Source organism: Microtus pennsylvanicus, chromosome 20 (assembly GCF_037038515.1).
Source record: "Microtus pennsylvanicus isolate mMicPen1 chromosome 20, mMicPen1.hap1, whole genome shotgun sequence".
In the NCBI taxonomy this organism is placed as follows: Eukaryota; Metazoa; Chordata; class Mammalia; order Rodentia; family Cricetidae; genus Microtus; species Microtus pennsylvanicus.
Genome location: NC_134598.1, coordinates 18,705,112 through 18,777,200, shown reverse-complemented (window position 1 = coordinate 18,777,200; position 72,089 = coordinate 18,705,112).

Genomic DNA, 72,089 nt, shown 5'->3' with positions numbered 1-72,089 from the left:
GGATTCACAGCATAGCTCACAAGAAAGAAAACCATATTCCAAAAATAACCCTCTCACCCTAAATTATTTTATATCCTTGCAGTTTGTGAGGAGTTTATGCATACCTAACTGGTTCTCAGGAAAGAGCTGAAATACGTGCATAGTAATCTTTCTCTGAATAAATCTGGTATCTCATATGTAACTGTGGGGGCTCACCACAAAACCCTGTGAGTTCCTTTTAAACATACCATTTTGTTGAGTTACCTATGTGGCAAAGCATGGGTCAATAAGCATTCTAAGTCACTGTGGTGAATGCTACTGAATTCTTATCATAAGAACCACATTTTGACCTGCCCATGTTTCTTTTTCAGAATATCCATATTATAACTTCATGGTTAGAATTTAATAGAGATAACATATGTGAAAGGTTCTTTTTATAAGGTGCCAGACAATTTTTATTGCATATTTCCTCCCATATGCATATTATAATACACACATAAAGTCATTCTATCAGAAGTCTCAAATTTTTAACTTGCAGACTGAACTCAGTGTGCAGTGTAAGTCGTTGCACATTCTTGCACTGGATATCTTATTTTGACAAGATTTAAATATCCTGGTCACAGATTTCCTCCTACGTGTTTCACATGTGTCCTGATCTGACTAGCCAGCATAGATACTTACACATGGAAAATTCGCCCCCAAAACGGCGTGCAAAGTTCCCGTTCTCTCTCTTCAGTAAGGAAATCATCACAGCACTATCATTGAATAGAAAATTTACAGTCCTTAAATTCTCTAATTGCAATCTGTTCCAGGCTACTGCTGTTCTCAACCCTAACTCCCTTCTCTCTGTCATTTACCTGAAGTCAGAGTTGCTTTGACAACTCCTTCAAGAAGAAGGCAGCAACACATCCAGACTTCTCAAGTGCTAGTCCCCTTGTACTGAACAAATGTTCCCCAGCCATCTCCCCAGTTTAGTTTTGTGCTGGATTAGAATCTTGCTCAAACTGAAGCATAGCTACCATAGGAAGCCTTGCTTGACTGTGCTACCTATCAGTTCTCTCCCCCACCTTGTATTAGCTGGGTTTTCTGTTGTGAAGACATTTGTGAAGGTATCTGTGAAGAGACATCATGACCATAGCAACATCTACAAAGGAAAACATTTAACTGAGGCGATGGCATACATTTTCAGAGATTTAATCATCATGGTGCCCCATGGTGGCATGAGGCAGACATGGTGCTGGAGAAGTAGCTGATTGTCTTACATCTTGACTTGCATTCAACAGGAAGTGGTCTGTCTCACTGGGTGTGGCTTGAGCATATATGAAAATTTGAAGCCCACTTCCACAGTGACATACTTTCTCCAACAAGACCACTCTTACTTCAACAAGGTTGTACCTCCCAATAGTGCCATTCCCTATGGGAGTCACTTTCTTTCAAACCACCATACAACTCTATCTCTAAAATTTAGCTTTTATTTATGATAGCTAAATCTTGGCTATCTATCTGCATATTCTGGTCTGTATCTCCAAACTATATTCTTTTAATGTAAACTTTGATTTTTGTCCTGAATAATTTATCTCATAGTAATAGTAACAGTTCTACTAGAACATTATAAATTACCAGGTCCGGGTTTCTGGTACTACTAGCCCAGACAGTTTGATATGCAGAACAACAGAAATAGATATTAGGACTACTTCTCATTAGAGATAGATTAGTGGTGGTTTTCTAGTTAGCATCATCCTGGATCCAGGTAATAAATAACCTACGAGGGTTACAAGAGGCGTAAGAAACAAGATGACTAGATCCACATCCGAGAGGCTGAGAAGAAACAGGAAGTTAGACAGACTCCTGCCCAGAAGGTTTAGAACCAGAATCTAGGCTTGCTAACTCTATGCAGCTTACAACTGCGGGAGGAAAAGTTGGTTATGAGATGACTTTTCTTTGTTTAAGTTAACGTGGTTCAATCAATACTGTATCCTTGTGATAGCTAAACAGTTTCTCCTTTTATTGAGGATAGCCTATAGTAAAAAACACTATCTTCTTGACAAACTTTAAATGTGTCAGAACACGTGCAAAGAAAAACAAGGATAAAACATTAAAAACATTAATGTATTTAATATAAAGCACGAAATTCTATTAATAAGTGGTCAGTCTATTAATAAAGCTGGTCAGTCTATTGAGGGGACTGAACAGGGCACATTTGCTGGTACAACAGAGGCAAAGATCAGTTCGAGGAGGACCACTGGGGATGCCAGGCTGAAGGGTTTGGAATTAATATGGCAGCCATCAGGGCACTCGTCCCTAAGGGTCCTTGAATAGAAACGACATGATGAAATGGTGCTTGAGAAGGATTATTCAAGCAGCAGGGGGTCGATGGCCTGATGCAATGAGCGAGCATTTACACCTAACTGTGTCCCTGACACAGGGCACTCTGCCACCCTCAAAGACCACAGTGATTACCAAGAACTCTTTTTCAAAGGCCCTGAATTCTAGGTGCTATATTTCATTCAAGCTCTGTGCCAAGGGATTTCTTTTCCCCTTCTTTTTCTCTTATCTTCATGTTTTAACAAATGCCCTGCCACAGTCAGGGACGAGGAGCACACCCATTTGTTTTCCGCTGCCTGTGGCAGGGTGATGGAAATTGGCACATTTGAAGTGTCTCCTCTGTGTTTACCTGGCAGGGCCTTAAAGCTGTAGCACGGGCATTAACCTTAGGCATGAGGAAGCGATTCTCGCTTCACGCTCTCTGTGCAGAGCTTCTCCTCAGCAGGGAAAGATCAAGCCATGCACATTACTTGAAGCAATTTTGTGATTTTTCTGCCGGGTACTGACCTATAATCAGGTGAACTTTACTTAAAACCTCGGAATAGATTTTAACTGCTGCTGGGGGGCAAGGAGAGGGATGTTCAAGGAGCTTCCTTCTCAGAAGCAAACATCTAAAAAAAAATTCCCCAAATACATAGGAAAATTACAGAAACTTTAACCTCAAATTGACTTGTTCCTCTCTTCAAAACTGTAGACAAATCTTAACTTCTTTCTTAACAAAACATAACCTACTGTCTCTAGAAATTCACTGAAATAAAGCAAAGAGTCCTTGGATTCATCTTTCTTTACATTTATTATTAGGGGCCTTGAGTATCAGGCTCAGTACTCCCCCAGGGCTCAGATTAGGATGTCGATGGAAAGCGAGGATCTGAGAGTAAAAAGATTAACTCAAGTACATTACCTCTGCATATTCTTTATTTTTCATGCAAGGGGGAAAAGTGAAGTGAAGAGAAACAGAGAAGAAGAATAAGGGGAAGAAGGAGAATAAGGGGTGATCTCCACGAGGTTCCTAGTTTTTACAGACATAGTTGGAAAATTCCATAGACAAGGACAAAGATAATATGCATATCAAAATCACAGAAAGGGCAGGTAGAACCTGACAAAAGAATATTCCAGAACAGGTGATCCAACCCAGGAAAGAGCCAGCATTTACCAGGAAATATCTGACATTCCAAACCATTCGATAAACTTGCTAAACATCCCTGAATCCTGGATTCACCCATTCTCCTCATCCAATCTCTTTGGTGATAACCTGCTTTGGAGATACCCAGATTGGTTTGTTAGATGGGTCATGGTACCATCCTACTCTGGGCCTGTCTTCTATAGACATTTCTATGTTTCTGTTAGCAGGTAATTTTGTGGAATTGATGCTAGGTAAATTTGATGGTTAGAACAAAGAGTGAATGTTTTCCCCCTAAGGCCTCGTGGTATGGGGGAATGGAGCAGGGTCATTCCTTTGCCACGCAAGAGAAGTTACACTGCTGAGGTGTTTTGGGAATGAATCCCATTTTGAAGGGAAGAACCATGACTTCACAAGGTTTTTACAGATATGATAGTGACTTTTCCAAAAGACAAGTTTTCCCGCAGCTCTGCAAAACAGGTGCCCCGTAAATTGTACACTTGTGATCTGCCTTTATGAATCTTTCAGCTATACATTTTGCTGTATAGTCTTGTGGGCTCCAATAACTTATGTCACAGAATTGTAGGCTATTACAATATTATAAATAGAGATGAGTTCACCTTGAAGTTATACTCAAAACTTGCTCAAATAAATATTTGCAGACAATTTGGGCAAGAGATCCTTTAAGAAATTTATATATTACATGGAGTTTGCTTCTCAAATTATATCATTCTGCTAATAAAAACCCATGAACTAATATATTGTGATAAATGAACTTTCTTTAAATAAATTTGTTATTGACAAATTAATTTTTTTAAAATCTCATTTTGGTTTCCAAAGCAATGTTTTAACTTGGCAGGGGGCAGCCATGATAAGCTAAGTATGGGCAGGTCACCCAAAGGAAGTTCTTTACTTCCAATCATTATCACCTGCCAGAGTAGAACTCAGCCATCAATAAATTTAATAAGAGGCCTGAGTCTCAGTAGTTTACCCTGAGACAATACCTGGTTGCTGTAAGAAACCATACTGAGAACATGGGGATGTTCTATTGGGAACTCACCAAGGCCAGCTGGCCTGGGTCTGAAAAAGCCTGGGTTAAACGGGACTCGCTGAACATAGTGGACAACGAGGACTACTGAGAACTCAAGATCAATGGCAATGGGATTTTGATCCTACTGCACGTACTGGCTTTGGGGAAGCCTAGGCAGTTTGGATGCTCACCTTACTAGACCTGGATGGAGATGGGTGGTCCTTGGACTTCCCACAGGGCAGGGAACCCTGACTGCTCTTTGGGCTGAAGAGGAAGGAGGAATTGATTGGGGGAGGGGGAGGGAAATGGGAAGCGGTGGTGGGGAAGAGACAGAAATCTTTAATAAATAAATAAATAAATAAATAAATAAATAAATAAATAAATAAAAGAAACACAAGCTGAGATTACCTGACCACCACCCAAAAACAGACCATTAAAAGGAAATGTCTAACATGCCAACTGCTGTAGATAGGACCACCTGCCACCACACACTTACCAGGACACCCCTAGACAAATGTCAGCCAATTGGGGGTTCTGAATCTCAGAGACCCCTTACCCCCACCTTTACTACTATAAAAAACCAATTCTAACTGAGTTTGGGGATCTCTGGTTATTCTACTACTTTGGACATGTGGAGAGACCGAGTTTGCAAACTTGATTAAAATAAAGGCTCTTTGCTTTTTACATACGGGACTTGGTCTCCTTGTTGGCTTTTGTGGGGACTTCACAGATTTGGGCATAACATTAACATCCTGGGTCATCTTCTTCATCTCTATCATAAAGAAGTGAATAAAAAAAATTCTATTTTGAACTTGAAAAGAAATGGTTGCAGCTTGAGAATGGAGACATCTTCAGATGTCATATTACAGGACTGAATATCAGGGACGCTGGAAGTGGCAGAGCTACTTCACAGCAGGACATTTCTGGGCACCGTGTCAGGGGCTGTCATTCCGGAGAATGCCATGTAGAGTGGAGCCTGGCAGACCGAGGCTGGAAGAGGAAATATGTAGTACGATGGAAATCGACAAGCGTGTAATCCAGAATATGATTGCTCTCCTACATTGCCACAGGTAAATGTTATGCCCACCAGAGTGACTGGATAATTGAGATCTTAACGAAGGTACAGCAGAGTGACTTTGCAGAGAATGGATGCTTCATTTCTAACAAGATCAGAAGGAACTGTTCATGTCTAGGCTCTGGCCATAACTATAGAAACTGGAACGAGTTGGAAAAAAGAGTAGTAGCTAGCAATTATTTCCTGTTTTTCTTCTATCAACTGTTAGTCTAATTGCTTTACGGGGGATAAGATTCAAATTCCACAGGGAACTCATGGGATGGTTTATTAACATTTTTGTTCATATGGTATAACTGGAGTGCAGAGAAATGAAGTAATATGTTCTAAGATCACAGAGTTATTACAGGATATAGGTAGACTCTCAAATGAGATGATTAACATGCAAACAATAAAAATAGTTACATATTAGTGTGATGTATTTTTATTTACAAGAGAAAATGAGAAAATATGTGAGTACATGATCCACATATTTTCATATATATATATTTTTTGTTATAATTGTAAACATCTTACTTGAATTATATTTTTGCTTTAAGTAGAGAGAGAGACTTGTAAGTAATAAACTCGGTTATTTAGTGGAGGCTTTTCTTAGCAAAGCCTTAAAGACATGGTTTGGCTTCTTTTAGTAAAAGGAAACAAATACAATAAGAGAAAAAGAATGATTGTACATTACGAATCAGGACTTGATTTAAAAACTTCTCCATCTATATAATTTACTCTGGGTTTTGGAACAAGGTGTGAAGGGATAAACCTTCCAGAGAGATTAGATGTGTGATTTCCTAATCCAGCCAAACTTGTAGCAAGAGATATTCCAACTTAGATTTGGAGGAATAGAAATGGGATAAAATGCAAGAATCCTGGAATGTTGGATGCATGATGTGGCCTAGATCTCTTTTGCTGACAACAGGTACTGCTGTTGAAGTAAAAGAGTGAATGACGCACGAGCTGACTCAGAGAAGGAGAAGACTACCACAGGACCAGAGGACACAGGTCCAATGTCGTGGGAAATTTCACCCACCAGGCAGGACAGAGCCACTACCAAAAAATAAAATAATGGGCACCTCATAAAACACAACTGAGAAAATTAGCCTAGAGTATGGGTAGAGTTGTCCCTCAAGGACACAGTCGGATGTAAACACAGATAAGAACAGATGATCAAGATCATTAGTCATTAAGAAATTGCACATCAAAACCACAATAAGATAGAGCTGAAAACATCTGAGGATGATAAGTTACAAGCCCTGATCACAAAAGGATGCTGAAACACAGATTATCACTGACGTATTATTTGTAACCAGGATCCCGTATCTGTATGCTGAAACGTAATCCCTAAAGTTCTCATATTTCCACTGGAAGGGTCTTTGAGAAGCAATCATTTCATGAAGATGGCATTCTCATACAGATTTAGTTCTTAATAAAAATGACTTCAGAACGGTGTCTCCCTGACTCCGCTATGTGAGGACATACTGAAAACTGTATACATCTGGACCAAGAACTCAGTTCACTTATGGAATCTGTCCATGGTTTGATCTTGAAACTCCCAGACTATAAAACTGTGAACAATAAAATTTCGTTGTTCATAGAACGCCCTCACTGTTTTGTAAAGAAGCCCAAATGGACATTGATAATGACTAACTAGGAATTCTTCCATCGCTGATGGAAACACAGAATATTATAACTACAGTGAATGCAATTCCTGTTCAAGTTACTGATGGTCTTTACCTTAGATCCAGCCCTTTCACTTCATGGTGCCCAGGAGGAAAAGGGTAAGTCGATACATACACCGCTACTTTATACATAAATGTCCATGTTAGCTTTACGTAGAACAGTACAAAACTGAAAATGAGCCAGAGAACCATCAAAGATGAATATTGTGAACATAACATTATCTGTTAAAAATTGGTCCATGTTTTAAAGATACACAATGGCATGTAAGAATCTCAGAATAATTATATTGAGTCAAACACAAATATATATATATATATTTATCTAATTCTACTTAATTATATAAAAATAAAATGTTAGCTATAGTGACAGAAGCAAGTAAGTTTCCACCAACAAGTGAGTAGGGTAAGCAAAAAGATTATAAATGCATACGAATATGGTTTTGAGAGTGATTAATTTGTTGCCTTGGTGGTGGTAATGGTTGCTGGACATAAACATATATCAAAATGTCATGTCTATCATTAAATATGTGTGAAATTTTCTGTACCAAGTGTGCTTCAATAAAGAGATTTTAGTAAGTCTAAGTACGTAAGAGTCATGTTTAACATCTCACTAAATACTTTTTCAAATAATATCTTAATAGCATTATATATAGTAAAATTGCTGTAAATATATATTGATGTATGCAATCCTTCTAACTATATTTTGTCTCACCTAATATGTTTTACTATGTTATAAAAAACAAAATTAATAAGGCAAACGGTTTAGGTGTTCATAGAATTTATCGCTTATTTTATAATTAAGAAAAAAGTGGTGTATTTGTATTTAGTATAACTCAATGTATTCTAATTTATTTTTATCTTTGTTAACACTGATTAAAACTTGAAACGTTCATCATGGTGGACTAGAGAAGCTGATCATTCAATAGAGTGTTTGCCTTGTAAGAGTGTGGATATGAAATTGATCCTCATTCTCCACATAAAAAGCCAGACATAGTGGTTTTTGTTTGTCATCCTGGTGCTAAGGAGACAGAGATCGAAAGATCCCTTCGCCTATTTTATTAGCCAGTCTAAACTATTTAATGAGCTTTAGCCTAATCAGAGACCTTGTCTCAAAGGAGATGGATACAGTCCTAATGATGACACCTGAGGCTTTCCTCTGGCCTTCACATAGTTGAACACATATGAGTAGGGGCACAGCACAAACATACTCAAAGATAAAATGTAAAAGTGTACACAATGAGACAGATATTGGAGAAATATCTATTACTAGCAATTATTTGCAGTGGAGACTGCTAATAAGCTGACGTTTGTTTCATATTATCTTTCTTTATATATTTTGGATTGTATCTCTCAATGTTCGTGATGCTCGGTGTGAAGCTACAAGATTAGATTTTGTGATAAATGAATTATAGGTGAAAATGATGTATCCCCATTCCAGGAGATGTTCACAAACATATCTCAGTATGATTTTCCCCCAAGTTTTGTTTCCTTCCTGGTCTAAGTTTGGGTTAAAAGTGCCTTTAACAGGTTCCAAGGCCTTACAAGATCATATAGATCACATAGCTAAGGATTAAGTCTGTCTCCTTAAACATTGCTATGTAGTGTCAGTTTGCAGGAGGAAGTACATCATTAGAATTGGATTTGAATGAGAAAGAAAACAGGGTACTTCCTGGTTTTCTTACACCCTATATATGAATAAAATATTCCCCTTGTCCCCTGCTCCTGCCACCATGCCATGCTTTGCCTGACATTATGAGCTTCATCCCTCTGGAATTATATGCTAACATCTGTCCTTTCTCCCCTGTGTTGCTTTTGGTTATGTTATGACAGCAACAGAAAAGTAACTAATATAAGTATGATGCCGTTACGTGTATTAAATGTTAAATATTGTCTTTCAAAATAAATGTGGGTGGGCTTACTTAAAGGAAAGTATAAAGCAAGTCTAAAAGAAGTGGAATTTATTTGGGCTTTATTTTTCAAATTCATTTCTGCTATAATCTGCCTCCTTTCATTTCCATAATGTTGGAACCTAGGAAGGAGACATGGGTATTAGAAAAGATGATAAGAATGTTCTGAGAATATTCAATTGGAAACCAGACTGACTTCAGAGATGATAGATATCAACGGTCTTAAAATTGCTTACAACGCTTCAATAAACAATATGTCACACTTGTTGATATTATATTCATAAGCTGCTAGACATACATTCAGAGATATTTAAATACTGGTTTTCTACAGTGTAATTTAAAAGGACTTTTTGTTTGTATTGAGAAGACTAAAATTTATCTGATTTCTAATTGCCAATGAAAATACTAATTTAATGTAACTTCTGCAAGGCCCCATAATTGTTTTGTCAAAGGACTGGATGGCATTTTCCTGGGTGTACATATTCCTCTTCTGTGGTCCTAGTCACTTGCCTATTTCTCATATTCCACAGGGATGCACAGTTTTGAATCTTTAGTCCTTAGCATGTGTAGCCTATGTCTCCTATCTGATACATTGTACAATACCACAGTCTGCTTTCCCAGGCAATGAATCACCCTGAAAGGTTATCTGTCAGTCATACATGCCCCATGGTGACAGGGTCTGAACCACTTAGGCCTTTTAATTTCCTGATGACCAGACATGCAACACAGACAAGCTGAGATACACTCTGGGATTTCTGCAGAGAATTTCACTGTAGAAATCAATCTCGGCAATCAGAGTAGTAACCAGTGTGTCAGAGAGAGCTCAAGTTCCACAGTTAGACGCAAGCTTACTGCCATTTCCTTGAGTGTAAATTGAAGACAATTACTTTCTACATGTCTTCAATCTCTTACCTATGAAATTGTGACAACTTACAGGGAGATTATTAAACTCATTCAGAGTAACAGGTTTATATTTTTTTTAAATAGAAGCTGTTTTTTTTTGTCAGCAGGTGGTCAATTTTTATTGTGTATTTTTATTTTATTTTTGAGATTATGATTTAATGACATCTCTTCCCCTCCCTTCCTACAAACATATTTTGTTCTTCTTCAAACGAATGCTTCCTTTATTATCACAGGTTGTTATTACATGCATACATGTAAATTAAATTCTGCAGGTGACTTGAGTTCTCACCAGGGACTTCGTTTTGGTCTTTCGCATACCTAGGATTTCTCTAGAATATCCGTGGCCAAGGGGCTTGTTCTTGGGCAAGCTATATCATCCAGGGATTCCAAGCTGGGCCTGAAAGCTCATGATGGGAACTGAGTCAAAATTACCACAGTGTTGGGAGAACCTAGCTTAAGGATGTCTTTTGTCCGATATGCATAATTTAACAACATGGACTAGTGAGGTGATACAGCAGATAAAGACACTTGCCTTTGAACCTGATAACCATAGTTTAATCCCTGGGATAATCATGATTAAGTTATAATCAACTTCCCCCACATTATCATCTGACCTACACATGTGAGATATAGAATACGCATAACCTCCTACACACACAATAATTGTTAAACACTATATATAGTAAAAAGATTACTATGCTAAAATTAGATTACATTTGAATATTTTGTTATACCAGAGCAAGCAAACTCTAGCCCAGAATCCCAATTTCTAAAGGAAAGGTTTAAATATTCTTATTGTCTGCTTGTCCCTTGGACAGGGACGTGTTATTCCCATAGGTGTGACTGCTCTACTCTTTAATTGGGCCAATGTGAACTTTGGAGGGGGTCAGATAAACTGGAGGAGGAAGTACGTTGGTACAGTTTTAGTGCATCAAATGCTTGTTAATTGCTTTCAATTTAACTTCCATATTTTTGTTACTTAAAAACTGTACTTATCTGCTCAAAGAAATTGTGGTAACGTCACTTCACTTATGTGCATATGTTTTTGTAACAACTATGTATGAATACAACCTGTTTGAAAGACAATTCAACAATAATCATTAAAAATTTGAAACTGATTCTTTTGGATAAAGGGAACATATAAAGTTGTCAACACCTATTCATAAAATACGTATACAAGAATATGCAATGTGTAATCATCAACAAATAAAGGAACAGTTGTAAACTTGTTATGTATATTGCAGATGAATCGATGATCATCAGAACTAGCAAAAATCTTCATTGTACATCCACATTATAGGATGCGATAGGCAGTTACTAAGATTAATTAGGCACACACACATGCCAATATGACCATTTTGTATGATATATATGGGAAATATATATGAATATACGTTTTTCAGGACTTTTAAAATTTATTTGTGTCTATATGAATTTGTCTGTGTGTGTGCACATAGACAGAGTGTATGTGGAAGCGACAAAAAGAGCGCATCAAATCTTTAGGGGCTGAGATTACATCCAGGTAGTACTTAGACAGATGGTATGAGTGTTAGGATATGAAATCAGATCTTCACAACTGAGCAACAAGTGCTCTTAATCACATAGTTCTCTCTCCAGCATATTTTATACTGACTTGACACTATCTAAAAATGTACAGATTGGAAAAACTATAATAACTGTATTTTTTTTTACTTTTTACTGCATTTATTCTTGGTTGAAAGTTTTAGAATAAGCATTATATATATATATATATGTATGTCTCTAAAGTTTTATATATTTATATATACATGTTAATATTTTAAATAATCAAAAATAAAAAAGCAAAACGAGTAGCTATTTCACTGTAAATTATTAACTTTTCATCTATTGAATTACATATGTATCTATAGATACATATACACACACATACATATATAACACATAAGCACTAAGTCATAGAAACTGCCTGGGAATGTCAACACGGCTCTGAATGCTTTGTTTCTATGAACTTCTATCTGCTATTTTGCTATTTTATCTTGAATCTGGGTTTTCCATTCCTTTACCCAGATGGAGTCCTTGTATTATCAACTTAGACTTGTACTTAGTGTATTCTCATTTTTAAAACTGCACAACCAAGGCATGATATAAACTCAATGGCAGGCAAAGGTGGAGGGTTGCAAGTAGGGTTCAGTCTGGTCTACTTAGAGAGCTCTGAGACAGCCTGGGTTATAGGTGGAGACCCTCCAAAGAATAAAAATAAAAACAACAAAATAAAGACGCAAAATGGGAGAAAAGGCCATTAAATGAAATCACTCAACAAAATTCTGTCTATTAGACCTTCCTCTACAAGTTTCTATATTTCTTCACAACCCTTTAAATGATTTTTGCAAAGTATTCTATCTTCTTTTCAATTTCTTCATTTTCAATCGCCATGACTTAAATTCCTCCAAAATATTTCTCTCTAGCCCTTGATTTGTGCAAAGACTGGCAGGTCAAATCCATTAATAGTAAACTCCAAAATAAAATAAACATATTTCTAGGATCTCAAACTTATGTTTGGAACTTTGAAATGGAAACTTTGATATGTGTTGGAAACAGTCCTTAAGCTTTCTTCTGTTTATACCCATTACACATTGATCCACAACACCCAGAATCCAAACCAACCAGCATCAGGAGGTTCATTGTTTCTAGGATGCAGCCACTTTTCAAGTCCTTTTTTGCTCACCAGTATTTCCTCACTCACATAGTGTGGTCTAATCTGAAGCATCACAATTACAAAGAAACTTTTAAGTATAAGCCTAGGCTTACTGAAAGAGGCTACCGAGGTCAATGAACCAAAAACTGTCTTTCCAGAAATCAGATTGCGGTGTGCATTTCCCTTTATCAAAGCTTTGATAGTTTACTGATTTTATCCTTAACTGGTCTCAAACTTATCTCGTGGCATAAATGTAGCCCTTTTCCTATTTACCTATAATACAATCCAGTATTTTAAACAAAATATTAGTTAAGGTAGCTTTTAAAAAATACATCACAAAAGAGACTGTGGCTTGATCTCCTCTAGCTATTGTCTCTAAGCCCATAACTTCATTACCATTCATAAAATTATCGCTGGAGCCAGGAGGTGGTGGCACACGCCTTTAATCCCAGCACTCTGGAGGCAGAGGCAGGCAGATCTTTGTGAGTTCGAGGCCAGCCTGGTCTACAAGAGCTAGTTCCAGGATTGGTTCCAAAGCTACAGAGAAACCCTGTCTTGAGAAATAAAAATAAAAACAAAGTATCACTGGGACCAGCTTTATCAGCAGTTGGCTTCAACTCAGCTTCACAGAGACTCTGGTCATCCCTATCCATACTTCATGCTTCAAATGAAATCTAGGAATCCTAAACGGGTTTAAAGCATGTGTCTGAAGGATCAGAACATTTGCAATTGCCCATTTCAGCCACAAGGGAGGGAAAATTGTTGATTTTTGATGAAGTCAATGTCTTTTCTTAAGAAGGAGCAAGAACAGCCAAATGCAGAACTTCTTTCCTAGCCAAATGCATGTCCATAATTCTGCTATGGGCTTTCCTTTGGTGATCAATGTCTCATTTTGACCTCTGCAAAGACCCTCATCTTCTCATCTTCTTGGCCAAGACCTAGATCAACTTAAATTGCACTTACAATTTACCTTTCCAACATTATCCAGTTGTTTCCTATTTTTACTTTCACAACATCACTGATTTTGATGGCACATTGTATATGATCATTATGACTCTTCTGATTTATTTTAGTGATTAGAATACAAGTATAATTTTTATAATTTAATATGTCCACATTCTTCCTAAGGATAACCTGTTAAATACTATATATTATAAAGTAAATTAAGAAAAACAGCTTTCATTAGCATATAAGCTATATTTAAATGAATACCATTCAATCAGACATTTTCTTCTTTAGTGGTATATCTTGTGAGTTCCTTCCTTTCTAATTAAGAATTGTATATATGCTTAGTGATTTACATTTTATCTGGTAACCCCAATTAAAATTATAATAAAAACCAAGAGTTTTTGAATCTGAAGTTTTGTTACACAGGCTTTTCTTTTGCAAATCCTATAAAGAAAGACACCAACCTTTATTAAATTAGAATATAACAAAAATTTTTAATGAAGGCTTTGATAGAATCTTCTGTTACTTCTTTCCTAAATCCCTTTCATCATGAGAAACTGTTTTAGTGAAGAAATAAATTTTACAAAAGAAACTCTACCCACATTTTCCAGGTCACTTTTTAAAAAAATAATTTCCACATTTGCTAATATATGTGTGCGTATGTGTGTGTGTGTGCCTGTGTGTGTGTGTGTGTGTGTGTGTGAATGAAGAGGGGTACCCAAAATATTTGCTGTAATCTAATGACCTTTAAAGGATAGAACTCTGCAAGCTTTGCTAAATTAAGAAAGATGCTTTCATAAAACCATCTAGTTTTAAATTCTATTGTACCTCTGCTGATTGAATAGACAACATAAAGGAATGACATAAAGGAATGCCCAGCAGAAACGTCAGTCCATGTCTCTGCCTAAGCACGTCTATGAAGCAGAAACTGTGAGGGAATTATATTTGTTTGCCTCTCATTGTAACAGCTTCCTATGCCCTGCTTCTGTGCCGTTTAGTCAGGAGCCCACATTGCTCTCTTGGATAAGATGACATTGTTATCCTGTTCTTAATATTTATGATGGAAGATGGTCAAAATGAGAAAGAGAAGATATTCCAGACAACTGAAGATGTGATGTCACAAACAAGCCCTGGTCAATTGTTTGGAAAGAAACAGTATTGATTATTATTATTACCAAAACAGAAATGAGGCAGAAAATTAAAGAATTTTCCTTGAGATTGAAAGAAATGTCATGGTAAATATTTCAAGGCAGACAAAGATGGAATGAAGGTCTACATTTTTTTGCAATACAAATAAATCACATAATCTCTAGAAAATTCATCAGATGAATAATGTGTAAAACCGAGGCATCTAAGCAAAGGTAGTTATGATTGACCACTAGGGTGGGAACTCATATAAATCATATTTTATGACAAACCACTCAAAAACTGTTGGTGCTAAGATGTTTTAGAACTGAGAACTCAAGTATCGTGCAGTTGCAAATGTCTAAAGGAAATCGACTTACTCCGCTTGGCTTCTTATAAGAGAGGTTTATCAAAGAGTAGGCGCCATTGAGAAATCCAGAGCTGGCCACCAAAACATGCAAGAAGGTAGACAGACACTTCTGATTCCTGGAAACTAACTCTTCACTTGGAATGTGAGCAAAGAAACATATGACTGTGGTCACATCTTCTTGACCACAAAACATCACTTGGGAAAGCAGCCTTGGGAAGGAGCCAAGGTTGACCTGGAAGTGAATGTCCTTGGGCTCTCATTAGGCCACCAGAAAGCTTTCTTACATCACAGGCTTTGGCAATGAGGGTCAATATGTTTCTTCCTTTCTTAAAGCTACTATGAGCTTTGTTTTTGATTTGTTTCAGTTAGATAAATTGGATGCTGCTTTGTGAGCTGATCTCCCCAATGATTTCTCTGTTTGCTAACCATTTACTAGAGCTACCGATTACTGAGTGGCATGTCTTTGAGAAGTCCTGATATTCTTGTCACCTAACTTTCTTAAAACCTCATTTCGAAGTAATACTTCCTGACGGTGTCTGCAAAAACAAAGAACAAGATGACATTTCATCACATTTCCAATATAGCCTTGTCCCTCCACAGCTCAGTTATCATTTATGCTGACAGTTCCTAAATCCTCTCTAGACAAGAATATATTTTGAATTCCAAAGTTATACATTTGGCTGTCTCCTAAAAGATCTTTACCTGTGATTTCACAGCTTAAGTCTAGGGTACAAGATCGCTATTATTTTTTTTTTTGCCCACAAAGCCTAATTTCTCTTCCCTTATCGCCTTAGACAGTCATACTGTTACTCAATCCACATTACTCTCTAATCTTCCAGACACCTTCTTGTCACCAGTCCTTAATAATGGCCGAGTGTTGTTGATTATATTAGCATATGCATCGTTTACCATAGTAATCTTTCCTGTATTTTCAGGCTTCTATTGAAGGCAAACTTTCATCATTTTTGAGCTAGCTATCAAAATACGCTTCTAATTTATCAGAATTTCCAGGTTCTTTCATTTAAACCTTTCATATGCACGGTTGCTAGAGTGTATACTTTTGATTCCTCAAATTACTTGTCATGGCATTTGCTGTAGAATGTTTCTTGGTGAAAATTACCTAAATGACTACAGGCTTTTAAACTTCCTCTCCTCACTGATTGGCTTTTACATTCACCCTGGCTTTTCCCATTCAGGTTTCTAAACTATGTTTCTTGGTTAATAACTTTTTCTAGCCATCATTCTATCAGGTTACCCATACCATTTAATTGCATCCCTTCTCTTACTAGACATCAAGGTGTTATTTATATTGAACATGCAGCATCTAGCTATGCGGACACTATAGTTTAAGCTTATATTTAATGCTGTTGAATAGATGAATGGACAATTTCAAAACTTGTTAGAAATGATAGCAAAGCAGACATTAAACTACAAAGAAAGAACAACCAGAGTAGTGATCATCTACTGAACAAATTAAGAAAGTAACCCTAAAATTTGACCTTCTAAATAACAATAAACCAAATAATCCAATCGTTAAATGGGCAAATGAACACACAGCTCTCTAAGGAGGAAGTACACATAACTAGTAAACTTACAAAAGACATTTAATAACCTTAGCCATCAGGGAAATGCAAATTAAAATTTTATTTGAAATTTCAACTCATTTTCCCACAAATAATTGTTGTTAAGAAAACAATTCATAACAAACATTGATAAAATTGAACCAAAAACAAAACTGCCAGGGCTAGTTTACCCTAAGCATCAAAGAGCGAGGGGACAGCTGCTCTTACTTTCACATCTTCAGGGTCTGCTCACCAATACCCACACCACCAGGGCCAGCTCTACCGTTTTGCCCAGGGGAGGTCCAGGGACCACTCTACTGAGTGCTGCTGTTGGTGAGGGACTAGGCAGGCCAGCTCTCCTGCTCTCGTTGCTCCTCCACTTCTAAGAGGCAGCCAGGGGGATAAGCACCTCTCCTCTCTCTCTCGCTCGCTCTCTCTCTCTCTCTCTCTCTCTCTCTCTCTCTCTCTCTCTCTTTCCCATGCCATAATATGGCAGATGAAAATCTGGGTCAGATCTCCCATGCTGAGCTGACATATGGCCCAGCTACACAGTTACATACTCAAGGACACTAAGTAAATGCCTCCGAGATACTTGCCCATTTATGTTTATCACAGCACTACTGATAGCCAAGTTCTGTAATTAACCTAGGAGTCCACTATCAGGGCAATGAGTAAAGAAAAGGTGGTATGTTTGCACAAGGGCTCCTTTTTCAGTGATTTATAAAAATAGAATTATGTCATTTATAAAAAATATGGATGCAACTGGAAAACAATCTATTAAGTAAATAAATCTGACTCAGAAATTTAATATCAAGGCTGGAGAAATGTCTATAACTTTAAGAGCATTTTGGTGCGTTTCCAAAAGACCTGAGCTTGGTTTCTAGCACCCACGCTGGACAACCCACAACTGCCTGTAATTCCCATTCCAGGGTATTCAACATTTTCTTATCTCCACGATGGCACAACACATGTGGTATACATATACCCCAGCACATAAAGCAGAATCAATATAAAAAAATAGAACAAAAATATCAAATGCTGCGTGGTTCCTACTACTTGTAGACAGTAACAAAAGCAGAACTATCTAGAATGAAAGAGCCTCGCAGGAGAGGAAACGGGGAAGGAAGGAGCAGAAGGGTAGGAGACTCCAAGGATATCACATGCTTGCCTAAAGACATCTGTACAAAACCAAGTACCACGTAAAATAATGATACGACAAAGTAAAAATGAAAATAGTAATTTTTGTCTTTCTAAGACATTCTGAAGGCAGGGTTTGTTTTCTATAAGTACTAAAATCTTGACTACAATTTATACATCCTTCTTAATGAATATGTAGACTCTTATTATTAATAAATACTATATTATGGAAAAAACTTCTAAGAAGAACAAGTTGTAAATGTCTGGACCAAGAAGTAGGTAAATTATTTATTCTTATTCTTTTATTTTTTTAAAAGAACTATTTTGCATGTGTGTGTCTGTCTGTGGGGATGCCAGTGTGAGTATGAGCACCAGCTGAGCTCAGGTAGGGTGTTAGATTCCCCGAGGCTGGAGGTGCAGACAGTTGTGAGCTTTTCACGGTGAGTGCTGAGACTGCAACTCAGGTCGTTTGCAAAACCAGGACATACTCATAACCACTGAGCATCTCAAGCATAGAAACTACGGATTTTAATGACTAATGAAATGTGGGAATATAAATACCACTTGATAATTTCTGCAAATTATACTAATGACAGCATACCTAATCAAGTGATATTTATCTGTCAAATTAAGCAGCTAGGCTATTTTCTGGAAAATATCAGCAGAAGGCATCAACAGCTCACATTTGAGGAATGGCAGCATTTTTAATAAATGGTGCTAGGAAATAAAATATGTATAAATAGAAGAATTAAACACTATACTGTCTTTCACTGTATAAAACCCACTAAAAACGTGTTAGAGATCCATGTATAACATTCGGATACACGGAAACACAAGCAAACAGAGGGGAAACAATGAAAGATACATTGAAATCAGAGCAATGAGCTTTTGATTGTCTGTGAAATCATAAGCAATTATCGCAAAATAGACAAGTGGGATTTTATCAAACTAAGACGACCGCCTGCAATGGAAAATCATACTGAAGAGATGACCCAGCAAACCATTGAATGTAATGCCTCTTTGCAATCAATGTGTTGGAAAAGAATTTCCATCTATCAAGAGCACTTAAAAACTCATCAGTATAAAACAAATACTTAAAATACATAATTTCTATGAATAGACATTGCTTGAGAGAAGCGCTATAGCCAATAAGTTTATGAAAATTGCTCAAAAATCACTCATGGTCAAGACAATACAAGTACAACCATGTGGTTTTATCTTCTCAGTTAGAATGTCTGTTATTAAAAAAGAAAAAATAAAATCATTCAGCTGATCAAGCAACATAACACAAAAACTGATATCAAAAATGTGCAGAAAATGGAACATTTATCACTGTTTGTGGGATGTAAATTAGTAAAGTCAGTCTATAAAAAATGTATTATCAAAGGAAATAAAATACAAGAAGTTCTACAATATGATTCAACTTTTCCACTGCCAGATATATATCCAAAGAAAAGGCTATTAGCTTATCAGAAAGAGGCCATAACTTGAATCACCTGAAGTATCTCAGTATGGATGTTTAGAGAAAAGCAGATATACATACAAAAGTATCTTTCAGCCATTAAGCCTATTTTTATTCATATATGTAGAAATTAAAACAAGAGATGTCAAAGAAGATGCTAGTAGTGATTTCTAGAGGTAGAGAAGGTAGTGAGGAAAGAAGGTACAGAGGTTTGAAAAATAAGTACTAAAATATAGTTAAGGGTAAAGGTAAACTCTAGTGTTCACAGCACAGTAGGATAACCAAAATTGATAGCACACCATTCACATATTGATGTCATACTAATCTATAATCACAGTATTTATTATCTATAATTGTAATATACTATCTATGTAATATATTATGACAAATTAAGTGACAGGATTTGAAGACTCCAAATGAAGAGAGAGAAATGACAATTACCTTAATTTGGACGTTATACATTGCACACATATATTATCACACATTGCGCCATAATATACACAATTTCTTTGACAAATAAGCAAAATAAATGGGATTCTCATTTTCAAAGCATATTTACACTTTAAATTCAAATTCACAAAGGAAAATGCCATTGTTTATTCCAAATACATATTCTTTGATAAGATGTCAATAAATAATTTCTATCAATCTACCTACACAAATGTAATTAATCAGTCTCATTGTTAATATTTGGTGATCAACATAAAGAAAGCAGCCTGAATTTAAAGTGTTTCTATGCTGATGTTAGACAACACCATGCAAAGCTACATTTTAAAATACCATTAAAAGAAGTCAGCTAATTCTTTATGACTTGCACTTTTATTTACATTATCAAACCTCATGATTAGTGATGGAATATGAATGATGGCATCAGAACATTTGCTGTCACTAACAATGGGAGTGTTCAAAACACTTGGCTGCTTTGTGATAGCTGTCAATTGTCTGTGTAATACAGAAGTTGGTCCTTTACCCAGGCTAATAGAGTTAAGAACTGAATGTTTGGAACTGTGATTCATAGACAGCTTTCTCCATGTGTTTGAATTTACCATGGTAACCAGCCATTGCTTATGTAACTGTGTGCTGCCCTACTTTAAATTTCACTGATGAAATTAATGATGAAATAACAATTATGAAAGTTGTAGCGCTAACATTTAATTATCTTGATTATTTTTATTATGTTTTAATTCATACTCTGTAACTTCCTTCTTGCCCATCACTATCAGCAAAAACAGAGATTATGCCTACTTAAATTCACATAGCTTAAAGTAGTAACATAGACGTAATTTTATGTCATTATTTTAGCTCTAAAATTCTTTGAGAGACTACAGTATTGAAACTGATTGTTTATTTTTCCATGATGATGATAATAATAGTAATTTTATTTAACTTTATTTTCACTGTAATTTGTTGTTACTTTGGTGGTATTAAATGTGCATTTAAAATCCCTCTTTCTTATACACACATATTTGATTTTGTTAAACAGTAGAAAAGTACTTATACTACAAGAAGGAAATAAATGTATATTTTGCTTGCCCCAACCTGTCAACAATAGAAAAAAGAGCAGAGATATATATTCTATTGATTTCCTCCTAGCTCATATTTTCAGATTTCTTTTTCTCCCAGGCATTCTTAAAATGATCTCCCTATTTCAAATTTTTATTTTTTTGTGTGTGTATTCCAAAATGTAATGGCTCCCCATTATCTACATCATGGGTCTCAAGTTTTGACCTGATATACAATACCTTACTTAACATGGTCATTTTTTCTGCATTCTATTTTTCAACCTTAAAGCTTTACCTAGGACAACTTCCTTTTCATTTTAAAAATAAATAAGCTGTAAACGTAGAGAACTTACTGGAAAAAAAAACATGAACCAAACAAACTATCTTTGTTCTATCATCTGGCTGACATGAGACATAAAAACCAGGTTTAGAAAAGCAAACTGGGACTTGCAGACCATGTATAGTGGTTTTTAACCTTCCTAATGCTGCAGCCCTAAAATACCTTCATGTTGTAGTGACCCTGGTCATAAAATCATTTTCATTGCTACTTCATAATGGTAAATATGCTATTGTCAAGAATTAGAAATTAAATACCTGATATTTACTTAATCCCCCATCAAGGGTTGTAACCCACAGATTGAGAGCCACTCTTATAAAAAATAGTCTCTTGTAATTGGTTTTCAGCAGTAAGCATAAAAATGCACTGTATATAATACAGCCTCAAATTTAACAAAGAACTATTATCTGTCCATTTTATAGCTTTAGAGTTGAATCTTCATTAGGCCAAAAAAAAAAAACACTCAATAAAAAGCAAAGAAACCCAACCCTCTTTAAATATATAAAGCCAACATCTGACAGTTGTGTAATAATAAGAAAGAAACCAGGCAAAAACACTTTCAATGAGAAATTTCAAACTAACTTACTGTGAAACAGGTTAGGCTAGATGACTACGAAGTGAGATCCTCTGGTGATTCTTCTCCACATGTTGAAGACCAGTTACTTTCCTAGGAATCAAGGAAACCAAGTGAGGGATCTCTCCATTCTGCCTGCCTTCAGTGGTAAAGAGTTCCCCTTGTCACGACTCCTCCAAATTCAACCATGGGAGCACAAACAGAAATGCCTCCTGCATCGGCGGAGACAAAGCTCAGGACTTAAATCCTGTGATTTGTTTATACTGAATGTAAACTTGACAGGTACTAGAGTCTCATTGGGGAATGCTCTCTCGTTGGATTTGTGATGGATTTTTTTAGGTTGCATGAGGAAAGAAGGCCCACTGTGAGGGAGAGAGGAACCATTTCATCAAATAGGGATCTAGGCTGCAGGAAAAAGGAAGCTAGCTGAGTATCTTCACTCACTTTTCTCTGCTTCTCCATCACGGATACAGTGTGACTAGCTGCCTTTTATGATTGCTGCATGACCTCCTCACAGTGATGGACTTTGTCCTTTCAAGTGGCTCCTTGTCAGGTATTTGGGCACAGTAACAAGAAAAGTAACTACTCATGGTATGAAACTAACTCACTACCTGCCCTGCGCAGGATAAACCCAATGCTGGGAAACCTATTGGAACACTTGTCTGTAGTAATGTTTTATGGGCAAGACAGTAAATGGTTTAGATTACATTTTCCTTAAGCTCAGGATTTAGAGCTAAGGGTAAGGTTGCCCTAAGTGTGGAGCAGGTCATGATGGTCATCAAAGAAACCTGTGTCACAGAGCTCAGGGTCAGCCCTACAATAATGAGAACTCCTGATACAAACCAAAAGACCCTTACTGGAAGCCAGAGCTTACAAATGTAGCTCTCAAGTGGATATGTGTGATAATGGGAAAGGCTTGAGTTTCCCTTACAGTATTTCTAACCTAGAACACACATACCTTCATCTTGAAATGGTGCATACATCTGTGGCGGTGAGACTTGGATGACTCAGCCCCAGTTTTAGGGCAAAAGTCTGTCCCTGGCATATACCTCCCAGAAAGCTGCTTAGAGCCCTTCTGGATGGCACTTGTGAGCACTCTAAGTTAAGCATAGACCCACGCTCCATGGAAGGACGTGTGTTTTGGCCTGAATCAAATCTGGTTTCTACTCAGGAAAACGGCAAGAATTTGAATTATTTCTTTACTCTTGAAGACTCGAGTATCTAGGCTCTGAAAGCCTCAGTGCTTCCATGATACTGTATAGTCACTGCAACGGTGAGACTCAGGTGAGGCCCATATTTGTGTCAGATTAGGAGGCCCCAGATGCGTTTCACCAAGACTGCCTCTCAGTTCTACTTGTTGGAACAAGGCAGTGAACTTTCCGGGAACTGAAGAGTTGAGCTATTAAAACCTAAATTAGACAGGTCTTAATGATCCCTATTCTCATGTCTGAATATGGATACAGACAAAGGAACAATCTTTGCGCTCAGGGAATATATACAGTCCCACTATTGAACGTCTACATCAGCTGCAATCGCCTGTGATTGGTACAACAGTTTGGGAGAAAGATCCTGCTTCAGGGCTCTACTTTCTTGGGGCTACTCCAGAGCTGTGTTGGTCTTAGTGGACTGTGGGATCAGATGATCACAGCCAATCACAAGCAGGGACATCTGATTCTGGGACTGATTCTTCTAATTTGATTCTTCGTACACACAGGAAGATTCCTAACACATGCTACCACAGGCCAGTCAGTAGTTGTGGATAAGGCATTTGGGAAAAGCTCTGGTCAAAAGGAAAAGCATGTGGAGTAGTCAACTCTATTAGAGCAAGACACTGATAATATGTTTGCGGCAAACCTTGTCTTAAAATTCTCTCTAGCATTCAAACAGTGAAAACATACCAAGAGTAGACTCCTAAAAATTTGAATCTGGGTTACCATCCAAATTTGAAGTAATGGATATAAACTTGTCAGGAAGCAAAAGCTTTAAAGAAGCCCTTACCTCACGTAATACACTAAATAAGGAGTCAGAAGCTGACCAGTAAGTCATCAGCGTAGGAGAATTCTCAGAAAACAGAAAACAGTTATTTTGGTAGCTTGATGAGCTAATAGAAAACAGGCATTTCACCATCAGAGAGAAATTTTAGCGAAAGGATTAAAAAGCTTTTTAAAAGTTTCATAAAAATTCTAAAGCTGAAATTTTTACTGGGCAAATTGAGAATGCATGACAGCATCAACATCAGTCCAACAAATGAAATAGTGAGATCCAAAGCAGCCTGCTTGATTTACACACAGAAAAAAAGTAAAAATAATAAAGAGAAATAAAGACTACTTGTAGTAAATCTGGGATATTATTAAAAGTGCAAATGTTTTGACTAGTGGGGAGCAGGAAGGACTTGAACAATGCTGAAGGGGTGAAAGGTAAATTAATGAGAAAAGCTCCCAAGCCTGGAAAGGGTGTTAATATCAAGATCAGCAAGGGTCAGAGTACTCAAAGTTAACACTCCTAAGTCTACATCTCTTCATAATTAAGCTCAAAACTATAAAATAAAGGCTCAAGAGACTACAAGAAAAGAAAACGCAATGCTTCCCTTTAACCTGATAGCAGGATTTTCAGAAATAATTTTACAAGCTGGGACTTTTCACACAACTGAAGGAAAAGAGCTAATCAATGAGAATATTGTACCCAACTAATCTGTCCTTTGGAAATGAAGGAAATATAATAAATTTCTATACAGATAAAAAGCTAAGGGACTCTATGCCTATCAGACATGTTCTACAAGAAAGGTTAAAGAGAGTGCTTCTAACAGAAAGTAAGAAATATTAATGGGTAAGCAGAACACATAAAACTTGTTTTCAAGATTATATAAACATTTCAGAATATTCTAATATTGTAAATGTAATGTATCAACCATTTATGTGAAGGAAAATACAAGCCAATTAAAATAATAATAATAACAAAAAGCTGTGTGACGGGAAGAATGAAAGGAGAGTGTTTTCCTGCCGGTATGTGTACGAGGCGTTTTCTTTTGGGCCACCAACCAGCTCTCAAATCATGACACAGAGACTCACTAGTTTTGAATGCTTGGCCTAACACATTGCTGACTGACTCTTTTAAGTTAAATTTAAGTCCTTCTCTTTACTTACCTTTTGCCTCGGGGCTTATTACCTTTCTTACTTCTATATCTCGTACTTTCACTGGCTCGCAGCTGCCTGACTTCCAGCCTCAGGCATCTCTCTTGTTCTCTCCTCCTCCTTCTCTCGTTTTTTTTTCTTCTTGAGCCTAGATTTCTCCTCCCATTTATTTTTTCTGCCTCCTAGTCCTGCCTATCCTTTTTCCTGTCTCACTATTGGCCCTTCAGCTCATTATTAGACCAGTGACCTTAGGGGGAGAAAGTGGAAGAGATACAACACATCTTTACATAATTAAAGACACATGCCTACATCATTAACAAATGCAGCATAAGCAAAAGTAACACATCTTTACATAGTTAAAGTAATACTCTGCATCGTAAACAAGTCTAACACATCTTTCCCTTGTTAAAATAATTTCTAACGCATCTATGTTTCTTTTGTGTCCTTTCTTCTCTTGTTTTATGTTGCTATAATTTCAATGGCACTTATTAAAATCAAAAGACATTTTGGTCAGCTTCGCCTTGACCTCAAAGCAAAACGTAGAATTGACAAACTAAACACAATGAGCAAGTCATGAAACAAACATACTAAAATAAGTCATTTAATCACATAGAAGGAAGGTAATATATGGAAAGAAAGGCCCTAAAATAAATATTAAAGAGGCTATAGAATATCAATAGTAAGATGCAGGTTTGTTAATTACCTTTAGTATAAAGTAATTCTTCACTTAAAAGATATAGAGTGACTGAATGGATTGCAAGGTGGACAGAGATTTCATTGTGATAGAAACTAAGATTAGAATAAGATTTTTTCCTATAAATGGCAATTATAAAATATAAGCATAAGTGTCACACATACCATATAAAATGGCCTTTAAACAATAGTGGGTAAAAGATATGAGGAATATCATTACAAAATAATAATGTGATCAGTCTTCAGGAGAAATACCTGTAATTAAATAAGCACCAGATATCACAACAAACAAACACGTAAATATTAACAGAGTTAAAGAACTAGATTATGATGCAATAATAGTTGTAAACTTTATTTACATTTTCAGCAATGAGACATCAACAAGAAAAAAAAAAAACAAGGCAACAACAGAGTTAAATTTCGCCCTAGACCAAGTGTACCTAAGACATCTGCAGAGCACCCCATCTAAAGGTGTCAATTTTTGTTTCATTTGCTGCAGTAAAATAGTCTTACCCTGCTTTGGATTCTTTTTAGTTTAACAAACAAAAGCAAAAGTAGAGTCTGGAGAGAAGGCTGAGCAGTTAAGAGTGTCATATCTGTTGTTCTTCCAGAAGACCTGAGTTTGTTTCCCAGCAACCACTTGTATCTGCAGCTCCAGGGGATCAGACGCCCTCTTCTGGTCCCCACAGGCAAGCACACACACACAAATAAAAAAATAGTAAAAAAAATTCTTTTTTTCTTTTTTTTAAATTTTTCCATTCAAAAATGTAAACTTCCTCCCCTCTTCCCATTCCCCTCCCGCTCTCCCACTCCTCCCTGCCCTCTCCCCCTCCCTCCTTAAGAGAGGGCAGGGTACCCTGCCCTGTAGGGAATCCATGGCCTTCCCACCTCCATCCAGGCCTAGGAAGGTGTGCATACAAATATACTAGGGTCCCAGAAAGCCAGCACATGCAGTGGAAACAGGTTCCAGTGCCATTATCAATGACTTCTCAGTCACCCTCCATCGTCAGCCATATGCAGAGAGTCCTGTTTGATCTCATGCTCCTTCAGTCCCAGTCCAGCTGGATTTGGTGAGCTCCCATAAGATCAGGCACACTGTCTCAGTGAGTGGACGCACCCCTCGCGGTCCTGACTTCCTTGCTCATCTTCTCCCTCCTTTTGCTCTTCACCTGGACCTTGGGGGCTCAGTCCATTGCTCTGATGAGGGTCTCTGTCTCTATCTCCCTCTGTCTCCAGACAAAGATTCTACGGTGATATTCGAGATAATCATCAGTGCGATAGTGGGGCAAGGCCAGGCACCCTCTCCTCTGCTGCCCAAGGACCTAGCTGGAGATATCACCATGTACAACTGGAATCCCCTCTAGAGCCAAGTCTCTTGCCAACCCTAAAATGGCTCCCTTAATGTAGATCTCTTCTTCCGTGTTCCTATATCCTCCCTTCCTCCATCTCCACCCTCCCACTCCCCCAAGCTCTCCCAAGTCTTTCCTATCTCCCTTCTCTCTCCCCATCTCCCTTTCCCCCACCCACCCCACCTATAACCCCACCCCCATGCTCCCAACTTTTGCCTGGCGATCTTGTTTGCTTCCAATTTCCAGGAAGATCTATATATGTGTTTCTTTGGGTTCTAATAGCCAGAACCTGGAAAAAACCTAGATGCCCCCCAATGGAAGGATGGATAAAGAAAGTACGGAATATGTACACATTAGAGTACTACTCAGAAGTAAAAAACAATGACATCTTGAATTTTGATGCAAATGGCTGGAAATAGAAAACACTATCCTGAGTGAGATAACCCAGACCCAAAACGATGAATATGGTATGTACTCACTCATTGGGGACTCTAGCCATTAACAAAGATATTGAGCCTATAGTTTACAAGACTAGAAAATAAATCTTTAAAAGAAATAAAATGAAAGATGTGTATTTCAGCTTGCAGTTCCTTGTTATAATCCAGCATAGCAGAGAGGTTACATCGTTGCCTGTTTGTGCTCAGTTCAATTAACTTATTAAGACTTTCCTGTAAAGTTAGTCTAGGCAGTGTTAAGTTGACACAGCTAATTATAATAGCTTCAGTAGGTATTTTTTCTCTTCAGTGCATGCAACATTCTCCATGGAAGTGCACATTCTAAGTCACAGACAAGCATTAAGACTATTAAGAATTAAAATCATTTCACATATACTTTATAAAAACAATGCAATGAAAACCAGAAAGCAATACCTAGATGTCCTAATAGGCGTTTTGTGGCTAAGACAAAACACTGACCAAAACCAATTAACAGGTTTATTTGGGTTATAGGTTACAGTTCGTCATTCACAGAGGCCAAGGCAGGAACTTGAGGAAGAAACTGAAGCAGAGACCATGGAGAAACACTGCTTACTGACTTTCCTTCAGAATCAGAGTTACCTAAGTTTCTTATACAGCTCAGACCTAATTGGCAATAAGAAAACAACCCACAAAAATGTGTAATTATGTTATAATCTTAAATAACAAAAAGTAACTGTCCCGCAGACACACTGAGTGGCCAGTCTGATTGAGGAAGGGCCAAAAAATGAGAATCCTTTTTCCACAGTGTGTCAAGTTCAACCAGAGAACTTAGATAGCCATAGTTGGGGTGTGTGTGTGAGTGTGAATGTGTGTGTGTGTGTGTGTGTGTATTGATCACCAGATCAAGAAAGATCTCAAAGAAGAGATGAAAGAAAACAAGCCTAAAAACAAGGGAAAATAAAGACAAAACATTTCAAAATATATGAGGTACAGCAAAAAAAAAAAAAAAAAAAAAACTGAAAGAAAAGTTTCTATCCATCAATTCCCTCATCAAAAAGAAAAATTTCCGACTTGCTGAACATAGCGGACAATGAGGATTACTGAGAACTCAAGAACAGTGGCGTGGGTTTTGATCCTACTGCACGTACTGGCTTTGTGGGAGCCTAGGCAGTTTGGATGCTCACCTTACTAGACCTGGATGGAGGTGGGTGCTCCTTGGACTTCCCACAGGTCAGGGAACCCTGATTGCTGTTCGGGCTGATGAGGGAGGGAGACTTGATTGGGGGAGGGGGAGGAAAATGAAAGGCGGTGGCGGGGAGGAGGCAGAAATCTTTAATAAATAAATTAATTAATTAAAAAAAAAGAAAAATTTCAAACCACTTATCATTACCTCTCAATGAGCCAGAAAAACAAGGGCAACCAAAACAATACTAATGGAAGAACAGAAACAAGACCTGGAGTACAAATGTGTGAAAACAACATAAAAGGTCAACAAAAGTAAGAACTGGGTCTTTAAATAGGTAAATATTACACATAAACACTTAATAAAACTAAGAAATCCATGTAGAGAAGACTGAAACTCACAAATGAAAGGAAAACAATTTTAATGGATAACAGAGAAATAGAAAACCTTTAAAATCTGTATGAACAACTGCACATCAATAAATCTTATAACCTACAAGAAATACATTTCTAGACACATACACCTTAAGTCATGAAATAAACTACTTGAACAGACCAGTAACAAGCAATAAAATTGAATCAGTAAGAAAAATTTCCCATTAAATGCCAGGGCCAGATGGCTTCATTGCTCAATTCCATCAAGCATAGAAAAATAATAATGTCAACTTTAAGGATTATTTTTTTAAAAAAATATGAACACTTCTTCAAAATAGGCTAAGGCCAACATTATTACATCAAAGATGAAGTTTTATAACCTTGAAAAACACAGGTAAAGAATCTATAAGAAAATACTAGCAATTCCAAATTTACATTAAAAATGACTGCTCATTATAGTCCAATTGGATTCATCGCAAGTCTGCAAAGATATTCCATATGCAAAAATCAATAACCACAGTGCTCAACGTTAGAGGAATGATGTAAACAGCCATATGACTATAATAACAGATGCCAGAGGAGCATTTGATAATACGGAACATTCTTCATCATAAAAAATAAAGCTGAAAGACTAGGTGAGGTAGAAATGTACATCTATATATTAAAGGGTACCAAAGGCTAACTTCATGCTGGGAGAAGAAAAACTGAAAACTTCTACCAAAATCTATGCCAGAAAATGATTAGAATGAAAGAACACAGTTCAGTTTCAGGATATAAAACAATACAAATCAAGGCCGGTCAAAGAATGACACACACTGTCCAATCTTATTTCTACATAAACTTTTTTATTTTTGGTTTTTCGAGACAGGGTTTCTCTGTAGCTTTGGAGCCTGTCCTGGAACTAGCTCTTGTAGACCAGGCTGGCCTCGAACTCACAGAGATCCACCTGCCTCTGCCTCCCGAGTGCTGGGATTAAAGGCGTGCGCCACCACCACCTGGCGACACATAGACTTTTGATTAGAGACTTACATAGACTTACAGAGTCTATTATAGGTAGGGAAAGAAGGAAGGTGAGGTTGATCAATGGTTAGGTACTATAAACAAGATTAGGTATGCTGTTACAAAACAGTGGTGTGATAAGAACAATATAATGCGCATTTTAAAAAGACAGAGTTAAAATATATTTGGCAAAGATGTGAGAAAATAAACATTAAACCTGATATAAAAAATGTGAGTTATATACATAATTGAAACATGGTCCCTTATTAATATGTTCACTTTTATGTTCTTTGTCTGAGCTGCAGATGAATTCAGAAAACTTGAGGAAAAAATAATTACAGGTTTTTTAAGACGACACACAACATAAGCAAAATGGACAAAACTCTAATGAAATTTTACTCTTATGAGCCAAAGTGATTTAGAATCACGCTCATGCTTTTTGTTCTTGATGCACAAAATCCAGCAGGCAAGTGAAGAATAATGTTTAAAAAATCATGGAGGAACTCAGGGAACACTCAAATCATTTCAATTCATTTCAACGGATTTGCCCTGAGGTCTACTGGAAATATTGACTACTCTGTTTCTGCTTGACTTCGGACCTCTCAGGAGTGTCTCATAAAGCCAGTTGATTGCTTCTACTTCTGGAAATTCTACTTCTGGGGAAAAAAAGTGTTTGTTTTAGTACCAAATTATACATATGTAAAAATGAGTTAAAGTTGCCCATTGATAACTGTCTGCTTAATGTAATAATGAACCTACCAATCTAGAACCATTTGAAAGGAGAAAGATTGCCAACAGTGTCCCAGATTCCTTTAGTCTCAGGAGTGGTGTGTCTATTTTTTTGAGTTGCTACAATCTAGCTCCTATACTGAGTGAAGGATGATCTAAATTTCTTCTATATGCATGATAAGATCTGGTAAAGAAGAGATCAGAAAATGGAGTTGATACCTGTTCCATCTTACAGTATTTTCTAACCAGCTGGATCAGAGAAGGTATTGGATGTTTAAGCTACAAATTCCTTCAAGTCTATCTGCTGAAGGGATTATTTCCTGAAGGAGGAACTTATGGTGGTAAATCGGTTCACACGAGTAAAGAAGAAAAAAGAAAAGGAAGAAGAAATACATTTATTTAATTAACCAAAAAAAGTAAAAGTAATTTAAAAGCAGAGTCTTTGAACATATTTTTATAGTCTCTTAAAATGCTTAGAATAGTTTTAATGATAACTGAATTATTTACAAGCTAATGTATCAGCTTTCTGCCTACGTAAAAATGTTATAAGGCTCTTGTCATAAAATGCTTTTGAGCATCCCAGAACTGCTAAATCTAAAAATATTTATTTCAGCATATTAAACTTTATAATTCCAGAAGGGTTTCTGAGTTTGATAAAACATAAAGTAGGTCTATTTTATTTTTATGCATACATTCTTGTAAGACTTAGCTGTATTTATGCCTCAGGGTGCTAGTCAAAGATCAATTAAAATCACAAACCATCTGATCTAAGGATGCCATCTGAGACATAGTCCATTTTCAGATCCTGCATTCATATTTTTGGAACCATGCTTACCACTTTGGATTTTTTTAGCCAAAATTTGTATTATCTCTGTAAAGAATTCAAACCACCTCGGTATGAAATTTTCACATTAAAATGGAAACTGTTTACAACAGCTGTAGTGCTTCTTGGTACTTTATTCAGTAGAGAGTCTGGCGACATTAAGAACAGGAGTAACTGTTTAATCCCAGGGCATTCTCTAGGACTTGAGGAGGTTCACTCCAGAAATAAAGAGTATTTGTCACAGCCCATTTCCCTGTTGCTTCTTTAGGGAAATAGTCGTGACACTTCAGGGCCAACGCAGGGGGGAAGCCATGTGAATAAAAAGAAATTACTATTCTTTCAGATGCATGGTGGACCCAGATGCCATATGCCCTAGAGAGAGTGTCAGCTGGAGCCCCCTTCCCTGCCCCTACCTCTTCCCTGAGTACTGACCGTGTTCCTGCTGATGTCTGAAAGAGAAGAACTTGTGTGTGCCTTCAGGAGAATACTTTGAACTTAAATCTCAGTAGATTCAAGTCCAGCTTGCTCACACCTAGTTGCAGCATAGATATATTTCCAGAATTAGATTGAGGGCAATGGAGAAGAGAAAGTGAAAGTGGTTTTCAAGGCAATTAGTTCCTGCCTGCTTGCATCTTTTGATCTTAACATAAGCATTTTATATTTACTAGAATTATTTTTCCAATATTAGAAAACATAACTTTATTATTTTGTGTGCATAAGTGCTTTGTGCATGTTTGTTTGTCCACCACATGAATTCTAGGTGCCCATGGAAGCATGTTGGTTTACCCTGGGACTAGAGTTACAGATGGCCTGGGAATCGAACTCCAGTCCTCTAGAAGAGCAGTAAGTGATCTTAACCATTTGAGCCATCTCTCCACCTCCTCTTAACATTTGCTAACCAGATTTTAGTTTCTACATTATTCATCATATCATGATATTATTGATAGTTGTATATGATTTACCCATGTTACTTCATACACATCAGTGTAACCTATTTGCCTTGTAAACTTGTTTTAGCAACCTAGCAAGGTCTCATGAGGTTAGCTTTGCAGATTAGGAGACAGAAACACATAGATTTAGATAATTCGTATAAGTCAAGCAGTTTGCTAGGAATCAAACAAAGACATCACTAGTGCTGATAGCCACTAATATGTAAACATATATGTTGTTTACTTAAAATATTAAATGTTATCCAGCCTGACTTCAGATAAACTCTACATTTTCCCATCACACCAAGACTAGACAACAGCTAGCTCTCTCAGGACTTGACCATCATCCCAATTTTCTAAGGGTCATTAAGAGAGGCCATTGTCTCCAGACAACATAAAGAAGTCTAGAGAATATGACATCCACATTCCCAGGGGGTGGAGTAGGTGGCTTTTGGTCATTCAGTGGGTCATGGATATTTGTCATCATTTAGGGGGTTGGTTACAAGTTGTTATTGGTAATGGTTAGAGAAAAAGCTGAACAAAGGAAATTAGATTCAGGGACCTTGTTCTGAAAATAAAAGGGGGATATAAAAATGATAGGATGAAAGGATATATTATTGAATCTACTTTTCAACTGAAAAAAACAACTATTGTTCTCAAATATTTCACAGTGGTATGTGTTTTTTTGTATATTTATACAATTTAAGGTTGTTTTTTGTTATACTTTACATAAGTTTCTACTCTTGTTTAAGGTATTGTACCTATGCAGCTGATTATAAATGTAATGTAAAGTTTTTCTCCTTGAAAACTATTTAGGAAAATAAAGAAATACAGGTTAAAAATATATACATCTCACTTACAATATAATAATCTAGATGAAGCACTAACAACTTATCATTAAACACACTAGTATCTTTTGGTTCAGTCTCTGGGTAAGTGCTGGAGTTTATATCCAATACCTAGAAGCTATGAGGAAATAAGTAGGAAGTAGGGAGAGATGAGCTAGCAAACTTCTAATGTAGCATTTCTTTCTTTAAGAAAACAGAAAAAATGAGCCTTGAGTAGAAGTACAGACTTTCTTTCCCACGCCTTCAAAACCAGACTGTGATCCAAGGCATGTTGTAAATAATTGACCTTGTTCGTCTTGCCATGTTTTTATGCCACTTTTCTTCTGTCAAGAGCACCTCCTTTAGCTTTGGTGACACCTGCCTTGCTGTTGGTCTGACTCTTGTGAATGGGTACAGGACTCAAGTCAAATGGCTACGAATTTTAAAAAAAAATAGAGCTTTAAGAAAATTTTCTTTTCTTTGCTTTACAATATGCTCTTGCCGGGCGGTGGTGGCTCACGCCTTTAATCCCAGCACTCGGGAGGCAGAGGCAGGCGGGTCTCTGTGAGTTCGAGATTAGCCTGGTCTACAAGAGCTAGTTCCAGGACAGGCTCCAAAACCACAGAGAAACCCTGTCTCGAAAACCAAAAAAATAAATAAATAAATAAATAAATAAATAAATAAATAAATAAATAAATAAAAATCAGGCTAGACATGCATATTTCCCCAAATTCTACCCTTTGTCCTGGCAAAAAATGTTTAAAATCCATTTTTGTGAGTTTTTGTTTTAGCATTATCTATAGGCAATCTACTATACAGTAGCACACCAGAACTTAATTCTTATTATTTACTGTTCTCATCTTTTTTTTTCTCCTACCCTCCCCCACCTCTTAAACCCATTATTTTTCTCTCAGTATGTGTGAGAAGCATTTGTTTCCTAGTTCCTATGTCAAGTCATACAGCTTTCTCTTTCTGTGCCTGATGTGGGATTCTCCTCTGTATGCTGTGAATACCATTCATTAATAAAAAACTGCCTTGGCCTGTTGATAGGGCAGAACTGAGGTAGGCAGGGAAAACTAATCTGAATGCTGGGAGAAAGGAGGCAGAGTCAGAGAGAAGCCATGTAGCCCTGCCGGAGACAGACACCTGAATTTTGGTCAGTAAGCCATAGTCACATGGCGATACACAGATTAATAGAAATGGGTTAAATTAATATGTGAGAGTTAGCGAATAAGAAGATAGAGCTAATGGGCCAAACAGTAATTTAATTAACACAGTTTCTGTGTGATTATTTTGAGGCTGATCAGCCAGGAATGAAACAAGCAGCCTCCTACCAGATGTGACTGTCTTATTTTACTTAATGTCATAAACTTAAGTTCTACGGCCATAAATGATGGGATCTAATCATTTGCATGGTTGAACAGTGTATATAATAATATATTCTTTATCTACACATTGATTGATAGACACATGCTTTTTCTATTTCCTTATTATTATGGATAGTGTTGTAATAAACAAGGCAATGAAAGTGTCTCTTTGACATGCTGATTTAAGTTAATTTGGATATACTCACAGTAGTGGGAAACAGTGCCACATAAATGAGCAAAATTATTTCAAAAATTGTGAAACATCACTAATAGTCAGGGAAACGCACATCAAAACCATCATGAGATATCACCTCATAATAATGCAATTAGCTATTGGCTAACTGAAAACAAGAAATGCTAGCAAGGACATGAAGAGGATACATTCATACATTATTGATAGGTGTACGAATTGCTACACTCATTATTAGGAACTATAATTGAGGATCTTCAAAGTAATAGAGATGAGAGAAAGCGATCCAAGAGGCCCCACCCTCCCTGAGGATTTGTCTTCAGTTAATGGTTGTAGTGAAAGGAGATACATTTTCTTCAGTAATGTAGCTACTGGTAAGTTGGCCATGCTCCTGTAAATAACTCTTCACCCACTGGTCTATCAGTAAGACTAATTAAACTCATTAGGTCACTACAAAATGAAAAGAAAAAATAAGGAATTTCCACATACCACAGGAATTCTAGTACTCGATACATAATTTGTCAAAGTTAGGATAAAGGAAAGACATAGGCAATAGGGTACTGTGTGATAATTACATAGGAAGGTTTTTTTTTTCCTGCTGATTTTTTATTCCATTATCTCTCAACTCACAAATGAAGGACAATTTTCCATTTATTTTGCCTAGATACTAATATTATGAAGATTTCTTTTAACAACAAAAAAGAAAGAAAGAAAGAAAAGAAAAAAGAAAGGAGAAAAGGGAGGGAGGGCATACGATAAATTTAGATTTCATATATGATTGACCCAGGAAGACTCACCAAAATCATAAACTTATAGTCAAGGACATGGTCAAATACAGCCAGACCCAGATATTCAACATGCCATCTGCCTTAAAATTCTAAAGAAATAAAACTATTCACAGGGGAAATGTATTTTTACCCACAGATATTTTTCATATTCTCCATATACATGTAATTGGGTGTTATCTGAAATGATATTGTTTGTTATACGCCCCCCAACAAAACCACATCATGGGTGAGCCTGAACATCACACAAGAACTAAAAGATACATTTTGTTGGCAACCTTCGGTTAACCAATAAAACAAAAGTATGTTAAAGATAACACAAAAGGAAGAGCTTTTGGTTAGCATAGCTTATCAGGAAAACAAAGCCTTGGAGAATCTAATACAGACATGCCACGGCATAGGAGGAAGAAATAAACAGGACTCCCATGGCTGAAGAGAAGAGATGAGTACCTTTGACAGCAGGTGACACTATGCAAAGACATGTAAAATGCAGTATTTGTAAATTCTTCTCCTTATGCTTGGATTATATTTTCAAATTACTTAAAATTACTTTTTATGAAGTGAATAAAATATGTAAAGGAATAATTCATGACACTTCCCCTAAGGGAAATTATAGTTGAAAAATTGAGTCGAATATGCAAGCCTTAATCATTAATGTGATAATTCAGGTGTTGTAACAGAGTTATAGACAGGATTCAGTAAATGCAGAAGAGGGTGTTGATTACCTCAGCACCTCTGGGTAGGAGGGGGAGCCAGGAGGGCTTCAGAGAGAATGCTGGGCTTTTAGTTGTTAGTGGCTGAAAAATGACTTTACAAGTGATCAAGAGGAAACCGTGTTTCAGAAAGTGAGAACAAACTTCACAAAGAGACGTGGGTGCCTCTAGAAGCATCTAGGGAAATTTATCTGGCTAAGCTGTGAGTTCTGATCATAGAGGGGGAGAAAACATGAGCTTTGAAGTCAGACAAGCTTGGTCTCATAGCAGTGACCTACCATGGAGTGGCTAGGTGACTTTGAACATGCTAATTAACTTCTCCGAGTCTCATTTGTTAAGAGGAGAATAATAATTATCTTGTACTCTGAAAGCTAAAAGGGAACAAGCATCTAAAACACTTCCATACAGGCGACAGAAGATGTGTTTAAAAGGACAGGTGCGAACATCATTATCATGTTCATTGCCACCTTCAGACAGAAGTGCACTTCTAGACGGTGCTGTGCCCCTTCCTGCCTGAATATGTAGTGAAGAGCTGAGGAGTTAAGTAGAGGAAAAGTAAGATATAATATCAGCTTCTGCTGGGGAGAACTGTACAGACATTAACCGCCACTGCCAGGACACCAAATTGATTTTATTTTATTTTTTTATTTATTCTTCTCTCATATATTACATCCAGACTGAAGTTTCTCATTCCTCTATTCCTCACAGTTTCTCTGCCACCTCTCCTCTTCCCCAGATCTACTGTGCCTCCCAGAGATATCAAAAAACAGAGCATAATATGATGTCATAATAATAGGGACAAACTCTCATATCAAGGCCCGGCAGGAGAACAAAGTGGGAAGAAAAAAGTTTAAGAACAAAAGAATGAAAAAAGAAAATGTAGTACCTTTATACAATAGAGTATTACTCACTTGTTTAAAAAAATTGACATCACAAATTTTATAGGCTAATGGATGGGATTAGAAAAAAATCAACCTGAGTGAGATAACCAAGACCCAGAAAGACAAACATGGTGTATACATACTCACTAAGAGGACATCAGCTGTTAAATAAAGAAATGATTTTAAGAAAGTCCCCCTTCCGGAGCCAATGAGATTTCTGTGTTCATTTGTAGGACATGGGACAGAGGCTGGCTTCTTACAGGGTCTTAGGAAACTGGCTTAAGGGCGGAGCTTGTAGTGCTGCCTTGATTCCTTCCGCTACATCTCTGATTCCTCCTCCCCTCTACAAGGGATATCATTGGATCCAGGCTGGTAAGGATTTTACCTGTGAGTAGTCACAGTTACTTTGATTTCAAGAGAGCAATGGCCATGTCTCAGAGGACAATGATTCACAGAAAGAGCTCAGATTCATGTTTCAGTAACATCATGAAGACAGCACAACAGAGGACAGAGAATTAAGGCAGACAAAATGATAAGACTGCAGCGAAATACTCCCTGCCTGCAAATCTCTGAGAGCAGAGCCAAGGCACTAAGATTCCAGATAGAGAGGAGAGAATAATCATGCCTAATTTTTCCCTTTCTTATATTCCATGTGAAGCCTAAGTGGTTTGCAGAGGGTGTCGAAGACGAAAATCACAATTGAGGTTGCTGTGGTTACAGAGGCACTGAAGAAACTCCTGTGGTTCTTCCAAGCTCCATTCTCAAGATGGTAATTTTTGATCAGCCTGTAGTTTAGAACATTATGTTACAAATTCTGCGTGGAAAAATTTTCCTTTCAGTTTATTTTTTTTAGTAAATATAAAATATAATGATGTCTATCTCTCAAAATTCACTCTAGAATTCATCCAAGATATTTAAAATTCTGTATATAATAGCCAATGGAATAAGTTTGAGAATCATGTAACCGTGTCTAAGAGATGGCCAATAAACACATGATGATGCTTCTAGACTTTGTAGTGCTCACTCCGGGTACATTACCACACAAATTCTGTCTTACAGAGACTTATACAGTTTTCTTTCCAAGAAGCTTAGATTTCACAAAACAGTGATATAAGCCATGCTGTAAATGACCATCCATAAGACCCCCAAACCCTTCTGTTAAGTTTGAATTTTGATTGTAATAAGTATTGGTTTATATTTATAGCCTTCAGAAAACTATGTACCTATACATTGGGGTCCAATGATTAAAACCAAACCAAACAATAACCACATGGTCTTCGATTACATCTGACTCTGTAGTTATTGCTCTTAAAATGTTTATGACCAAATAACAAGGAAGTCAAGGAGAAGTGGAGTACAAGATGGTAGAAAATGGTAGTTATTGTCTTGATACTTTAGATGGATGCTTGGCTATTTTAATAACATTTCTCATAGTGGGATCTATAAAATAGCCTCTGTTGATAGAATGATTTACATTTCTCAAATTATTTCTGTTTCCACTCATTCCATGGACAAATACTTAGGGATCATTTATTCACCATCAGACATTATAAGAAACATTCCAGTGAATGAAATATCAAGGGCTTTGATCGAGCTTGCAACAGGTTTGGGGAAATAAATGAATGAAGGAGCAAAAGAAAGAAAGCAATGTCTTCAAAATAAAGTAATCATGGAAGGAGTGAAAAGAGCTTCAGTTAGAATAGATACATGGGGGCTGGGAGAATGGTACAGGCACTTGCTGGAGCATGGTAACCTAGTCTAATTTTTAGAACCTGCATAAAGCTGGGAGGAGAAAGCTGACTCCATAAAAATGTTCTGTGACCTCCACACACTCCCTGAGGCCATCCACATCCTTTATATCATATGCACTCAATAGAAATATATCAAAATGTAAAGGATGAATAAAGAAAGGGAACGAAGTCGTGGATGACACAAAGTTGTGAGACTTGCTATATGGCTTTTGGTGGCTTTCTATTTTTAAACTCATACCTTTTCTCTAAAATGAAAATCACTGTTAATCATTAAGGTACAAAGATTTATTTTGTATGAATGTATGACAATTTTATATATTCTAACTTATAAGAGAAATTACTCTCAATGTGCAGTCTTTGGGTGTGAAACAAATACCGGAAAATAATAACATTATGAGTAGAGGACATTATCATTCTCATTTTAGGTATCCCAAGTTTTATTTATCCTTTAACAACTACATAAGTTGCTGCAGTATTTATCTTAAAACTAATTAATTCAGTTAATTATCTCCAACATCATTGAATTAGGCTACCCTGCTGGTGGGGAGTGTAGAATACCAAGAGGAAAATAATTTTGCGATGGTTTAAATTCATACTTGTGGAACTTAATGACTATGTAAGGAGAAAAACATGCTTCTAGCAAAGAAGTGAACAGAGACGTAATTAGAGTGTACTCAATAATATCAAACTAATATTTTATGACTCATGTTCATGTTCCTCCACTTGATGATCATTTCAAAGCTTGATAAAAGATCTGTTACAAATTAGTATCTTTAAAAAGTACATCCAACTGAAAAGAAACTATCAATTAAAAAAAACTATACAAAATGTTCCTGTAATAATTGTCATCCTTCGTGATATGTAAAGGCTTCCTTTGAGTTTTCTCACGATGCGTTCAGTACACAGCTGCTCTTCATGTGCAGGCTCCGTGCATCTGAACGGTAGAAAATGTATCCTTATTCCCTTCAGACAGTATGACTGATGTATATATCAATGTATGTGTAGACATAAAAATGTATTTAATATTCATGGATGCAATAACATAATATGAATACAAAGTTTTATGTTGCTTCCTATTCCATCCTCATGGGACTGATGATATCCACTGTTAAATTACTGTCTAATCTTCCTCACAAAAATTATAATTACTAAGTAGATACAACTCGACAGTAGCATCTTCGGTTATCTTCTATACACAGGTATGCTTCAATACAATTTTACAAGAATGGAATCATATGTACAATTAACGCTGTGGTTTTCTTCATTTCCATAGGATCTCTCTCTTCCTTTCTGTATCACCCCATCCCATTTGTCTCTCCAACAAGATCATAACGCAAGGCACTAAATCAACTGATTTTGGACTCGTATTTTCCATTATCTTAAACTTATTCATTCATAGACACATTCCATGATTAACAAATATGTAAACTATGCTTAAGATAATTGTCTTAGGTCTGTAGCACTTTTTAATCAGCAATATCATCTTAAATTCCAAACCACTCCTCTTCATGTGAGTCAATTTTGAGACATTCTTTGGAACATATATATGATATTTAATTTTTATAAATGTTCTTTTATTTATTTTATCAAAATCTCACAATTCTATTTTACAGAATAATAACATTTGAAGACTTAAGAATATTTAGATACTGTGTTAACAAACACTTGCCTAGGTACTAATATTGTACAATAGAATTCTTGAACAGAAGGAGTCCATTGTAAAATAATTACATAACCGAAATTTTCTATTTGTTTAATGTTTCACTAAATAACTTTATTTCTGATAACTACTATTCTCCTCCCTTCTTCCATGAGATCAATTTTTGGGGGGTTTCACATGTGAATAATATGATACAGTAATTATTTGTTTTACCTGACCTAATATAAACTCCTCGAAATTCATCTAGGATGCTGTAAAAGACAGTGCTTCATTCTTTGTATACCTTAACAGTATCGTGTGTGTATCTATACAGAAGTATGTATACATTATATTTTCCTTATTCATTCATTAATTCATGGGCAGGTACTTAATCTGATAGCCTGTTTTAACTATCGTCATATTAATACTGAAATGAGCACAGGGCTGCTGCTGTTTCTACACATTGATTTAATTTCCTTTTGATATATAATCAGTCATGGGGTTGCTGTATTATATTACCATTTTAGCAGTCTATTTATAACTTTTGCAGTACCTATATTCTGTTTTCCATAATGATTGTACTAATTTACATTCCCACCAACAGCAAACAAGTATTCCCGTTTCTTTACATTCTTACCAATACTAATAATTTTTGCTTTTGGGGTCTGAAAAAGCATGGGATAAATCCGGACTAGCTGAACATAGAGGACAATGAGGAATACTGAGAACTCAGGAACAATCGCAGTGAGTTTTTGATCCTACTGCACGTACTGGCTTTGGGGGAGCCTAGGCAGTTTGGATGCTCACCTTTGGAGACCTGGATAGAGGTGGGCAGTCCTTGGGCTTCCCACAGGTCAGGGAACCCTGATTGCTCTTCGAGCAGATGAGGGAGGGTGACTTGATCGGGGGAGGGGGAGGGAAATGGGAGGCGGTTGAGGGGAGGAGGCAGAAATCCTTAATAAATAAATAAATAAAAATAAAATATGTAATAGTCATTCTAATAGGCATGCGATGATACTGTGTTTTTTTTATTCCTCGAAAATTTCATACATGCAAACAACATCTTGATCATATCTGCTTCCATTCCCTCACACAAAATTCCCCTGAACCACTCCCACACCAAACTTCATGCTCCATTTTTGTTTGTTTCTCACATTGAATAGCTCCTTGAGGCCAGATAGTATTGTCCTAATATTCATGGGTGTGGGGCAATGTGTCGGTAGCCTTTCCCTCTGAAATAGTGACTTTTCTCTCCTTCAGCAACCATCAACTACCAGTGGCTTCTCAGCTGGGAGTTAGGCATCCAGAGTACTTCCTCATCCTAAGCTTGGCATCTCTTGAGTCAGAAACTGCATCTCTTTATAAGAATTAAGGGGATTTTGTGTGTGGTCCTGGGTGGGTTTGCTATGGAACTGATTCTCACACCACCCATCTTTTGCCTCCTTGGCAATGTGGTGCTCATTTCATTTTAGAAGCATTTCTATTGTCTTGATCCACTATCCTGAGAACTTCAACAGAAATAACTGCAGGAGCCAGAGATATCAAGGACACCACAAGAACATGGTCCACAGAATCAACTAAGCCAGGCTCACAGGGACTCATAGAAACTGAAGCCACAATCATGAACCCTGTATGGGTCTGAGCTATGTTCTCTGAATATATAGCATGGTTGTGTAGCTGGGTATTCTTATGGGACTTTTAACAGTGAGAGTGGGGTTGTCTCTTACTTTTTTGCCTGCTCTTGGAAAATTTTCCCTTCTACTGGGTTGCCCCTTTCAGCCCTGATGTAAGGGTTTGTGCCTAGTCTTATTATAAATTGTTCCACCGTGTTTGGTTGATATTTTTGAAAGGCCTGTTATTTTGTTGTTGATGTTGTTGTTGGAAAAAATGGAGGAAGAAGGGATCTTGCAAAGATGGGAGGTCTGTGGGGGAAGACTGAAAAGAGTGGAGGGAGACAAAACAGTGATCAGGAAATAATGTATGACAGAAAAGAAAAAAAAAAGAAAGCCGTGAATGCCAGCAATGTGGCCCTGTATCTCCAGTAATGTAGATATAATACTTTCTTTCTTCACGTACAACCTACTTCAGGTATTTCATTGTATCCACAACAAATGTGCTAATATAGAACACATAATGCTAATATTGACAGTCAGATGCAAAATACAAAAAATAATAATAATACAAAGAGAAGAGATACACAAGAACAGTCCTGTTTGTATAGAAACTCTGAAGACTACAAACAATAAGACTGTGAAAGGACAAAAGCTGGTAAGACAACGTGTTAGCGTGAAAATATTCTTTTCATAAACTAAAGTAATACGGGTTTTCTACATAGACAAATTTAGTGAATTCATTTCCAATAGAATTTTATTAAGAGAATAATGAGTCATTTTTTGCACAAAGAATGGTAAGTCGGCGTGGGAACTTAAATCTATACAAAGGAACAAAGGAGCTGAGAATAGTAAATATGTTGATTAATATAAATGAAAGCGCAGGTAGACAGAAAGAATATATTAACAATAATAAAAATGGGGAACTAAGCATTTTCTTTTAAGATTTATAATATGTGTGAACCATGAAATTTATTTACAGGTAAAACCTATTAATAAATGATATGCATTTTAAATCTTCTAACAACCATTAGTGTGAAAATAAAATTAAACAAAATGCTATATAATAGCACAATAACTATGACTCTAACACAAATCATGAAAGAATGCATATATTCTTGTAGACGGCTTAAAGCAGATGAAATCTCTATGATGTCTATAAAAGAAGGTAGATTTTAATTCAACCATATTGACATTAGGTTTGAAAGCATATGACCTAAATATTCTTACTAATAAGGAGGAATTGCCACAGAGGAATCAGGACTCAACTTTATACCATCTAATGGGAAAAGAACAGTCCATCTAACTACAAAGCTAGAGAGGGGTTAAGAATATAAGAATACACATATTCTTGATACTGTACCAATACAGATGTGGCTTCAGTTGCTGAATTAACATCAAGAAGAGCAGGTTAGGAAACAAAAATGTTACTATATTTGTAGAATCATTTCATACTGTGGGGCGTGTTAAGTAATGAAATGGAGAGACAACATTATATGAACAGAATTGCAAAAGGTACAAGGACAGGCTACTAAAACCAGAAGGTCAGAGAGACAAATTCACAAGCTGAAGATATCAAATCTTCCATTAATTAATAGAAGGGCAAAATAAACAATCATTATATATGTAGGAGTACTAAACAAGACAATGTCCATGTGGCCAGATTGATATCCAATGAGAACTAGATTTCAAAACAACCAAGGCAAATTACATCATGGATCATAAAAGCTTAATATATCTGAATGCTAAACTCAAATATTAGAAAACTCTCTTACCACATAGACTAACGCTAAAATTCAAAACTGAAAAATAACCCAATTTCCCAGGTTTGGGGGATAGTAACAAACAATTTACAAGTAAACTACCAAACAAATAAAATATCAAAAGTTAAGACATAAAATGTTTTGAAGTGAAAAGAATTGAAACAAATACAAAATATACTCAATGGAGCTAAAATATAAAGCTCTAAGCTTCACTCAAGCAGATGCTACAATAGAAAAAAATACAATCTTCTTTCATAAGAAAGAAATTAAAGAATGTATCAGAAAATGAAAAGATCTCCCATGCTTTTGGAAAGGAAGGATTAACAGAGTAAAAATGGCAATCTTACCAAAAGTGATCTATGGATTCAATGTAATCACCATCAAAATTCCAATATATTTCTTCACAAACCTTGAAAGAACAATACCCAACTCAATTTGGAAAAACGAAAAACCCAGGATAGCTAAAACCTGTACAATAAAGAAACTTCCAGAGGCATCACCATTCCTGGCTTCAAGCTCTACGATAGAGCTACAGTAATAACAACAGCTTGGTATTGGCATAAAACAGACACGTGGATCAATAGAATCTAATCAGAAAACCCTAGCATAAATCCACACATCTATTAACACCTGATTTTTCACCAAAAAACCAAAAGTATACAATGGAAAAAAGAAAGTATCTTCAATAAATCCTGCTGACACAACTGGATGTCAACATGTAGAAGAATACAAATAGATCCACATATATCATCTTGCACAAAACTCAGTCTAAATGGATCAAAGACCTCAACATAAATCCAGTTTCACTGTGATGTAGTATTCCCCTCTGTATACTGTGAATATGTTTTATTACCATTGCTTAATAAAGAGGATGCTTTGACCTGTGGCAGGGCAGAATAGAGTTTTGCAGGAAAACTAAACTGAATGCTGTGAAAAAAGAGTCTGAGAGAAGCCATGTAGCTGCTAAAGGAGACAGATATAAGAGTACCTTAACAGTAAACCATGAGCCACATGGTGATACATAGATTAATAGAAATGGGTTAGTTCAAGATGTAAGAGTTAGCTAATAAGAAGACTGAGCTAATAGGCCAAGCAGTGTTGCAATTGATATAGTTTCTGTGTGATTATTACAGGTTTGGGTGACTGGGAACAAACAAGCAGCCTCCACCTACTACCTGAACCTGTGTGATGGTTCAAAAATGTGAGCCTATTTCCACCTTGTCTGAAGGTCAGAGAGTTGAAACTTACTTCTATTCCTTTAAGATTATTGTGTTGCCTCAAACAAAGTTCCCACATAGACTCAGATCAGAGAGTTCTGCTCTCTCAAGATTATTGTCAACAGGTATGGCTAATATCCAGACCTTGTACTTCAGGAATAGAGAAGTAGATATGTTTCAACTCCAAACAAAAGTCTAAGGCTCCAACTAAGGTTCCAGTTCCTTTAAGAAGATAACAGTGGATTCCACCAAGTCAGTGGTTTGCCTACAGAATGCTTTGGTCTAGGGTGTGAGCATGACTTGTTTTGTTCTAGTAACAGAATATTTAACTATGAATGTAGCCCATGACTTTCAACTAGTCTATTCATTTCCTTGTATCATGTTGATGCAGTTTTTTTATCTTCCTCCTACTTCTTGGGGTTGGGACATTTTAAGCAAATGGAAATTAAATTCAGAATTCACTGGATCTCCCTCCTGGTACTATTCTATGTTTTCCGGTTTTATTATTTTTACACATGTCTTTGTATTCTTTACTAATATTTCTAAATTCCTATACCCCTTCCCTGGCAAAAGTAGGGTTTTTTTGAGTAGGTTTATTGAGGCTGGTCCCTGACAAACCTGACTGAAGAGAAAATGGGCACAGGAGGCCACTTCCTAAATATAACACCAGTAGCACTGACACAGAGATCAACAATTAATAAATGGGACCTCATGAAACTGAAAAGTTTCTGTAATGCATAGGACATGGTCAATAAGATAAAATGGCAGTTCACAGAATGGGAAAAAAAATCTTTACCAACCCCACATCTAACAGATGACTGATCTCCAAAATATATAAAGAGCTAAAGAAACTAGACATCAAAATAGTAAATAATCCAATTTAAAAATAGGATTCAGATCTAAACAGAGGATTCTCAACAGAAGAATATCAAATTGCTGAAAGACATTTAAGGAAGTACTCAAAATCCTTAATCATTAGGGAAATGCAAATCAAAATATCTCTAAGATACCATCTTACACCGGTCAGAATGCCTAAGATCAAAAACATAAATAACAGCTTCTGCTGGAAAAAAAAAAGTGGAGGAAGAGGCACACTCTTCGAGAGTGCTGGTGGGAGTGCAAACTTATACAGCCACTTTGGAAATCAATATGACAGTTTCTTAGAATATTTGGAAACTAATCTAAGACCCAGCTCTACCACTCTTGGGTATAACCCAAAGGCTGCTCAATCCCACCACAAGGACATTTGCTCAACCATATTCATAGCAGCATTATTTGTAATATCCATAATCTGGAAACAACCTAGATACCCTTCAACTAAAGAATAAAAAAAAATGTGGTATATTTACACAATGGAATATTACTCAGCTGTAAAAAGAACAATGACATCATGAAATTTGCAGGCAAATAAATGGAACTAAGAAAAACCATCCTGAGTGAAGTAACTCAGATCCAGAAAGACAAACAGGGCATGCACTCACTAGTAAGTAGATATTAGATGTAAAGCAATGGATAACCAGGCTACAATTCATAGCCCCAGAGAATCTAGGTAACAAGGAAGACCCTAAGAGGGAAGCATGGATTGCCCTGGGAAGGGAAAACAGATGAGTACTCCTGGGTGAACTGGCAGAGGAGAGGGGATGAAGGATGGGAAGCACCCTAATTGTCATCATGGAACCATCACCAAGTAACTGATGAAAGCTGATGCAGAGATCCACTGAGAAGCCGTGGGCCAAGTTCTGAAATCCAACTGAAGAGAGAGATGAGGGTCTATGTGAACAAGGCGGGGTCAAGATTGTGACAGCAAAGCCCATAGAGACACCTGACCTGAGCTAGTGAAAACTCATGGACTCCACACTGACAGTTAGGGGCCCTGCATAGGAACAAACCTTGGCCCTCTTCTTGTTGGGGGACAGTTGTGCAGCTGGGTCTGTTTATGGGCTCTAGCCAATAGGACCAGGATCTGTCCCTGGCCATGAGCTGGCTTTTAGAACCTACTCCCTATGATGGGATGCCTCTCTCAACCTTGTTGCACGGGGGTGGGGGGGTGGGGGTGGGGAGTGGGGGGTGGGGAGTGAAGTGAAGATGGAGGAGGGAAGGAAAACTGTGGTTGGTATGTGGAATAAATAAAAAGATTAATTAAAAAATGGGCTGGGGATAGAGATAAGTGGTAAATCACTTACCTTACATGTGATCCATGATGCCTGGATTCAATGACCAAGACTACTTGAAAGGAAAAACCTGGGAGGTTTTGTCTCAATAGCAGAGAACTTGCTTTATTGCATAGAGTTTAAATTTTCACCCACTGGAAAATAAAAGAAGAAAATGTGTCAGGTTGTTGGGGCACAAATCTGTGATCTCAGAACTTGGGAGCTTGCCGAAGGTACATAGAGAGTTAAAAGCCAGACTGAGCAACATTGAGACCCCCAAATCCTTTGAAAACTATGATCATATACATTGAAATTGCTATGCATGCAATTTAAAACTTGTATACTTTTCTGTAAGTTAAGAATATAAGATAAGTTTCAATTTAAAGGTAAAACTGAAGCAAATATATTTAAGTATGAAATGCTTTTGCTCTGCTCCCAAAACAGGCAAGGAATTTTATTTTCCCATTTCTGCTCACCACTGTTGGGTGGTGCCATTCAGTGAAATACAGGATAGAAAGGGGAAGCATTTATGTTAGTATGGAAGAGGTAAAATCCTCTTAGTGTTTAAATAACACTATCAGGCTTCAAGAAAAGCACACACAATTCATTTAAAAGTTCTTAGGAAAGTTTCCAAATTAAAAAGGTTACAACATACAATGTCCACACACATAAAAAGAACCAATTGCATTTCTACAGACTAGCAAAAACTGAGAGCAAGAATAGTGTTTCCTAGTATGAGGCAAACACCTAGTGTCTATAAACAAAATATTTGCAAGAGTTTCTTGTTGACATCTATAAGAGTCTAGTGAAAGAAGTTAAACCCATGCATGATTATAGATTGTAATACACATTATTTACATATTAGTTCTCCTCAAATACATTTTCGTGTATATAAATCCCTATGTATCACGCACATTGTACATAGTACATACTATATATATTTATAGTTGTTCTTTTTTTAAGCAATCTCCAACTTTCTTTTGGAGAAGCTTTTGGAGGCTTATTCTAAATTTTAGATAGAAAAGTAAATGACCTGGACTCAATAAGAAAAAAAATTCAAAAGGCTAAAGGAAATAGGAATTGATTTTAATCTATATTAAAACATGCAATAAGACCAATTATGTGTTGCAGGAGTAATAAAAGAAATATTGGTTGCAAAACAAGTGCAGAAATGGAGCGATCCTTGCAAAACTTTGATTCCTTTTCACCTCTGAAGTTTTTACTTTGTACAGTTCTTTTTTCATTTTCTTTTTTTTTTCTATTTTGTGTTTGGGTATACAGGAGTGGTAAAGTATTGAATTGAATTTACTTAATGATAGCTTATTTTAACTTATTTGTTTAGTGAACCATATTGTTTGCCTTTGCCATTATCATTGTTTCAATTTAAAAATTTTAATTAAACATTTTAATGTATTTACAAAACTAAATCTCTGTCATTTAAGTTGGCAGTATAATAGTTATAATAGGCTGGGGATAACAGTGGAGGAGCTGGACCATCAGGCATCATGCTATAGCTAGATAAATGATTAGGCTGCGGTGTTTTGTGCAGCACAGTGACTTTAGATAATAGTACTATTGTGCTATTGATTTTTCTACATGTTTCTATATGTGTAAGGGGACGTCAGATCTTACTCTTTTTTATACCTCTCTTCCTGTAGGCAGGTATCCAGTGACTTGGGCTTTTTAAGTCTAGCAATTTTTTATATAACTTTGCTCACTGGCAGTTTTAAGAGCCATGCTTCTTCATTATCCACGAGACATCATTTGGAAGCACTGGACAAACAAAGCATTAAGGACCCTGGTGTGGGCATTAGTTAGGCACTCTGGTCCCTTCGATAAGGTAAGCACTGTAAGCTTCAGCTGGTCTCATGGGATTACTCTAAAGATGAAATGAAGTAATGAGGTATTTCAGACCAAACACGGAGGGCATTTAGTCAGGCTAGCTGATTCATCATGTTACTGCTTTATGGGTATTGCTAAAAAGAAACTGCTTCTCCACAATCTTTATGTTTTAAAGAAAATGGTACATGTTTGGATCTTCCCACTGCAAGGTGTATTTGTGGAGGTGTTCTGTATTTTCGATTAGGATTATATATAATAACTGATAACATATGTGGTTGCATCACAAATTATCAATAGCACCTCTTCAATAACAAACTCTCAGATAGGGTTCCTGCTGTCGGAAGCAGATTACCCTGGAATGGCTTGCCTAAAAGCTTGTTTTAATGGCCAAGAGTATTTGCACAAGACAGGAATTTCAGCACGCAACAGATGTCACAATGAGACAAATGGGTTCCAAAGAATAAATCCTCACAATGTAAGTCCTTGGCTCTCTTTTGTTTTATGTCTGTGTCAAAATCAAGAGGATGTTGCCTCTTTGCACCTGACCACAAAGCTTTTGGCAGAAGTCACATTTCTGTTGTTGATAGGTGTTTTGGAATGTGGAAGCTGCCTTAGAAAGAGAAGGTATGAGTGGACATAGTTCCAGAAGGAAGAGACTACCCTGATTGGCTTCAGTATCTGGTGTCAGGAGGCGTTACAGCATCATGAGGCAGAAGAAAGAGAAAGGAATGAGTCTTAAAGAAAATAAAAAGAATTTGAAGTTTATGTTATGTCTAGGACAAAGTTCATTCAATTTCAATGTGTAACACACATTAAACACAATACATGGAGATTATTGGTATTTGTGGATTATAATTTTTATTTTGCATTATATAGGATTATATACACACACAAAAATCTCTGTCCTGAACTAAATGCTAACTTTTAAGATGTATCTACTTTACACCATATAGCTAGTCTGTGCATTTTTGCCGAGACCTGTATGTGTGAGTTCGTGTGGAGGATAGATCAATACATTGGGCACAATTTCTTTTTCTTCTTCTTTCGTTCTTTCTTTCTTTTTTCATACAGTGTCTTTCACTCAACTCAGAGCTCACTGGTTAGGCTATACTGGATGGCCAGTATATATATGAACTTTGTCCTAGACATAACATAAACTTCAAGTTCTTTTTTTTTCTTTAAGACTGATTCCTTTCTCTTTCTTCTGCCTCGTGATGCCATAACGCCTCCTGACACCAGATACTGAAGCCAATCAGGGTAATCTCTTCCCTCTGGAACTATGTCCACATATATATATATATATATATATATATATATATATATATATATGATAGGTAAATGCTTCCACACCTCGCTTTTACACATGGATTCTAGGGATCTTAGCGCAGGTTATCACATTTGTATGAAAAGCACTTTGCATCTTCCATATATATATGAAACATTACTGACATTATTATTAATTTTTATTAATAAAATTTTTATTAATAGGTGTGTGTATGCTTGCATGGATATATATATATGTGTGTGTGTGTGTGTGTGTGTGTGTGTGTGTGTGTGTGTGTGTATGTATGTATATTCCAAAGCAAACAGAGTGGAGGTCAGTGACCAACTTGTTCAACTCAGGACATCTTGGAAGAAAGCACCTTTATCCTCGGAACCATTTTGCCAGCCTTCCCCCATGTTAAAAGTAAAAAATACACCTCTTTCAAAATAATTTTATGCTGGTATTTTCTTTATCTATTGCTATCTAAAGTTAAAATATAGAACTGAAAACAATCATTTTATAGCTTTTCCCATTGAACTAAATTTATCTATGTGAACAGCAGTAAATTCACAGGCATTTCTAGTGTGATGTTTAGCTGTTCAGCATCTGTATATAGTAGCTTTGAATTTCCTCATCACTTGGTAGGAGAATCCAATCTACATTTCCCTCTAAGCTCTCCCCAGAGCCTCAACTGCTAAGAATTGCTGAGCTGATGCAGCTGGATTTTTGTATCTGTAAGTTTTTCTCATCAAATTAAAAGTAAAATAAAAACTCTGCCCTGGACTCTTATCCCATCTGATTTCACTACATGATACATTCTTTTCCATTAGTCTCTCAATTTATATCTTGCTGCCATGGCAACCAGCAACTTTTAGCAAAATCTTTAACACCAAGTTTTCACTTTCAAAAGATAAATCTGCATGGTATGTAGCTCTTTTTATTTCATGCTTGAAATTTGCAGGATAATCTAGCCCATGCCTTTCAACACAACATATATTTCCTTTCATTTTAACATCTTTTGAGCAACTATGTATTTGTTTATAAAATATAGTTATGACTTTGAACAAAATGCAAATTCCCAAACACTTTGTTTTGCTTCCAGAAAAGCCAATTTAAGGACCAATTTTATTTCTAGAAAAAAATCTCTTTGTTTTCTACAAACTATGTAGTCAAGAACAATAGATAGCTATTCTTTACATATATTGGCATAAGACAGATCATGTCTACAGGTGTCCTTAAAACACTGATGAAATTCAGCTCGTTTTGCTCCTGTAAATGAGATCCAGTCACCCAACAATCTATATGCCCCATCTAAGTAGATATGCTGGAGTTAGCATTCAAGTTGGAAGGAGTCCTTGGTCCCTATTAGTGGGCTTGAGAGTTAGGATTTCAGTTGTTTTGTTTGACAAGACGTACAATTATTCTTTTTCACCTCTGAGAGAGAATGAAGCACAGATTTCCAGGATCCTATGGCACTTTCATGAAGCTGTTTTTCTTAGCAAGTGGCTTATGCAGGCCAGTGACATTAATGGGATTTCTCAAAGTACCATGAAAACATTTATTTTCCAAGGCAAAGAAAAGCAGGAGCATGATGAAATTCAAGTTTCTATGTGTATAATACAACACAAGGGATACCTAGTGTGTGAATTGTCTTTTTTGAACCCATTCCCTATGGAGGGATAACTTGCTCAGCCTTGATACAGGGTGGGGAAGGCCTTGATGATCCTGCCTCAAGGATGTGAGTCTGATGTGACAGACTTTGCTTACTCCCCATAGGAGGACTTACTCTCTCTCTGAGAAGCGGATGGGGACTGGGATTGGGAGAAGATGGGGGAGCGGGAACTGGATTTTTCTACATCCCAAGTGTGGTAACTCATACCTGTAACTTTATTTCTAAGTTTGAGACCAAAGAATTATAGTGAATTTGAGGACAGTATAGATGATGCAGCGAATTCCAGACAAACCAGGTTAAAGAATGAATTTTCATTAAACCCCCACCACAATCTTTTTCATCTACTTATGAAAGAATTTGTAAAACTAGTATTTATCCCTAGTGCCTAAACTAGCTTTTTTGGAGACCATTCCCTATAGAGGGATACATTGTTCAGGCTAGATACAGTGCAGTGGGCCTTGGTCCTGTCTCAGGGTGATATGACAGCCTTTGTTGACTCCCTCTGAGAAGCCTCATCCTCTTTGAGGAGTGGATGGAGGGGTATGAGTGTGGACAAGGTAGGGGGAGCTGGAGGATGGGAAGAAGAAGGAACTGGATTGATATGTGAAATAAGATTTTTTTTAAAAAAAAGAAATATTGAAAAAGAAAAGAAGAGGAAAAAGGACTGCTGTAAGTTTGAGGCCAAACTACTCTTGATCATGAGCTCAAGGCCAGCCAGGGCCTCAGAACTGTGTCCTGGCCCAGACGAAACAAAACAAGGTATCTAGAATATTTTATGCCATCACAGGTTCTGGAAAACTTCTTCCTTATTGGATCAAATCACAATTAATTAGCTTTGCTGTACTGTTTTCCCAGTCTGAAAAGTAGAAAAGACATCTACATAGTTTACTTCAAATGTCAGTAGAAATTCGAAGAGAAAAGGGCAGATGTAAGACGCCTTGTCAGGTTACAGGGCTAACTTAATAGTGGAGATGCAATGGTGTTAAATATAATTAACAGCCAAAGTAAAACAAGTGAGAAACAAAAGCGAGCTTGGAGTGGGACTCAGAGAAATCCCATATTTTATTGCTAGGACCATTCTATGACCATCATTTCCCATCAACTATGAAACACATGAAATTATTCAATCATAAATGTTCCAAGTATTGTCCCCTGAGAGGTCACTCATTTTTTGCTAGTGAATAGTTTTGCTCTTGCCAAATGAAAGCCAATTATTACATGACTAATTTTGTGTGTGTGTGTGTGCATGTGTGTGTGTGTGTGTGTGTGTGTGCGTGCATATGTTCCCCCATATGCCCGTGTGGGTTTGCATGTATTCTTTTCCAAACCTTCCCCTAATCCTTTACATAATAGAAACAGAATAAAAACACAATGTTGTCCCACTAGGCTATCCACAGTGACCACTGTAGATATTCCCTCTTCTAAAAAACCAATATGTATGGAGGTTTGGATTTGAACCATCGATCTGACCTCTTTAGAGAACAACATATCTTCTCTGGCTCCTCATCATATTGTGTGTGCTTGGCTTGTATTTAGCAGCTTCCCTGGGCAGGTCTAACCTGCTGAGAATTGGATTCAGAACATGGCTTTTTATACACAACAGCTGAAGACTTAGCATCTCAATTGGGTTTTCATATTTAGATCTTAGTTAGGAAAAGAAGCAGATGCTGTATCTTTAGTCTTACCACAGATCATTCTACAAACACTGAGGCTTCAAAGTCAAGATAGATATTTTTATTCACATCACAGTTGACTGGTTAAAATTGTCTTATGCTGAAGTTTGTTCAATTGAAATAGATTGCAAAGTAAGAACATAAAATTTATCTTCTGTTTAGCCACCTGCTAAAATAATGATTGTAGAGGGATATGAATCCACTAACTACCTACTTTTGTTACTTTGGAGGTTAATAGAGAAGTAAAAATGTATGAAAGTTTACTTTTATTCTGAAGAGAGAAAAACATCCCATTTTCTGGTGAATCGACAGAATTTATCCAAGTTAACTGGGAGAGAAATGTGACAGGAGACCTTTTGCCTTTGGAAAATAATTGCAGAGAAAAATAATTCACAAAGTTTGGTTATACAAACTTTGTAGAGAGGAAGGTTGGGATTAGGGAAAGTTAGATATCCCTGGGACCATTCAAAAATAGGGTCAGCAGGAATCTATGAGGATGCGTCCAGATAAGACTCCTAGAAATGGGAGATTCAGAGCCTGAGCTGGCTGTCTCCTGTAATCCAGTGGAGGGATTGGACATCAACCTAGCCACAAAATCTTCAACCAAAAATTTTCCCTGTCTGCAAGATATGCTGGGGTAAAGGTAGCATGGAAATGAAGGGAATGGCCAACCAATGACTGGTCCAGCTTGAGACCCATATCATAGAGAAAGGCCACCCCTGACACTACCAGATACCTAGGATAGAACCAAACACAACTGGAAAAATAGTTAATGAAATCATTCCTAATGATATTCTGTTATATTCATACAGTATCTTCTTGCCAAACTGTCATCAAAGAGGCTTCACCCAGCAATGGATAGAAACAGATGTAGAAACCCAAGGCCAAACATTGAACATACCTCAAAGAATCCTATGGAATAGGAGGAGGAAGGATTATGAGAGCCAGAGGTGTCAAGGGCACCACAAGAAAACCCACCAAATCAACTAACCTAGGCTCATAAGGGTTCACAGAGACTGAACTGCCAACAATTGACTGATTTATGCTCTCTGCCTTTTTGTTACAGATGTGTAATTTGGTCCTAGTGGGGCTCCTAACAGCGGGAACAGGACCTATCTTTGACTGTTTTCTGCTTTTCAGACCTGTTCCCCCTACTGGATTGTGTTGATAGAAGACGAGATGCCTAGCCTAGTCTTACTGCAACATGATATAATATTGCTGGCTTGATTTACATAGGAAGCTGATGTGGGAGTCCCCTACATGTGCTGTGATTACCATTGATGAATAAAGAAACTTGCCTTGGCCTGTTGATAGGGCAGAACTTAGGTAGGCAGGGAGAAAACTAAACTGAGTGCTGGGAGAAAGGAGTCAGAGTCAGAGAGAAGCCATGTAGCCTGCAGGAGACAGACACTGGAAACTTTACCCAGTAAAACCCTGCCACATGGCTATACACAGATTAATGGAGATGGGGCAAATTAATATGTAAGACTTATCCAATAAGAAGCTAGAGAAATAGCTTCGTAGCTAGAGGGTAAATGTGGAGTGAAGAGACTACCTTTATTAACCATTTGTTAATAATTTCTGTGTCTACCCTAATATCTTTCAAATTACCATGGAAAAAATTTTGAAATATATTAATGAGCCACTAGTTAATGTAGCTAATGTAGCCACTAGTTGCTACAAATCCCAAGGTTAAGAATGTTATAAAATATTATTTGAATACTATAGTGAGGATTTATTCATTCTTCTACAATCCATGTACCTGATGGCCCTACCAATGTATTTGGTAATACATTGATTACTTTCTCTTAGTATATAACCAGATTCCATGTAGTGTCTTCCACATTAGAGCATGGTATTCAAGGCAACCAGGACCCATGTCCCTGGGTTGACTCATTTTTAGCAAAGAACAAGCTCTCTCTTGTGGTCTTTGAAGTCAGAGATATGTCTCAAAATGTAGTCTGTAGACTTCTGACGTTCCTAGAAACGTTTGAGAAATGTCAGAATGAGTTTGATAATGTTAAGGCATATTCACCAGACATTTTCCTGAAAATAAATAAAATAAACTTGTCACACTGCTCTAAACAACTGACAGAATTTACTGCCGGTGGTAAAAATTCAAGCTTTGAAATGAAAATCAGAATTTTGGGAACATTTGAATCAACTTCTGTGAGCTTGGCAGTTTCTTGATATTTAGATTTCCAGTAAAATTGGAATGATATCAATGAGTGCAATTATTTTATAATACACAATAAGAAAAGTATATATTGGAAATATCTTCATGTTTCAATGAACTGATATATCTCATATAACCAAACCATAATATTACTAAACCATACAGGAGTAAAAACTATTTCAAAGGACAAGTTAGACCACAGGTTTTTAATTTAATCAAATGGCACTGACCTTTCATATCACATCTACCCTGCAAGGAGCTATTATTTGTTGGGATTGGCTATTGAAGCAGAGAGAAGTATTCACAACTACTGAAACCCTACCACTAATATGTTCCTTTTTTATACTCCATACATCTGTGAAGTATCATTTTGGTCACATTACAAACAATATATTACAACTATGTAAATACATAGCACATATGACAATTCCATTGACTGCTATCAAACTGACAATTGAAGAGACATACAAAAGTATTAATTCATGCCAGGATGCTACTATTTTGCTTGTGGAAATATATTGTTTCTCATACTATGTATTACTGGTGTTATAAACAGTTATTGATGCTTTGGATGAAGAACAATTTTTTTTTTCTTGACTTACACTTACATCACAGTAAACAGATGTAAGAAACACTAACAACATAATTTCAAGGATTATTAGTCAAGCTTAAGGAGATAAAATGGATGAGAGTCCACAGGCATGTGAAACACTGTGTTATGGAACCTGAGTTGTGTTTTGTTTGCTTGTTTGTTTGCTTGCTTGCTCATTTTGATTTTTTTAATAAATTTATTTATTTATTAAAGATTTCTGTCTCTTCCCCGCCACCGCCTCCCATTTCCCTCCCCCTCCCCCAATTAAGTGCCCCCCCAGCCCGAAAAGCAATCAGGGTTCCCTGTCCTGTGGGAGGTCCAAGGAACCCCCACCTCTATCCAGGTCTAGTAAGTTGAGCATCCAAACTGCCTAGGCTCCCACAAAGCCAGTGCATGCAGTAGGATCAGAAACCCATTGCCATTGTTCTTGAGTTCTCATTAGTCCTTATTGTCCGCTATGTTCAGAGGGTCCGGTTTTATCCCAGGCTTTTCCAGACCCAGGCCAGCTGGTCTTGGTGAGTTCCCAGTAGAACATCCCCATTGTCTCAGTGTGTGGGTGCACCCCTCGTGGTCCTGAGTTCCTTGCTCGTGCTCTCTCTCCTTTCATTTTGATTTTTTGAGACAGGTTTCTCTTTAGTTTTTGGAGCCTATCCTGGAGCTAGCTCTTGTAGATCAGACTGGCCTCGAACTTGATGGAGGAAAGTCATTGGCTAATAAAGGAACTGCCTTGGCCCATTTTACTGGTTAGAACATAGGTAGGTGGAGTAAACAGAACAGAAGGCTGGGAGGAAGAGGAAGTGAGCTCAGACTCCACAGCTCTCTTCTCGGGAGCAGACGCCTCAGAAGAGACACCATGCTTCCTGCTCCCGGGCAGATGCACACGATGAAGCAAGCCGCCAGGTCAGACATGCTGAATCTTTCCCAGTAAGACCGGAGCTACACAGATTATTAGAGATGGGTTGATCGGGATATCAGAATTAGCCAGTAAGGGCTAGAGCAGAATGGGCCAAGCAGTGATTAAATGAATACAGTTTGTGTGTTGTTATTTCGGGCATAAGCTAGCCAGGCAGCCGGGGTGCTGGGGACGCAGCCCCGCCGCCCTTATTACTACACGAACTCACAGAGACCTCCTTGCCTCTGCCTCCCAAATGCTGGGATTAAAGGCATGTGCCACCACTACCCAGCTTCCCAAACTGTTTTATTTATGGTGGTAAATGGGAGGAAAACTTTGTATTTAGAATATAACTCAGCAAATCCTGCTATACTTGTTCTAAGAGACTACAGCTTTGGTGGAGTTTTAAGGTTTTCTTTGTAAGTCAGACTTGGAGAAGTTGTTTTTTAGTTTCTATTGCTAAACAGATATAAGTAGGGTACAGAATGTTGCATTCTCTATTGATTCCCACTCCAGTGAAAATGGTTTCTGAAGGCTCTAATATATTCATCACAAGTAAGGGAAAAAGAACTAAGGAACAACAAAAGTTCATGGCAGAGTCTCAATTAGGAAAAGGTGAAGAGAAGGAGATGTTGTCTGAACTCTTCATGTGGAAGAAGGAATCACACTTAGCTGCTCCAGCGAGGATAATGAAGGCTGCAGTTGGAAGTTTTGTGGTGGGAGCATTCTGAAAACAGTTACCATTAGAGCTGCTTAGTGAACAGAATGAGCGGCTTTCTTTAGCTGTTGATTCTGCTAAAAACACTTACTATATATAAAGCTGATTCTGGGCAGGTCACTCTCAGACACTGCATATGCATTCACGTGATCCATATAATAACCATCAACTGAAAGGTTTCATTATGCCTGTTTTATAAACTGCAAAATTTTCGATGTTTAATCACTGATTAGCTCACCCCACTGATCAGAAAGAAGGTACCAGAGCCAAGATTCTAATCCATTTCCTTCAATTCTCCTAGTTACGGTTTGCATATCATTTAAAGTAACCTTTCTATAAGATATAGGCAATAGCTTGTTATACCCAGATCTGTGGAGTACCCCTAAAGCCAACAAAGAGACTGAGTTCCATATGTAAAAGCAAAGAGCCTTTATTTTTATACAAGTTGCAAGTTTGCTAACTCAGGCTCTCCATGTGCCAAGATTGTATTGACACTATCAGAGAACCCTGAGCACAGTTGGGGTGGGAATTTTATAATAGCAGAGGGATTTTTAAGGTTCAGGACCCCTGATTGACTGACATTTGTCTAGGGGTGTCCTGGTGAAGAACCATGGGTATGTGCTGGCAGGTGATCCTATCTATAATGGTTGGAACTTTAGAAATTTCCTTTGGATGATCTGTTCCTGGGTGAAGCATGGATGGTCTCATTTTGTGGTCTTTCTTGGAACCAGGAATTGCTTTAGGGTAAACTGAGATTCAGTCCTTCATTTTGGTCTATAGAGCCTGTCTTGGCAGGTGTGTACCAAGCTGCTCTGGGCATCACAGGTCACAGATAGAACAAAGATCAGAGAAAGGTGCCTTTCTCTCCCTTCTTGAACTGGCACACTCATTTTCTTCTGATCTCTAGATTTGCTCTCTGGGCTCTCTGGTTTTTGCCTCTGTGGTTTGCATTAGCAAAACCAAGTTCACAGATTCCCAGATTTGACTGAACTACATCATTAACCTCCCTGTTAGTTCTCTAGTTAGACACGAATGAGTCACCTAGGGCCTCCTCAGACTCTATAGTCAGAGTGCTGAGTTGGTTCCATTAAAACAAACTTTCTTATCTACCTTTTTAAATATTTAATTGGTTTTAGTTGAGCTATACATTTTCCTCACCCCCCTTTCTTCCACCCCTCCCCTTCCACCTACATTATTTTTTAGCCACAGTATTCTTTCTGCTGACTCTGTTTCTTTGTAGCTTCCTTATTAAAATAACATTGCTTTGTTCTTAAGAAGTTAAGTTATATTATGCATGTGGCACTATTAAAGGGTCTGCATTAGAACAACAAAAGTTGTTTAAAGCTTTTTAATTAAACAATTATACATAGGTGGGACCTTGGCATTGATTATAAATGAGTTTAAGAACTTTGCTATTTATTTAATCTTGTGTGACAGGACTAACAATTTGTAAACTAAAAGACAAAAGCTAACATTTCCTTCAGAAGAAGGATAGTAAGAACAGCAAATCACTACCTAATTTCACCTTCCCTGAGTCTAGGAAAGATTGTGTGGCGTTAGAGACATTCTAAGTTCATATAACATGAAGCAAGCTGCTAAGGACCACAAGATTAGGTAGTGAGAGCTCAGCACATCCTTCAGGGGTCAACTCATTAGAGATGCTGACCTCATCTAAGACACCTCATTTAGCAAGGGATGAGGAATATTGTCACCAGAGATAACGTCTCTTCTCCCTTATCTGGAACACCATAAGGAATACTGCCTTCTCAATGTGTTAAGCTGTCACTATTGAAGACTTCTTGTATTTAGAGCTCTTTCTCTCCAATTACAGCTTGGGGATTCTCCCCATAGCACTTCACTCTGTTAATAGTTTACTGAGCATATCTTTCCATACCTTGGTATACTGGATGACCCCCCCCCCAGTAGGACATGATTCTCGCAAGAATATAATCACAGTTAATGCCCTTGCTCTCTCAACCAGGTCTTTGTATAAACTTATAAGTCTGCCCTCTGCAATAATCTTCCTTGGCCGACAGTTGGTCAGTGTTAGTGTCCAGGCGAAGAGACCTCATTTGAGATATTCACAGATGCCCAAGGACAAGAGTTAAGGCATGTCTAAACTTGTTGACCCATAGCTCTCAAGAGAAATTGGGAACAAGAGAGTCCTGAATTTACTCTGCCAGCAGAGAGGGAAACATTGCCCTAAGACTGACTTACATGCTTTTCTTTTTAAAGTGAAGAGGGTGAGATGTCAGGAGTGTTTATCATGAGCTATTGCAGGCTGTGACAAAATTACAACGTACTCTGAAAACTGTTACTTTCGTCTATAATCTCTCTTGTGCAATAACAGCTGTGACATCTCCCTATTACCATGCAATTTTATACAATGTGTACATGTAATCTTATGATTCCATCTCAATCTTATGGGTATACCTATCCTTGGATGGTCAAACAGATGACTTTTCATTTGGCTCTATAGTTTTGGTATATAGAATATATACTGAGATATGCTATACAGATCATGACTTGGTCTATTGTCTCACAAGGACTATAGAGACCTAAAAGCTGGCCGCACTAGCTATACAGAATTAACTCTTTTTCACCTCAGAACAAGTTCAACTAGACTAAAGGCTTTTCGTAAAACAAGAACAACAAAAGACTTCACAGCTTCCACAAGGTCAAAGTCGAAGATGTCAAACCAAGTTTACTAAGAAAAAGCTTGTCACTTCTTTCCTTGCCAGGCTACTAACAATGGATCTGTGTCTCAATGCTGTCATTGGGCAGGGTACACCCCCTGTCTGGTGGAAGATTTGCTCCTATGGCTTTGGACCTTTGTGTTGCTATGGTAGCGGCTCAACTCCTTATGACTTCAAGGCTCCTGTAGGAGAAGAGTTTTTAGAATAGAAGAGAAGAAGTGTGGAGGAGTTAGAAGTAGGGCAGGATTATTAGAGTAGCAACAGAACAATAAAGAGCACTTGAAATAGAGAGTATGACCCTCAGAATCTCTGTGAAGGTCCTATACAGATCTTCCATCCCCTCCTGCCCTCCTGAGAGGCATTTCACCTGGGTAGCGCTGCAGCAGGTCTCTTGGCCCCCAGAGCAAGCTATTTTCAAATGCTTCCCTTTGTTCTAGTTATGTTAGACATATTAAGATAAGGCAATGTAACAACAATTAAAAGATACTTGTCCAATTCTTTTCCGATTCCTAGCCAATAGTGAACTGTAGAACCAGACTGATTAAACATATAAAATTAAAATTTTAACTTTATTTACTCTGCAGAAAGAGGAACCAGGGAGAACAACAGAGATCTTTCATGCTGATTTATGCCATTATGCATCATTTGAAGTAAGACTGTTCCTTTTAAAAATGTCATTGAGCTATCATACCTAGAGTTTAGTCTTCTTTAATTGCATGAGAGAATTTTTTTTTTATGATACAGACTTCAGGGCTTCTAAAGTCTCTGACAATTTCTCATAGCCTTATTGGTAATGACCTCTGTGGCTGCAAGGTTTCACTAGCAGATTTGGATCATAAAATTCGTGGCCAACATGTTTGCTGCCACTTTGAAGCTGGCCTTTCAGTGACAGCAATTCTGAAGTTACAACTGTCGTTTTAAAACATAAAACAATCTACAAGGTTAAATTTTTACATGTTTTAACTATTGCTAATTTGATAAATTATATATATGAATATATTTATTATACACATACATATATTCACATATACACATTTTAATTATAAGAGGAGAGATATTTGAAAGCACAGTAATCATCCGTAAACCTGACATTACATAAAATTAAAGATAAACAAGTCAAAAATGAGCAAGGGAATGCATTTTTTCCTTCAAAATCCAACATGACATTTTGAAAACTTTGGTGACAAGAATTTGTTCAAAGGTACAAGAGTTCAAGTCTCTTGCCAACCCTAAGGTGGCTCCCTTAACTAAGATTTGTGCTTCCCTGCTCCCCTATGCAACCTTCCTTTATCCCAGTCATCCTGCTTCCCCAAGTTCCCCCCATCCTCCCCTTCTCACTTTTCTCTCCCCATCTCCCCTTACCCCCATCCCACCCCAACCCCAAGATCCCAATTTTTTCCCCGGCAATTTTGTCTACTTCCCATAGCCAGGAGGATAACTATATGTTTTTCTTTGGGTTCACCTTCTTATTTAGCTTCTTTAGGATCACCAATTATAGACTCCGTGACCTTTATTTATGGCTAGAAACCAATTATGAGTGAGTACATCTCATGTTCATCTTTTTGGGTCTGGCTTACCTCACTCAGGATAGTGTTTTCTATTTCCATTCGTTGCATGTAAAATTCGAGAAGTCATTGTTTTTTACCGCAGTGTAGTACTCTAATGTGTATATATTCCACACTTTCTTCATCCACTCTTCCACTGAAGGGCATCTAGGTTGTTTCCAGGTTCTGGCTATTACGAATAATACTGCTATGAACATAGTTGAACAAATGCTTTTGTCATATGATACAGCATCTCTTGGGTATATTCCCAAGAGTGGTATTGCTTCGTCCAGGGGTAGGTTGATCCCGAATTTCCTGAGAAACCACCACACTGATTTCCAAAGTGGTTGCACAAGTTTGCATTCCCACCAGCAATGGATGAGGGTACCCCTTCCTCCACAACCTCTCCAGCAAAGGCTATCATTGGTGTTTTTGATTTTAGCCATTCTGACAGGTGTAAGATGATATCTCAAAGTTGTTTTGATTTGCATTTCCCTGATTGCTAAGGAGGTTGAGCATGACTTTAAGTGTCTTTTGGCCATTTGAACTTCTTCTGTTGAGAATTCTCTGTTCAGTTCAGTGCCCCATTTTTTAATTGGATAAATTAGCATTTTAAAGTCTAGTTTCCTGAGTTCTCTATATATTTTGGAGATCAGACCTTTGTCTGTTGCGGGGTTGGTGAAGATCTTCTTCCAGTCAGTAGGGTTGGCAAGAGACTTAAACCTAGAGTGGCTCCCAGGAGCCCAAGGCGATGTCCCCACTTAGTTCCTTGGGCAACTGAGGATAGGGAACCTGAAATGACCCTAGCCTATAGCAATACTGACGAATATCTTGCATATCACCATAGAACCTTCATCTGGTGATGGATGGAGATAAAGACAGAGACCCACACTGGAGCACTGGACTGAGCTCCCAAGGTCCCAATGAGGAGCAGAAGGAGGGAGAACATGAGCATGGAAGTCAGGACCACGGGAGGTGCACCCACCCACAGAGACAGTGGGGCTGATCTATTGGGAGCTCACCAAGGCCAGCTGGACTGTGACTGAAAAAGCATGGGATAAAATCGGACTCTCTGAACATGGCGAACAATGAGGGCTGATGAGAAGCCAAGGACAATGGCATGGGGTTTTGATCCTACTTCATGTTCTGGCCTTGTGGTAGCCTAGCCAGTTTGGATGTTCACCTTCCTAGACATGGACGGAGGGGGGAGGACCTTGGACTTTCCACAGGGAAGGGAACCCTGACTGCTCTTTGGACTGGAGAGGGAGGGGGAGAGTAGTGGGAGAAGGAGGAGAAGTGTGGGAGGAGGGGGAGGGAAATGGGAGGGTGGGAGGAGGCGGAAACTTTATTTTCTTTTTCTCAATAAAAAATTAAAAAAAAAAAACCAAACAAACAGCAAAAAAGGTACAAGAGTCAGCTAAGTGCAGAATGATGTAACTTGGAGAAGTAAAATTAAAGGGAGGTGAGAAAGGGGAATTTTCCTTCACCGTGCTTAAAATTTCATTTGTTTGTTACTTTGCTGGTGTGCCATTTCTTCCTTCCTTCCTTCCTTCCTTCCTTCCTTCCTTCCTTCCTTCCTTCCTTCCTCTTCAATATATATATATATATATATATATATATATATATATATATATATATATATGCTGAGACCTGTCACTCATCTCCAAAAGAGCACTGGCGATGCCAAAAGACACAATGGTAGGTAACCCGAGAAAGCTGTACACAAAGAAAACACAAGTTCTAGAATCAGTATAGATGCCCATCAATACATGAGCAGATTCTTTCTTAACGTGGTAGATATACCCAATGCTATTTTATTCAGCCACAGAGGACTGAAAAAAAAAAGATCATGTCATTTTCAGGAAAAGAGATAGAACTAGAGATCCTTATGTTAGGTGAAACAAGCTACTTTCGCAAAGACCAGCATGATAGGTTATCCTTTCTGTGTGGGCAGAGGTCATGGAAGCAAAGGAGAGGTTTAGTGAGATGTGGAGGGTGAGAGGAGAAAGGAAGTTTATTAGAGAAGATGACGGGGTAGTAAATGCGATCAAAAGACTTGAAAGGCATATACAAAGCTGTCACAGGGAAACATTATTTAGTGCACTGAATATTTGTGCAAGCACTTGAAAAGGCATAAGCTGCAAATGTTTCCTGCGGACTTGAATGTTTGCTTTTGCCAGCTTCCTTGCCCGAAGAGAGAGATCTCTTTCCTTCCTCCAAAGAGAGGAGTCAATCTGTGTCCCCACGTGCCATGTTACTTGGTTATAGACAGCTGCAAATTATGTTGTCATACAGGGAAACCCAGGCTTCTCTGGAAGAGACACAATAAGGGCTTGGATTTGGATAAATTTTGTTCTTTATTTCCCTCAGATATCTCCTATGCACTGATGCCTCAATCTATATAACTTTTATAAAAAATAAATAAATAAAAGAAACCAGTGTGACAGCTTGAGCCCATCGTTAGGTTGACCTGAGTTGGCTTCAACTCAAACACTGAAAAAAAAATCAATTCTAGACATCCCCCTATTTTGTAGCTAAAATCCCCACAGAACTAGGACTTACTTTAGCAGCTGTTGAAATAAACAAATGCAATATAAGAGTGGTGAAATGAATTTTAAATAAGTTCTTTAAATGCTTAAAGATATAGTTATTCCTGTGTGTAGGTTGATAATATAAGCATATTTAAAATTTAGTAGAATGTTTCTTCCTGTTCTAGGCAGACTACAATTCTAATGAACAAAAATCCTCCTCATTATTCATTCTTCTTACACAGGCCCTACTACCAACTCAGGGTGTTGGAAACACAGAAAGAAATTTGCTCTAAATTACGGCTAGAAAATATCTAGAATTGTTGCAGAATTTTAATATATTTCTACCCAAGGAAAAATGTCAATGGAGATTTAAAAAAACAAAAACAAAACCAACTTTTCTTTACAAGGACAAAACCCTGTAAGCCAAGACAATCCAAGCTAAGTGATTTGGTTCTTAGCATCTTGTCTTGCTGCTTACTGTCACTCCAATGCTCTTCAATTCCCCAACAGCTCTGTAGCACAGAGGCTAACATATGTGGCCAGTCTTGCTCCACCAAATTTCACTTTGCCCGTGGTTGCTTAGCAATACTTGTTATTTGGGTCTCTCTCTTAATGACATGTTGTCTCTTTAAGCAGACTCCAAATATGAGCTTCTCTGAGAAGTCTCCAAATCTGTGTGCTGTATGTATACCTTTACAGCACATGCCGACTTGCTACAATTCAGCACTGACGGCTTCAGTCTTTTCAGTTCTTTGGAACATAACACATTCTCAAGAGAACACCATCTGAATTTATAAATTCGTACGAACTGGGGGCTTAATTTCCAGATGCTCAAGTATTTTTGACATTCCATTTCCATCTGGACCATGATGTTTAACATCTATATAGGGTGATTTTCTTCCCAATGGCCATTGGTCCTTTTAGCGAACAAGCATCCAGGGTACTCTTAGAAAAGGTTTCCAGATGCAGCCAAAGAGCCTTCCGAACATGGAAGATTCTGGTTGGCATCCTGTTTCCTTTCAGCCACAAATAAAACTTTTGAGATCATAAGAGAAATAGTAGGTTGTGTTTTCAATATGTTATTTAGAATATTATACAACTTCCTTAGACCTTTACAAGAAGTGCAATGCTCTATATACTGCATCAACCAATATTCAGTAATGATTTGTTTTATACAAATTATATAAGCATCATCATTTGGAATAATAATGTATTCAAAGGACATCCATTGTGGGTATTTTTTCCATTGGTTTTCCACGTTCTTATTAAGAAAAGGCTATTAAACTGTCTAAAGAATTTAGTGACCATATAATTATAACTCCTATTACTCAGTGAGAACATATGTGTGTGTGTGTGTGTGTGTGTGTGTGAGAGAGAGAGAGAGAGAGAGAGAGAGAGAGAGAGAGAGAGAGAGAGTTTAATCCTGACTTCAATGAGGCAACATTGCTTAATTAGGATTCTTCAAAAAAGAATCAACATGATACAGCATGTAAGGAGGCAGAGATAGAAATAGACAGACAGACGGGCGGACAGATAGGAAATAGGATGAAATGGGAAGGAAATAAGAGAGAAAGGGAAGTAGAGGGAAGGAGAGAGGGGGACAAGTCCAAACGGTTGAAAGATGAGATGGAAAGAAAATCGGTATCAGAATGGTTTCCAGAGATTGACAAGCATGATTCCAGAGGTTGTCAAGACAAGAATCTGTAGAGCGGGTGAATAGTCTAGAAATTGAGGGAAGATTTGATGTTGCAGTTCCTTTTGAGATCTGGAGGCTGGGAGAGAAGCTCTGTGTCGCAGGTTGGAGGGAGGAGAGCATCTTGTAGGAAACCTGAATCTTCTCTCTGAAGGTATTCGGCAGACTGTTATGAGGGTCACCCAAAGAGTAGAGGGTAATCTGACTTATGACATCTTAGAGACATCATCCCAGTAGCATGTAGATTGGTGTTTGTAGATCAAACAACTGGGCACTTAGCTGTCACTTCAAGCTAGCCTTCACAATTTGTATTGCTATACTTATTTAACTAGTAAGGGAACAAAACCTCAGAGATTATTTACAGAGATTAATTCAGACAATAATTGAGAATTTAGAATAGTTTTATAGCAGAAGACCTGTTACAAAATCTAGGATATTATGCCTATAAATGTTTAGGCTTATTTGCAGTCAAAGATGTTTGGTTGGAACATATTTATTAATCTATTTAAAAATATTTATTGAGACTTAATTATGTAAACAGCATTATGCTGGGAACTGGGGCATAGATAAGAGAACAAAAGAGACAATTGTTCTTCCCTGTAAAAAGTGGGACCAACAGGAAAAACATAGAAAAATGAAATTGCACAAGAGTGACAGAATGCTTTTTTTTTCCTGCAGTGGTGATAGTTGAACAGGGACCTGAATGAAGGGAGAACATGAACAATGCATGTGTCTGTACTGAAGTGTCATTTTCAGTTCCTAAGCAAAGCAGGAGCAACAGCCCTGAGATGGATGGGTGCCTGGCATGCTTCAGGGACAGAAAAAAAAAAAAAACAGCGTGGCTGGAGCAGAAAGAATGAAGCAGACTCATGGAGTAACATCATCAACACAGGAAAACGGAACAAAATTGTTCTTCAGACAGAGGGAATGCAAGAATGATCAGATTAAAAGGAAGTTTTTTTGAAGAGGATTTTGTTCAATAAAATTTCTGAATAGAACAAAACCAAAACAGAACAGAACAGAAACCAGTTTAACAGCAAAGAACTGGCCTAACTTAGAAGCACTGGAGGTAAATATAGATCAGATCCAAACGAAGATGGTAGGAGGGCTTGTCAATGCAGAGAATTCATTACAGGAATCAGGATGATGTCCGGGGAGAGAGGAAAAACAGCAAATGAATACTTTGCAGCCCAAATGAGGAAAATAAAACAGATTTTTTTTTTTTAAGATTTTGGTGGAAAATGATTTAAAGCTAAAGAAGAACCAAAATGACGAAGCTTCTTTTTGGTCATCATGAAGAAGATGCCATGGTAGGCGTTCTGAAGGTCAAAGAAATATCTGAGAATAACAATTTTTTTCACTTGCAAGATGTTCTTATTTGCATTATGACTTCATAACTGTTTTTTTTAACAACTACGATAACACATTCTTATTAGAAATGAGAAGACTGAAGTAGGACCTATCAAATTATTTAGCAAAAGCTACATCGCTAATAAAGAGTTAAGGGGGCAAGAAACCCAATCAGGCTGCTTCCAGCATCCCATCTTAACTAGATACCTCCCAAAGGGTTTGGTAATCCTTATAATCAAACAACATCTATGGAACCTGGCCAATTTGAGATTGTGTTCACAAAACTTAAAGAGAAATGTACAGCTTTGAAGAAAATGGAAAAAAATCCCATGAAATTTGGAATATAAACTACAGGAATGTTTCTGGATTTGGCTGAAAGCCATAGACCCAGAGATAAAGAAGAGTTCTGGAAATGTCTGAATTCGAAGGCGGAGCAATGAAGACATCAGGGAGATCTCCAGTGCTGCGAACATGCAGCTGTTAGGAATTTGCAATGAGATGAACACAAGCATGAACAATAATATGGGAAGCAGGGATTCAGTTTCATTCAATTCTACAAAGGTTGAGGAGACCCTTTCCCTCTTACACATAGCAGAAGTCAAATAAATATACAGAGATAGTGAGAGCCAAGGACGAAGGAAGCATAGATTTGGCCTGTCTCAATCCAAAAGCTATTCTGTCTGTTCTTCATGCCGCCTCAACTTTTGGGAAAGGGATCTTAGTATGGCATTTTGAATAGTCTTCTCTAGGAGTCTCCTGACATTCAAGTCAGAAAGTCACTTAAAGACTAAAAACATACACGAAGGAATTATATGTAAAATAATAAAACTGTATATCCAACTGTGAGACATTTACAAAGAGATGTGGCCCTGAACTGATACCTGCAGGGGTGGGGTGTGGATAGGTTCTAAGAGTTCTGGGGGAATGAAGGTGAAAACAGAAACGGTTACTTTTTTACTCATAAGAGTTCTTTAGAGAGAGGACATCCAAAACCTGAGCAGTGGAATGACACTTTCACTGAGCATATTCGGCTCTGTCCCCTGCACACGCGAACACCATCTGCCGTGGAGGCGGGACAGCGGCGAATTGGAATAGCAGTCCAGGCTCGTTTGGAAAGCTTGGCAGTGCTTCACATGGCACTGCAACTAAAGCTTGGAGGGATTGTGGGCATCCCAGAACTAGCCGGCTTACTGTAATTCAAACACAGAAACAAACAAACCGACCAAAAATTCTGCCCAATTCAGGAGAGATTTCCCATGGTCTCTCATAAGAAACGAAACTTCAAAATCATAGCCCAGGTTCCAGTTCCTTACCGATTTGGAACAGTTCCATCTTGCAAAATCAATTAGTGGGTTCTATGTGTATGTGGGAAGTGGGGGCATTTTGAGGGCATTAATTCAGAATGTTCCATGGTGCACCATTATCTTTTAAATGGTCTAGTTTGTCCTTATACATTGAATTCGGGTTTGGGAATATTCTGCAATAGAACAAATCGTAATAAGCCACACACCGAGGATGTGAGTGGAATTTCATTAAACTGTTGGAGCTTGCTTTTTTTTTTAATGATAAACTCTGTGGGGCCAAGCTATCCATGTACAGAAGTTAAAGAGGTGTAGGAGGCCGTAAGTATATAGCTCCCTTGCCGTCTCTCACTTTTAGAGACACAGCCAAGAAGCATACAGGGGGTGCAGAAAAGTAAGCTTGTATGGTACACGCATCCCAGGCAGCCAACACCAGTTTGCCTAATCCACAAGTGCCATTTGAGCAGATGGAAAAATCTGCCCGCCTTAGAAACTAGTCATCCATCCCTGGGGCTTAATTGTCCCAGGTGTTGTGGCCAGCTGCCAGACTTATTTATGACAAATGTTTGCTTTAAAAACGGGATGCTAAAGGCTCACAGCTTCTTTACGATATGGCCAAAGAACACGAGGAATCAGAAATTAGAGCCCAAGTCTTACACCCAGCCCTCTGGAGTAGGCTTTGCTACAAAAAAGTCTGGGGAGTTTGATGCGGGGTGGTGAGGCAATGCTACAGGAAAGCAAAGGACTTCTTCCCAGGCACAGGCTGAAGAGAAATCAGGGATTTATGGGATCCTGAAGGTTTAGTAAACAACACTTTTTAGAGATCATAATTCCGTTTGGCATCTGTGATCGGGGCTAGTGGTACTCATTTAGATTTATGCTACCAAAGACTACGGAGGGGCAAACAAAAGGAAGAAAGAAGAAATGACGGCTGCTGAGAATTCTGGGCTAATGGCATAAATCCTTTCTGGTGGGTGACCATTAAGGGTACGCTTCTATTAAATTACCACACTAACCTTATACATTTGCATAATAAAAATAATGAATAAAAACAAAACATTCTGAGAGCTGCTTCCCTGAGGAACTTATGTCACCATCTTCTGCCCACATAAGGAGAGAGGATGTCGGCAATTAACCAGAGTTGTCATTTCAGCAAAGAACGGGGTTTTTGTTGTTCATGAAGAAACAGCTTCAAAAGCCATTTTCCGATTTTCTTTAAAAGACTCAAGAAAGTTGAAAGGAGTCCAGCTATTTTATATTTCCCTTAGAAAGACACAGCTTAGTGGCTTTGGAAATGAGAAAAAGAGACCAAAAGCAATGAAAGAGAAAATAATAAAAATTAAATTAAAACAGCAAATAAATGTTGAGATCGTTTAAGCATTCTAATTCAAAAACTGAGGAGTTAGGCAGAAAACAATAAACGCAAAGCCCTGGCTCCATCAAGTGACCTTTTAAAAGTGTGTGTGGTGTGTGAGTATATGTGTATGTATGTGTGTATGAATGTATGTATGTATGTGTTTATGTTTGTGTATGTGTGTAAACATGTGTGTATGTGTGTGTGTGTCTGGCCTTAAGAAAGCATAGAAGTCCCTTAAGCTACTGTAAAGTACAAAGGACATCTCTCATAATGGCCTAGAATGAGTTTTATGGCCTAGAAGTAATATTCAAAATGTAGGCAAACGTGTCTGGGATAAATAAAAAACAAAAATTCAAGAAGATGTGGGTAGAGTCTGTCTCATCAGACAGCAAAGGATCTCCAGGTGGTAAAACTACATTATTCCTAGTATTCCAAGAAGAGCAGTTACGCACCTCATTCCACTGATGAATTGAGCTGTATGCTTGGCTTTCCTGGCTTCCCCAGCGCTTATCTGTGTGTACAGACTCTTACTGCCCTCTGCCCTTTCACAGGAAAACATCTAGGGTCCTTAGACAGCCGCCCCACCTTACATAGAACCTTCTACAAGGCTCATTAACTGATCAGAATTTGCATGATTTGGAGAGACTGGAATGTTTCAGGTCCAGAGCCAAATTATGATTTACCTTGGGGATTTTATTGACTTTCATAGCCATCCCTAACTTCACTCTGTGTCTTACCTAACATCCTTGTTTTACCTTTTGGAATGTTATAACCTAGCAAACCGCTAGCACTCACCAATCCAAAGGCTAAGAGTGTCAACAAAAAACATCTGAGTCTATAGGGGAGGCTTCTGTTGCTTTGCAATTATAACCCGCCTACCCGACGATTCCACCAATGGAACTGAAGAGTGTCTTGGTTTATGAGTTCCTTTGTTCTGTTTTATAAACACCTCACAAAACAACTGCCACATTGAATCATGGAATTTGGAGCAACCAAAGTCTGTTTTTTGGGGACATGTTCACTAAGAGCTGGCTCCGGAATATATTATTTCTTATCCTCTTTGCCACAATAGTAACTTCTTGTACCAAAAGCTTCATAGTCTTCTAGGAGCTGAAACTTCTGTTCAGTAATGCTGACATCAACAGATCTTGAACTAGTGACAAGAGTCCTTCACCTACCCCCTCTGGCATATGTGTTTTTAGATCACCAAATTCTATTAGTTATTAATGTTGAGCTTCTCAGTGATTCATTTTTCTCATTGGTAAGTGTATTGCCAGTCATCCCCAAACCTTAGATAACATAAAAGGACAGTGTTTGACACTTGCTGCAAAATTCTCAGAGCATTTCCCAGGAGTTTCCTCTCATTATTTAACTAACAGAAAACAAGTGAACTTAGCGTAGGATGGGAAACAGTGGTTGTTCATTTGAGTTGCCTAGGGAACATCTAACTTAATCTCCCCATGATTCTCTCTTCATGATTTGTTCTTAGAGTCATATAACATTCTATATGTCATATTTTTTTCTAGGATTAGAAGTGATCAAATGTAAACCATGCTGCTGGAGAAGATGAAA